Source organism: Clinocottus analis, unplaced genomic scaffold (genome assembly GCF_023055335.1).
Source record: "Clinocottus analis isolate CAN_PGR_092001 unplaced genomic scaffold, fCliAna1.0.p SCAF_3, whole genome shotgun sequence".
In the NCBI taxonomy this organism is placed as follows: Eukaryota; Metazoa; Chordata; class Actinopteri; order Perciformes; family Cottidae; genus Clinocottus; species Clinocottus analis.
Window position 1 is genome coordinate 18,417,121 of NW_027176042.1, and position 64,381 is coordinate 18,481,501.

The 64,381-nt window shown below is 41.8% G+C and overlaps 3 protein-coding genes and 1 long non-coding RNA gene across 5 annotated transcripts; 2 read left to right on the forward strand and 2 right to left on the reverse strand.

The window, feature by feature from the left end:
* The first annotated feature begins 5,001 nt into the window (after positions 1-5,001).
* On the forward strand, positions 5,002-17,998 carry cttnbp2nla (CTTNBP2 N-terminal like a). Its single transcript, XM_068594350.1, has 7 exons — positions 5,002-5,089; positions 8,611-8,715; positions 14,526-14,759; positions 15,297-15,404; positions 15,596-15,784; positions 15,901-16,071; positions 16,215-17,998. Exons 1-7 carry the CDS (start codon positions 5,051-5,053, stop codon positions 17,190-17,192), a joined length of 1,824 nt encoding a protein of 607 aa, XP_068450451.1. The 5' UTR covers positions 5,002-5,050; the 3' UTR covers positions 17,193-17,998.
* Positions 11,845-13,856, reverse strand: LOC137795888 (uncharacterized). Its single transcript, XR_011078560.1, has 3 exons — positions 13,751-13,856; positions 12,242-12,353; positions 11,845-12,010 (listed from the first exon to the last, which is right to left on the reverse strand). It is a non-coding gene; the product is annotated as an uncharacterized lncRNA (long non-coding RNA).
* A 5,302-nt stretch (positions 17,999-23,300) lies between the features above and the next one.
* LOC137795945 (protein Wnt-2b-A-like) lies at positions 23,301-31,239 on the forward strand. Its single transcript, XM_068593541.1, has 5 exons — positions 23,301-23,575; positions 26,126-26,346; positions 27,232-27,509; positions 28,250-28,514; positions 31,010-31,239. The coding sequence occupies exons 1-5, from the start codon at positions 23,391-23,393 to the stop codon at positions 31,237-31,239; spliced, it is 1,179 nt and encodes a 392-aa protein (XP_068449642.1). The 5' UTR covers positions 23,301-23,390.
* A 7,099-nt stretch (positions 31,240-38,338) lies between these two features.
* st7l (suppression of tumorigenicity 7 like) lies at positions 38,339-52,383 on the reverse strand. Of its 2 annotated transcripts, XM_068594384.1 has the most exons (15): positions 52,187-52,383; positions 51,654-51,736; positions 50,279-50,438; positions 50,139-50,193; positions 49,838-49,953; positions 49,510-49,588; positions 49,165-49,253; positions 48,698-48,798; positions 48,420-48,534; positions 48,197-48,269; positions 47,997-48,099; positions 42,972-43,122; positions 42,423-42,515; positions 42,121-42,260; positions 38,339-40,496 (listed from the first exon to the last, which is right to left on the reverse strand). In XM_068594384.1, the coding sequence occupies exons 1-15, from the start codon at positions 52,353-52,355 to the stop codon at positions 40,401-40,403; spliced, it is 1,623 nt and encodes a 540-aa protein (XP_068450485.1). In that variant the 5' UTR covers positions 52,356-52,383; the 3' UTR covers positions 38,339-40,400. The 2 variants fall into 2 exon arrangements, with proteins under 2 accessions (XP_068450485.1, XP_068450483.1); XM_068594382.1 differs by having other exon boundaries at positions 48,197-48,534.
* Positions 52,384-64,381: the final 11,998 nt, after the last annotated feature.

A 64,381-nucleotide genomic window follows, 5' to 3' on the forward strand; every position in this document is an offset into this window, starting at 1 on the left:
CATTATGTGATTAAATTACCATTCATAATTTTGCTATCTGGTGCTTTTAGCCTGGCCGGTTGCCTGAATAAACAGGCCCCCTCTTCCAACAGAGATGTGTGTGTTCTGTATTGTGCCATTATTTATTCAAAAAGTGTTTTTTAGATGGTACTTTGAGCATCATTTGGGAGCAGGAGAGAGACATGATATCTTCAGACTGCCACATTGGATTTTTATGTTTATGCCTTTGATAATTGTATTGGTTGTCTGCATGTGTGGTATTGATCACGTTATATTGCCAGCTGCGGAGAAGAAACTTCTGAACCTGTCTTTGAGTCGGGTGATTGGATCAGCAAACTTATTTTAGCTCAGCTGTTTTTATGAGTCGCAGCAATGATCCTTTTTATTTCTCTGTCGACATCATAACAGGACTCATTCAAGGTCACATTTTCAAAGTTTTGACGCATTTTAGGTTGAGGAGTATTTAAGTTTTAAGATTGCAAACGTTTCCCGTTGTAAATTACGTATTAAATCCTACTGTAGCTCAGACAACGTATTTCTCATCATATAACTCTCCAAGAGCCGTGATGATCAACGCATTCTTGGTTCAGAATTCAGAAGTCTTGTTAGGAAAGAGTAGACATCCATTGTGATGTTTTTTTTTTTACCTGTGTCAAAAAGAGTGGATTGAAATATCACGCAGGGTGACGATTACTAACATCTACAACTCCAGACCTCGATTGCTCTCTGTTGTCTTGTAAGACAGTGATTTTGTAAGCTCCTTTGCTATAGTTGCTCTAAACTCAGAGACTTCTTGTCTTCTCAACCATAAACTAGATTGGTCTTTTTCAGTTAATCCTTCCCGAGATCATGTTCATCTCTTTGGTGATTGAAGTCAAAAGCACTTGGATAACTGAGAGAACAGGGAGTTCTTATGTTTTGCACAATGTCCGGGGTCCAATCAGGGCCTTACATGAAAGCATTGTCAGTAAGCAACTGGCCTACAGTATGCGGTGAATACATGAATAACATAACAAAGTCATTGTTAGATATTACATTCCACATCCAGCTGCAGCCACATGATTAGAAAACAAATATATTGGTAACAGTGATCTGCTACTTAATGACACATTACCACTCTGGATATATGCAAATTACTAATCTGGCCTGCTTCAAGGTCAGGCTCTCGGGCAATTTACATTTGCCACGGCCACCGGCAAAACAAATCAATTTCCCAACCTTAACCTTTCTCACAGCTCCACATGCAATCAGGTGAGCACAGCGGCCATGTGTGTATTACTGACAGACGGACTCACTGGGGGGCATTGAGAGGTTACATCCTCCCACATTTTTTTTAATGCATCTACTGTGCTGGGAATCGGATGCAAAAAAAAAGAAAAAAAAAGTGACAGATATGGAGCAATAGATGAATAACTAAAACCCCCACAGAACTGGGTGCCAGGCAACAGATGCTGATAACTGCCTCAGATTAGGTCCTAGATTGTCGCCGTCTCTTGCCAAGACTCTGATGCTATATTTACCACGCTCCCTTTCTCCATCCCTCCTCTGATCGTGTCTGTGCCACCGTGGTGTGTCATCGCCACCTTATGTCTGGCATCTACGATGGAGCGCCAGGTGTGAAGCGCAGATGAGATATTCCTTCTGAATGCCAGAATACTTTCACTTAAGCAGGGAATGATACGGCACAAGTATGAGAGATTGAAACGGAGTAGTATATCCATTCAAAGATTGATTGGGGCTCCAGGTGTTAGGGGTTAAATGTGTCTTTGCAGGAACTTTTGAAACATTTTCATTTGAGCAATCTTGAACAGTTTTCACAGAGCTGAAGAGACCACACCAGAGCTTACCATGACCTTTTGAGGAAATGTTCTTCATCATTCAAGGGAGTATTTTGAAAGTCAAAGTGTCCCTTTTTTTTCATGACGCTCCATCTGTGCCGAGCTAAATGTGATTTTTTTTTTTTTTTCCCGCTTAGACTTGGATTTAGGAATCCACTGAAAGCCGGTACATCTTTGGAGAAATGAGCTATGAACTTGACAAAAGCACCCCAGTCAGCGATTATGTCAGCAGAGATGAGAAAGTGAGTGGGAGAAGATTGGTGTGGAAAAGTACAAAAGAACAAGTAGAAGTTCTGCCGACACAACAAGAAATTTGACTTGTAGGTCTTTCTTTTGTACAGGATTTGTAGGACTGCAGGGTTTTAGCTTTAAATTATTTTGTTCTAAATATTAACAATGGCAATGAATTGTGAGAAATATATAAAACAGTGGTGGAGAAAGTATTCACTAATCAAGTAATTTAAATATAACATATAATATCAATTCTGCATTGCAAGAGAAGGTCCTACATGGAAAATATCACTTATTTAAAATGATGAAAGTATTATTAGCAAAATGTACTATTAGCAAAAATAAAACTCTATTATTATTACTAATGTTTTCATGCCATAGTACTGTATTTTCATGTTGTATTTGGTCAAGGTGGTGACAGTTTTGAGTATGTTATATACTGTTGGGGTAGTTTCATATGAAGTGCATCATATTTTACAAACTGATGAACGTTTTTTATTTAAAATCTTAAATCAAATAAATGTAGTGGACTCATTTTTTTGTTATATTTCTTTCAAAGACTGAACTGCCAGGCAGAATGTAATTCCCCTGCACCACTGTATAAGTAAAACCCGTTGTAGAAAAACCATAATTGGGTAATAAATGAAATAAAATAATGAGTGTCGAGGGTTGCGCTGGACCACATACACCGGCCCTCAGAGGAGCCCGTCGGGCCAAAACCTTTCGCAGATGGTTCTAAATTTAACACTGTCAGGTTCTCCTATGAGGACAAGCCAACAAACCCTCTTTGGTTTGAGTTAAAACCTTTATTTATAATACAGGAGAAGTACCTCAAATTTGTTGGGAGTAAACGGTGCCATTTAACCACTGCATTTGACGTCTCCATCAACCTAAAAAAATGTTTCCGGTTGAAAGAACACTGAAAAGAAATAGATATAAAAATTGAAAAATAATGAAGCGTTGACCTCTGTGTTCACCTTTTTCCCAGACGAAGAGAAATATAGTGAATCTATATATACATTGAAAAATAATGAAGCATTGACCTCTGTACATACCTTTTTCCCAGACTAAACCAAAGTAAATGGAAAACATAACACTCGAGTGGTGAAAGGAGACAAGGACACACGCCAGAGCGTCTGGAGGACATCTCTCCACAGAAGCCAGTCAGCAGGCTGAACCGAGCAGCTTAATTGAAGAGCCTGAAATAGAGACTCTTTATTAGTGCTGAAGATTCTTCCTGTACCATCAGTCTATCAAGAGCCACAATTATGTGACTTTCCTCTCTCTCTACCCTCAAGATGGCATTAAAAAGTGACACGGTTATCAAATAGCACAAAAATGCTGCATAGCCGTATACAGGAAGCGCTCCGTTGTGCAAACAAATCCAATTTAGCGCTGACACAAGGTGGTGTGTCTCGTAACTGCAAGCTAAATTGCTGTCCAACACATCAAAGTGCACTGGTTTATTTTTTGCTCTCTTCTAAAAGCAAGTTTGCAGTTTTTAAATTTTTAAAAAAAATCACTGTTTGAGTGTATTTTAATGATGCGACTTACGAATGAGTCAGTAGAATAAGCTTTATCGCCAACATTATATACAACCGGTAAAAGTAAAAGTGCTGTTCTGTCTATTATGCTCGGCCATGGTGAAGAGTGACATTAACTTTGACAGGAGTAGTGTGAGGATTGCACTCTACTGGCGGCTCTTCTGTATTACAGGCCTGGACGGCCTCACATTGTCAGGTCTACAACACAGTGATGACCTCGTTGGATTGTTGTCACATGGCACAGTCAACTTTGTGTTGTTCCACCTCGAGTGCAGCTAATAAGAGACAAAAGTTGCGAGAAGACTGTTCCTGTGATTTCAGAAACACGGGGTATGATGCTGTAATACCTCAAACTGTTCAAGTTCTGAAAGTTGTTCATGCTTTTAGTTTGAAGCTGGCTGTTATATTAGCTCCACCGACAGTCTGTAAACCTTTTGATTTCCCAGGTGAACTCAGACATTCCTCCAACGGCACACAGCCTTCTCGCAGCTCTGCACACTAGGCTACTCTGGCACTTACAGTGACTGTGCCACCAGATGGCAGTCAATAATATTGTAATCCCACAAATCTAGGAATCAACGTGATGGATGCTTTTTCTGGAATAATTAATCATGTTGAAATAATTCATATAAGTGGTCAACAGATGGTTTGTGTGGAGACACTTATAACAAATGCAAAATGTGTCTCTATGAGATTGTTGTTTTTATGATGTCATGCCTCACTTTTCTGCATAACAGACAAAATGTCATTGTTATTCTTTGTCTGTGCATGGTTATGTCTCATATTGTACTGAAGCTGTTTGAGTGTTTGTGAATGTTTAAACAGTGTTGTGTGCATAATAACCGAATGAAAACAAATGCCCTTCCTATTTGTGAAAAGAAACAAAGTACCTTTACTCAAGTGCTACAAATATGTATTTTAATATGTCCAACAGCCGATGTTACAAGTTACTTTGAATAGATTCTAAAAGGTGGTACATTCTTATCAACTACCCAAACGCACATAAGGTAGTTAAAAGTGACCATTGATCCGGTTAAATACTGAATGAATGCATTATAAAGTCACTCTGAAGTGACTACTTAGGACCACAAACAAACCGAATATCACATTTTAACATTTCGCTCAGCAAAATGCATGTAAAGTCAATAAAATAGCAAGTCGGAACTGCACAGAAGAAATTCCTTTTAAAAAAAAGGCAGGCACTCAAGAAATGCTAAACAAAGAAATCCAACCAAAATCCAAGAGGAGGGACGCCGCTGGTTCTGCCTCTTTCCCCCTAAACTCTTCTCTCATTGGTCAATTCTCGGAGTTCCGCCTCGTCCATTGGCTCGCTGCGCTGTCAGTCGAGAACAGCGCTTCGCCACTGAACTGTTCCGCTGCTTTGGGATCAGAGGACGCAAATCAAGTGAAACAAATCTCCTGACAGGAGAAAAGTTCATGCTGGAGTTTCTAAAGACCTCAGAAGGCCTTATGAAGGTAAGACGACCCGCAACAAACGTGTTTGTGTCGACGGTGCGACGTTGGAGACGATAAACTGCTGTGTTTTACCGTGTTTCGACACTTTTGTGTCCAAGAGGGGGAAACAAGATGCAAGTTAACGCCAGCCGTTGACAAAGGTGCTCAAGGCGACACGCCGAACTGCTCGGACTGCATCTCCTCAAGACTGAATGATGTCCTTTGTTCGTGTAAAATAACTAAATCACTAAAGAAGTAGCCTTAAAATTTTTTTTAAAAAAAACCCATCAGTAGCGCCGACAGTGACATGTCCTCTCCACCATCCAGACTGCTGGTGATGTCTGTTTGATCTCCACGAGAGCGCTGATTGAAGTCATGTAACGTCGCAGTGGCTCCAGTTGTTAAATAACGAATATTGACTCAGCAGTGTCAACACTCTAGTTTAATCTATTCGTTTTTATTGTTTTTTTTTTACCAGGCTGCATCAAAGGCCAGTAAGCACCAAGTGGCCTACTCAAAAAATTAGGTTGGCTTCCAAATCCAATTTAGTACCCAGCCATACTGCATATGAACTAAGGAACTGAGCAGACCTCAGGCTGTATACTTCCCCTTAGTTGACCCTTATTTTGTGGGCCAAAAAGGATTTACAGTCTGCAATATATATATATATATATATATATATATATATATATATATATATATATATATATATATATATATATATATGCACACATTGTACTTCCCCCTTCTCCTCCCTAACCAGTACAGCCAGCTGAAAGATGATGTGACTGAACGGTTCAGAGAGGACTTACATTGTTACATGTGGACTGTGAGATTACTCTAAATGTGATCTGAATGATTGTACACATTGTTAGAAACACGTTTTATTCAATTTGGGTAGTTGATTTAGAAAGTGTCCCCAGGCTAAGAAGTGGATTTTAATGGACTTTGATGTGTTTTGAGTGAAGAGGTTCATTCCCCTCTCCTGTGTAGTCTCAAGCAGCTGCTCACAAACTGAGCGGCCTCTTTGTATTGGAGCATATGCTTTTGCAGTAGAAGCTGCAATGTGTTTTTAATGAGTTTACAGTGTTGCAGACGAGGCACATGGCTGGCTGGGCTTAAAACAAACACGGATAAAAAGGGATTATGGACACAGGCCTTTCGTCATCGGAAGTGGAGCTACCGTGTGGGAATATTTATATTTCCCATGCTATCGCTCAGTGTTTGTGTACCCTCATGATTACCAACTTTAACTTGGGGAGGGATTAGATAAAATAATATTAAAAATAATGAGGATCTAAACAAGCGTGACGACACATGTTGGCTCCCTCTGGGCCAGACATTTCTCATGCCACAGTGCACCCTTGTCGCACAGTGATTACAACGCCCTGTGAAATTAGCGAGCAGGCCTTTAAAAGCAAAACCAAGGGAGGTGTGTATGCTGTAGTTTAATTAGCATTTTACCCTTGCGGTTAAGCCACAGACCATGAGTGCTGGTGAAGGCAGAACTAAAAACACTGTGTGCCTTCTTTGTGAGGGGATGCTGCTGCTGCTGCTGCTGCTGCAGGGATTCGGCCACACATAGGTGCACTTCATCAGGATTGTGGCTCCTTCCCTCTTTTCAGTTCTGCATACCGGTCTACGTAAGTGTCACAGTATGTTAAAGGTGCTGGAAATATGCTCGTTGCTTTTAATCTCTCTGTATTGCTATTGAAGACAGTATTGTCGCCATACCAGTTCTGATATGAAAAGCTGGTGGCTCCTCTCTGTCATTATGCAACTAGAGCTCCAAGAGATCAGCCCACCCCCTCTGGGGGACTTCATGCTGTGGAAAGTTGTGGAGACCACAGAGTGCTCAGAGCAGAGCATGGGCCTCTTGGATGAATACTAGCTCAGGTGTGGATCACTGCAAGAAACGGCAGCGATGGAGATTTCTCAGAAGCTTCACCCACATTTCAGAAGGAATATGTTGGTGATTAAAGCAAGACCATAGGCTACTTATTGTGTTAAGTAGTCAGGCTTTTATTAAATAGTCATGCAGTGCAACGAATAAGGATGTTGTCATCCAGTCAGAACCAGTAGATGCTGCATATGACACTGCATGCGGGTTGGTACGTTAACTCGAGGGTGCACAGACAGCGGAGCAAATAAAGTTTGAAGTTTGACTATGGGGTTAAAAGCTCCAGTAACCCGCGGAAATCACAAGCGAATGTGCAAATTGATTTATCTGACAAGAGGAATCCAAACATCGTCTCTTAGCTCTGGATGGAAAACTATACAGCAACGCGTGTACAATTTATGCATGGCGTCGTTCTTAATCTGAGTTTATGACATCCGAATCACTCAAATATAAGGTGACTAAATATGGCAACTGTGTTTTCAGTTTCGGCAATCAAACCTGATTGCAGCCTGGCAGCCATCTTTTGAAAGTCAGTGTTGAGCCCTGCTCCACATCCCACATGATGATCCGAAAGGATGCTTAGTGTAAAAACATCAACAGCTTTGATCTCATTTCAAAGAGGGGCCCGCATACGGTCTCTCTTGGCCAGAGTGCGGTTGGGTGTTTGAGGTGTGGACACCGCAGGGCTTGTCAGCAGAACCAACACAGCTGTGAGATTAGAGTGCAGAGACACTACAAAGAGACCACACCACGTTTCCAATACAAAACAACCGACTCTCACGGGAGCCATTATGAGTGGACGTGCCGTGGGGAAAAAAAGGGACACAAAGTGATATTATTTTCAACAATGAACTTAAAGTTCGATGCATATTAGCAGTTAGTCAGCTTTAAGTGCTGAAGACAGATGACGGAACAGCTTGGATGGTTAAAACTGACCGACTGTCTCTTGTTTGATATGCGATCCATCTGCCAGAAGAACACGTCAGCTTGCAACGTTGCCGTGTTTGTGTCCCTGCATTGTGCCGAAATATCCAACAACTTACAAGAACGATCAAATGATCTACTGAAGGAATACTTCACTCCTGTTGTTTAAACTGCCTCGTAACTCATTTGTTTTATCTTTTTGTATTTATGTTTAACATTCTCACCTTTTTTAGGTTGCGCTATACGGCCTTGCCTACTTAAATAAGTCTGCTATCTAGTGCACGTCTGAACTGCACCCACAGTAAGCGGTCTTGTTTCTTTTCACACAGGGGAAAATCTTTTACTACATTTCTTTTGTTCACTGGTTCTGTGCTGCAAAATTACCCCCTCCCAAGATAATAACCACATATCCACATGAAGCTCATAAATCAGTGGGCTGGATCAGATGGATCTGATGTCTGTCTGGATGTCTGGTTTAAGAGAATTGGAAAATAGTTTGTTGTCCCAGTTTTGTGTACAGTTTCTTACCATTCCCTCAATTATTGGTGTTGAATAAGAATCTAATAGAATACATGAAGTACAGGTGAAGTGGTTATTTTCATGGATTTGACTGATCAAAAGTGCCAACATGTCGGTTTGCCTTCAATTTTAAGAAATAAAATCAGAAATTCAAGTCAAAGTCAACCAAGTTCTCCTCTTTAATCTTTTGCCCTCACAGTCCAAGCTGAACATGGAGAGTTTGACCAAGCCGGAGTTGCTGATGCTTTTCAGCATTCTGGAAGGAGAGCTGGAGGCCCGGGACCTGGTCATTGATGCCCTCAAGGTACCTGTCAATGGAGCTGGTAACATCATACCATCCAAGTTACTCTCTGCACAACAGCTGCTTTCTTTCACATCAAACACTCACTAGAAACCTCTCAAACCACGGCAGTAGCATATTGCTAAAACATAGCCCTTGTTTGCATAGTGAGCTTCTTACGTTGGTCACTTAACAGGTGGCATAACAAAAAAAAAAGGTTTTCATGCTGTATGGGATATACAAGAATGATTAACATCAGAAAAGCAAGCCTGCAGGAGGTTGGCTTGCAGAAACCTACATGGGCTAGTTGTGGATGCCTGTGAAGATATGTCGGTAATGGTAAAAAAAATCAACCAAAGCAATTAACATTTAATCTAAGTGACCCTCTTGATGGCACTCATTTCATGTTTTAAAAATAAATCTGTAAGGAAACTGATATTCCTCTTGATCTACCCAATTTGCTCGCAGCACACTAGGGTGTGGGCCTCAGTAGAATGGATTCTTTTGAGGAATTTTCTCAGAAGTCATCTTTTTCACACATATACACGCACACACACAGCTAGTTCCAGTCTTAGGATGTCTCACTTTGGTATTAGGATTAATGCGGCATTCGAATTAAAGAATTGTCAGGCTATTTTCCCCCACACCGTGCCGTGCAGGCCAACATACTCGAGCTTTCAGTGATATTTTATTTGGAGGTCCTTAATTAGGTTTGGTCATTAAAAGAGCTGTAAACGTACTTCAGTAACACTGACGCTGTTATAAAAAAAAACACAAAAATAAGATAAGCAGTAAATAAACAACTTAATTCCTGCAAAAAATGCCCCGTGCCTTTCTGAGTCTGAGTTTCCACAGACTTTATTCTCACTATTAATATTTCAGCTTTTACAAGCCAGTATTCTTGGAATGCTATTCACTTTCTTGGTGTAAAATGCACCATTGAAGGAACAAACTGGAGAGACAGCCAGTGAACTCAAGAGCAGCCATTCTAAGAGGGTCTACTGCTGAATGTTCGTGTGTTGTGTCTAGACCACATTCCTACTTGTCTCCTGGGATCTGTCCATCTAAGGCAAGAAGACTTACAGCGCACTGGGTGCCTGATGACTCAATGTGAGCGAGAGTAGGAGTGAACAAATAAACATTGGCCTTAACTGGAGCTTGAGGGGAATATGGCTGTGCTTCTTTCATGGCTCCAACGGCACTAACTGTTAACCCATTCAGGTCTGGGATGGGATCAATGCTGCAGTGTTAACTGTTATGAAGCTTTAATTATAACAAAAAAAGGGTATAATCACTGACCTGAAGGATATTAATTGCAGGGAGTATGTGGAAACGGATCTCTTTGCAGCACGGCATACATTTTGTTTTCTGCTTCATACCTCTCCGCTGTTCTACTGTTGAGGAATTGGCGACGCGGTATTTTGGGTCTTGGCCTCACATGACAGATTTTTATCAGGGAAACATCAGCCCATAATTCTTTTTTATTTTTTTAGCAGCATGGCTCAATGGATGGCAGTGTTTGTCTGTCGCGCCATCCCTGTGGCATGGACTGAAACATCGCCACAGTTATTGGATGGATTGCCATGAACTTTTGCACTGACATTTATGGTGCCCAGAGGATGAAATGGTGATCCCGTGGCTTTTCATCTAGCGCCACCAGCAGGTCACATATTTCAGCTGTACCTCGATGGATTGGCACGACATTTCGTACAGTTAGTCATGGTCCGCTGGAAGGATAAATCCAAGTGACTTTAGTGACGCTCTAACTTTATCTCTAGCGCCCCCTTGAGGCTGACAGTTGTGGTTTGAGTGAATGGATGAATTGCCCTCAGGAAGAATTGCAGTAATCATTGGTGATCACTTCACTTTTTATCTGGCGTCATCATCAAGGCTTTTCATGTATATGTCCAATGATGTATGACTAAAATACCTTCAAAACAAAGAGCATGGTTGTTTCCAAGTACAGATTTACTTTGTTCCAACAATAAGAAGAACCAACAGTAATAAGAGAAGTAGGTCCAGTCATGTTGGTCATGTCAGTCTTAACTGATGTGTCACCACTACACTGAGTGTCATGTGAGAGATGTGGAGCTGGACCACAAATCACCATGGTCATAACTCTTCAGGCTTTTACTCATCTGCTTAAAAGCTCAAGAACGGGCAAGTTTTGGGTAATCGGCATTCTCAACATCCAACAGTTGAATGATTTTCTACAGGATGTAGTGCAAGTACAGGATGTGAGGTTAATGATGTGGTTTTTCTATGGCCCTCTATATGTAATTATGCAGAACTATCAGTGGTATTCTAACTATCCGCTGCATTTTCCCTTTGTGACTCACTTCAGCAGCTGCTCACGCTGCGGCTTTCAAAAGGAAGTTAGTCTCTGGCAAAGCATGTATTTGGACCACAAAGCTCTGCATTGATCCAGTTGCCCTTTTTCTTTTCGGAAAGGAATAAAAGTCTTTACTTTAAGTTCAGATGGGACTCGAATATGGAAATGAGCTCTTTAATTAACTGCCGGGTTAACATGGTGTGGTTGAATCGAGCGTCCGAATGAACGTACTTAAAACAGGTTTACTGTGTGTGTTCTTCTGTGATGGGGTAGCATTGAAATTGGGGGGAAAACCGCCTCGTTAGCTTCTAGATGCATTAGCTGATTTGAGTCGGTGTCGGTTACTGCAGCATCCACAATCATGTGCCGATGATGGGTAGCATTCTTCAGACATCCATTTCCCATTCATTTGCAGGCATGAGCATTTCAGGGGATTTAGCCAAGCTGCCTAAGCAGCTCTGAAATATATAGGACTCCAGGGTAAGAAGTTCATACATCACCTTCCCTCTGTATTATACAGATCTTGTCACCGACATTGCACAACTGAAAGAGTCCAGGCATGTGTCAGCAAAAGATAAGCTGGAGTGGAACAGTGCGGCCGTGGCACAAAGACTTCTCCAGCAAAAGCTTTTAAAGTTGCCAAGAACTGTTGCCAACAGACACAAGCATGAATAATGGAGGTGGGACTGTGATGCATAGAGGCCATGCACTGTACGTTTATGGGTATCGCTCTTGTACAGTGTGATGTAGTGACTAAGCGCCGGTAGATTTGGGTGTTAAGTATTAAGTTATGTGGGAAATTCGTTTCCTGTAATCCTTTATTCACTTCCTCCGCCTTCTCTGCAGCAGTGGATGATTGATGCAGAGGAAAACAACCTCTCTCTTTGTGTTGTGGAAGTCTCTCTGTGCATTGAAGGGCTGGGAAGAGAGCTGAGAGAGAGACACTGCGTCTGTGTTTATGAGTGAACTTTTCTGTAATAGAGGGGCCTGTGAATTGGAGGAAAAAAAATTGCACTTAAAGGCCAATTATCCAGTTATGAAAATGGGCGCAGCCTGAATGAATTTAAAAATACAAAGAAACCAATGGACTATGCTAAAAACAGTAACGGCAGTAAAAGGTGTTTTCTATGCGTCTTACACAATGTTTCCTCTTGTATGAACTATGGCTTGTAAGTGAAGAGGGTTTTTCTGCTGCGAGGAGATTCCGACTGAACGTACCCTTGAGCAACGTAGGTGTCAGGAATAGAAACCTGATCCGAGCATATTTCTTCTTTGACCGTAAAATGACACATCAAAGCAGACGGGAACAGGGATGGGCTGCCAGTCAAGTCTGCAGAAACAGATTTCTCTTTAAAGAACTTTGCAGTTTTATTAAGATATTTTCTTTTTTTAGAAAAACACAGGAAGCATTGATGAACAGTGTATATTGTCTAATGCATTAGTGTTGGTCTAAAGCAAATGCATACTTTCAAGAAGAAACAAATATAATTGTTCTTGTCAATTAGATGTTAAACCTGTGTTGTCCAGACATAGTTAGGAAAAGGATTATATGCAGAATAGCAACATTTTCGGTGTGGTCATCGGGCTTTAGACCACGCCCATTGTTTGAGAGGCATTTTTGAATTCCCTCGGGCATCTTGTGTTTTTCCTGTTTCACCCCTCCATGTTGTTTGATCCGCCTTCACACGGCCCTCAGCGGGCTGGATCAAATAACAGTGGCAAAGCCTCGCAGCATTGCCCTCTTCTCTTCCAGCCATGTGAGCTAATATCGTTAAAGATGACAATTAAGAAGCCCGTGATCTGTCGTGGAATATTGCTTGAACTTCTCCGTCTGCAGCCATCAATCATCACGCCCTGTATTTTTCATGCTGGCTAACTAACTCCTGTTGCTAAACATTAATCTGTCTTTGTACGCAAAATGTCAATTATGCGCAGTCAGACAAAATCATAAGTACATTAGTGATGCCGATCTAATAAACACCTTATTAAGCAGATCAGATGTCAGCTGTGAAGCGACTCATCCACATTACATTCAGTTTCTTTGTCAACGTCTTTATAGAATTAATTTCCTGTATCGCTTACAGATGTTCAGTCACAGTTGGTTGCAGACTTTTATGCCACGGCAATCCTTCATGTCAAATTACATTAACAAAAGGTCCACTAAGCTATACAGATTTTAATTTGGTAAAAAGAAAGTACTGTAGTTGGATAGTACTCTGTATTATTGTTTGACCCTTTGAGCTGAGGTTGTGTCGGTGCAGATAGTCGCAGTTCTATGCAAATTAAGTGCTGTTTTTAGAGGGATTATGTTATGTTTTGGGATACCTCTGTGCTCATCTGTAACACTCCCACACACAGTCAGCAGTTGAATGTTGCTCTGCAGACCACGCTCATGACTACACTTTTCACTTCTCAATTAATCTTGGTATCAGCCGTCAGAAGCTCTGTCCTCTCCCTGCCAGAGAGGATACTGTTCTCTCTAATCTTTTGATCCTCTTTTGTTGAAACCTGACGAAGACACATTGCACATTTGGCTGTAGCCTCCTCCTCCTCCTCCTCCTCCCTCTCCTTAGCCCCTTTTCGCGGCGGGCCTAAAGGCATCTGCTGAACCTGAAATGTCTTGCTGCTATTATGCGTCCTTTGTCACGAGTTAAACAGAGAACAGGTCTGCCTTGGCCCAGGCCCAGTCCGGAGCAGCTGTCCTGCTAAAGATAGACAGACACTCACCATCTGTTGATCCTTCCTCCTGCTGGAGGAAGGATTGCTCCTCTTTATCTTGCATGCTTCTGCATTTCCTCTTCCCCCCCCCCCCCCCTTCTTTCAGCTATTCATTGTCCACTCTAGTAGAGATGCTGATCATGGTGTGTGGAACGCAGCATTTGTTTTCATGTTTAAATGTGCGCAGCATGTGTAACTTAGACCATAACTGTCTGGGACTATAACTATTAAACTGTGTCATAATAACTGAATGCTAAAAGGAGCATTCCATTGCATAGAAACTTTAACTTTCAGGCATTTGACACAAAATTCATCCTGAGGGGGGAATGTGCGTTCTTATTGTCATGGAAATCTATCAAATCCTTTTTTTTCACTAGATGAGTGAAAACTTTGACCTCTTAGTGGTGCAAGAGAAAAAAAATTAGGACTAATCAGAAATATAAATATGTCCCAAATTTTATGACATTGCTTCCAATTGTTAGAGACTTGCCGACAGTGTCATTCATCCCTAAAGCCACGCCGCTAACACGGCTAAAATGTCTCTTGTAGGTGTGTGTGTGTACAAAGGAGTCAGCATCCTGTAACAGAAAGTCAGAGAAGTGATCGAAGAAATTGGAATCCTTTTTTATAAACAATACATTCATGCAAAAGCACAAACAAGCCAAACATGAACGTTTCCTCCCACGTAACCTTCAGACCACAAACAAGCTTTACAAACTAGTTAATCGCTCACTGCCTCTTCTCAGCGCTCCAGCTCACTCCTCTCCTCTCTCCACCGCTTCAGGCCCAGCGCAAAGAGCTGTTCATCCAGGAGCGCTACAGCAGGTACAACCTCAGCGACCCCTTCCAGGCCTTGCAGAGGGACAGCGAGGCCGTCGGGGACCAGAACAAGGACCCGGACTGTTCCTCCTCGACCTCCAACCCGCTGGTGGTTCTCAAACTGGTGGTGAGCCACTGTAGGAGGATGCAGGAGAAGATGTTGGCCCAGCTGGCTGCAGCGGAAAGCAGGCACCGAATGGTGGGTGCGGATGTGTGGTTCTTAATTAGGGGAAGCAAAACTGAGCTAGTTCCTTATAAAGTTTAAAAAAATAAATTAAAAGCTGGCCTCAGTGGTGGAAAATGCTGTAAAAAATACAAAAGGATTTCTTTTCCAGAAGTATACAAAAAACTGCTTGCAGCAAAAGCCTGGTACACAAAACTAATGCGATTGGATCAACCCGCTTTATTAATACCTTTTTCTTTACAAATGTATTTCTTTTGTGGGCCGAACAACAGAGCAAGCTATAAGACAACAACAATTACAATATAAAGTAGCTATAACTTTGTGATTCCGTTTAGGTCAGCAGAGAAGATGAGAACTGTACGTTTCTCTGCAGGCAGGCTGAACGTGGTACGATAGAGCCGTTTAGCTGAAGTGCCATTGGCATTTTTTGCTTACCATGTAGTAATAATTTTGCTTCCAAATAACTGTTATTTGCCATGACATCAAGGAGAGCAAAGTCATGAGGGATAACTTCCCTCCCAACTCTCTGTCTCCCCACTGTGTTTACTTCAGGTCATTGCAGATCTGGAGGAGGAAAAGAGGCGGCATGCCGAGGACACAGCAGAGGGAGATGATGTCACTTACATCCTGGAGAAGGAGAGGGAGCGCCTACAACAACAGGTGCCCTGTAATTAATAGTGGCGTAGACTGCACTGTAAACATGTGTCTAGAAGTCTAATAGTGATTGGTGGAATTTGAAAACAACTGGTGTCAAAAGCTTTGAAATAAACCGTCACCATTTGCACCGTCTCAAGCAAAACGTTTCTCAGCTAAGTTTGATTATTGTGCGTCCTGTGCGTCTGTCTCTGTAGCTGGAGTTTGAGCGCAGCCAAGTCCGACGGTTGGAAAAAGAACAGCGGCGGATTACAGACCAGCTCGAAGAAGAACGGGCTCAGCACAAACAGCTTTCCTGCGCTTTGGCCAAGGAGTGCAAGTGGGCGAGTGCCAGGGCTCTCGAGGAGGGTCATCGGCTGGCCGAGCTGAGCCGAAAACTTGACAAGGTATGCACATTCCGAGTCCAATTGGGCAACTCATTTCCTTTCCTCGTCACGAAAGTTGTGGCTTGGGTACATTTTGCACTCCGGTTGAACAGACCTTTTTTTTTTCTCTCGCAAAGGAGAAGGAGGCTTGTCAGGCCCTGCGAGACGAGTTGGAGGACGAGAGGAGGAGAGCCTTGAGAATGGAGGCGAGGGTGGAGGAGCAGCTGGCTGAGTTCGACACCGAGCGAGAGCAGCTCCGCTCGCGTTTGAGGAAGGAGGACGCTCACTGCTGTCAGCTGCAACAACAGGTGTGAACACTTGAACACATTCATCACGCAGGTGGCAATAGATTGCACTTTTAAAAAAAAAAAAAAAACTACTTGTGAGAAGAAAATGAGCTTGCAGCCAAATTTCTGCTTGAAATTAACCTCTTTCTCCGTTTTGTGATCAGGTGGAAGAGCTGAAGAGGACGCTGGAGGACGTGAACACGGTGAGAGACGCCGTGAAAGCCGTTACAGCTCCTGTAGAGGCAGGGGGACACGAGTGGGCCACAAAAGTCCGTCTAGAAAAGACAGCGGTAGACGCTATGACAGTGGAGGACATTGAGGAAGACGGAAACAAGCAACCTGTTCAGCCACAAGTCAACGATCACCACCGCGTGATGGAGGCCGACGGGCGCCACGGCCCAAACGACGCCCTCTCAGATAACATCTGTGGACAGAACGGGAACGAAAATGCTCAAATTCATCAGCCCCAGACATCGTCCCCCTCCTGCAGTGCCGCCACGTCCAGCCTCCCTCCTTCCTCCCCCTGCTCCTCGCCTGTCCTCGCCAAACACCCACCAGGCAGCCCCAGCCCCGGCAGCTACCAGTCTCCCTACCAGGCCGGCATCAACCAGCGTTTCCACGCTGCTCGTCACAAGTTCCAGGGTACCGTCGACCCGGAGCCTCAGGCCCAAGCCCCACAGCCTGCGCCCCCCCTCTCGCCAAAGGACGTCTCCCCTGCACCCAGCAGCTCCTCCTCCCCTGAAGCCAGCCCGGTCAAGCAGATGGCCCGGAGCACGGTCACTCAAGTCCTGTCCCGCTTCACCACCGTGCAGCCGAGCGCCGTCCTGAAGCTCGCGGCGCCGAACAATTCACCCTTTGGCACGGACTACCGCAGCCTGGCGGCGCCCTTGTCCCCGGTGATCGGGCGGGCAGCCGGAGCACTTCCACAGGGGATCCGATCGCCCACCATCTCCAGGGTGGACCGGGGCAACCCTCCACCCATCCCCCCGAAGAAGCCCGGTCTGGCACAGGCCCCTCCCTCCCCGGCCACAGTGCCCAGGTCGGCCAGCCACTACGCGGACAGCCCCCTGTCGGGCAGCTGCGGCCTCACCTCCAGCCAAGAGGCAGTCAAAGAACTGGACATGGTGGTTTCTTCCAACTAAAGTGATCGCGCGATTCGTCAAGAAATTAGTCAGCTGCTGCTCTGCTTGTGACTCGCTGGCTTTATCCACATCTTGTAATTATGATCGTCGAGATATTGTTGTGTACACGACAGGATTAATATCCTGTGCTTTTTGAACAGAGGTCCCTTCAAACACTGGTACAATTGTATTTATTCATTTTATGCGATGAGGTACTACTTCAGGTAGTGGTTAAAGAACTTAACTCTCCACATGCTAGTTTGTATTTCAAATATGCCAAATGCTGTAAGTTTGGCTCACCGTAACTGTTACAGTAAGTCTTTTTTTATGCCGTCATACTTCCAAAGAGTGAAAATTTGGTTATCACCAAAAGGTATTATTGTATCCCTCTGTTGAAGTCTTAAATCTTCAGACCAAATGTAACAAGTAGTCCTTGGACCAGTGTGTTACAATGTATAGCTCATGTATGTAGTTGTCTTTTTATACAAATGTATAGTTTATTTTATTAATGTTCCTTAGTTATTAATGTATAATAGTTTCACAACAGATCATCTAATAAGTGTACTGAGCTTTGATCATGTATTACTTTAATGTGCAGTTATTTTAAAGACTCAGATTATATGCAGGCACCATTGTATCATATTTAGTTTGAGTATTGATTCTGATGAATGCCTTTGTCATGTATAAAGAATCATTATGAAACACGCAATTATTTCATAGTCAACCATGATTGATTAATACTGTATCATAACACAGAACACTGCAGTGTTGGTTATTTCTACTTTTGCAGTCTTGTAAATGCTGGCAAGTGAAAAATATAATAAATGAATCCCAAAGATTATCACATCATTTTTGTAATCACAACGGATTTATCTTTGCAGAAGGCGGTGGTTTAGGTATTAATGCTGACTATAAGGAAAAGGTGCTCACAGTGTGACTTGGAAACTGTTTGTGGAGAGGTGAAACTCATCTATTTTTTTTAATCTGCCAATATTCTTGATTTATTGACAAATGGTTTGGTCATTCAAATGTCAAATCATAGTAAATGTATGCTAAATATTTTAATTTCCAAGGTGACCATCAAATCTGCAAAAAAATTGGGAAACAGGAAATTGTTTGCAAAATCGTTGCAGCTCTAACTTACATAAAATAGCTTGTAAATGTTTTTAATAACCATAAATAGTGGTAACTTTTGGCCTGCCGAACTAAATTTGATTATATATTGTAGTACTGTGCTTTCAAAGAGTGTCCACTAGAGGTCAGTATTTGATAAGTATCAGTACAGGACAATGGGCTGAACTGTAAATTAAAACTGAACGTTTCTTTTATATATACAATAAACATGACTTTCTAATTTATAATATTTAATCAATTTCATCAACGGCTGTAAAAAATGAGTTTCATGCGGAATTGACATCCGATCCATTACTATCTGTTTTAGATAGGAGCAGTTAGTTGGTAAACTAAATTTCAGTGGCGATGCTATGAAGATTGCATAGACGGCATACAATAAAAAACATATGCAGTCAGTACTTCATTCTACTATCCGCTCATATGTGGGTTTTGTGTATGTATTTGTGTGTGTGTGCCTATTTGGATGCTGAAATATAGAATCTCAACTTTTGCTCCCATTCGGTTGCAATGATAAGTTATGAAACCCTTAAGTGGACTCGACTGTTTGTTCATTCCCGCCCTGCGTTGCTTCAACTATAAACGCTGCTCTCCTGGTATGTTGCTCAAGTGATGCAACTTATGAGACAAACTGGGCGGCGGTGATGAGGTTGTAATTGTGCAATTGCACAGATAATACTCCACAAATATTTCCTCTGCGTTATACGATGTCGCAGTAAAAACGGACTGTGCCTCCCTCACATACTCCCAGACCGTTATGGTCTGACATCACGACCAGCAGATCTATGCAGAGCCCACGCTGACGGGGCTTTCCGTCGGACTAAATCCCCCTCCTGGTTGTTGGGGAAGGGTTGGCTGGTTAACGGGACGGGTCACCTCTTCTCTGCTCCGTTCACCTAATTAACATTCCAGCGTGGGACTGCGCAGCAGGGCCGCATCCCGAAATCCAGCACAGGCACGCCCGGTCCTCCACCAAAGCCCCGTCTTTCTCAAGCTCCATAAACACAGGCTCAGGTTGATGAGCTGTGAGGGGCCACGTCCTCGCCGCCGTCGCATGCTCACCCCCACTCTGCTGGGACGCGATCCACAACACTGAGCATGAGACTGGTCCATATTCTGAGACCTTGTGTGATTGTCATGGAAAAAAACCCTCACAGCCTGACAGCATGTACAGCACACACGGTTTCTTTTTTAGTAGCGATCATGACTCTCATTCAAAACGTGGAGATCTTGCATATCTGTGATGACTAGAAATGTATTTGTACGCAGTGATACTCAAATTCTGAGGCGGGCTTAGGGCCGGATGAAAAATGACACCTTCGAAAAAAACCTTTATTCAAGCTACGGGTCATGACCCCAAAAATGGCCGTTGGCCTTCCTCATGTTAGGATCCTACATGACAAGAGAGCTAGTAATTACAAAAAATGTCAACTTTTTTTACTCCTTATAATAAATCTCAGAGCAGTGGATTATATTTCTCTCTAAGTGCACAACCTCATAAAGTTGCAGAATCCTGTTTTTCCTGGATACGATCTTTATGAGATTGTATGCTATTAATTTATTTGATTTTTTTAATCTCCCCTCTCTAAGGTATTTTGAGATATGCTGGTGATAAGACACTACAAGCATAAATAGAGGAACTTGATGGGATTGTGTCCCTCCTACTTTATGACCGTGGTGGACAAAAGCAGGCGTACGAGCCGCCTCACGGTGTCATGGCGGCGGTGTCATGGCGGCGGTGTCATGGCGTGTGAATGAGATGACGCAACGCAGGTCAAGGAGGGAGCGCGCGTAACCTGTCAAGAGGTAAACCCAAAATTTACAACCGTCTCATTTCAGACCTGTCGTGCAAAATGCGACCCGTCTAGCCATCCGTTTTCTTGTCTGCGTCAGTGACGACTGCGGTCGGCTGCTCTGGTCCCACAACAAAGTCATAATCGCTGTCACCCGAGCCGCTCATCTGTTACCGTGGGCTCAATCCCTCTCTTATCCTCTTGCTCGCGTTTTTTTTTTCCTTTCTTTTCTACCATGTCGTCGCCTCTTCTCCATCCAAAATTAGCCCAGGCCCTGAGATGGGCCTAGAATAGGAGTGCTTGGTCCACCCCCTCCCCCTACTCCATACTGAGCCTCTTTAGGACCACAGCTGGAGCTGGCTCAAAGCGAGACAGAAGGAGAGCGAGGGCCGGACAACAAGTGTTATCGCCGACATCACCTGCTCCCTGTAAAGCAATTTGTTATGGAGTTGTCATTGTAAAATCCATAGCTTGTCCCGGGGTAAAGAAAGACAGGGTCACTTTTAATGAGGCTCTGAGTGTCCCTCCAAATCTAGATATGACATAACTGAAGGACCAACAGCTGGGATGTGTGTGTCTGTTTCTGCGCGCGACATAGAGTAAGAGTGGCGCTTGCCAGAAAGGACGCGACGGGGGCGTGAAGCCCGCAGCACATCAATATGTGTTGTAAAGTGGACACAGTTCTAGGCGTTTTGACAAAAAATAGTGTCGTCATTTCTTTATGACGAAAAAGTGCAGAGGCACAAACGCGCTATTCCATTCGCGGCCCATGCTGTGGTATTTTTAGGCAGCCACATTGTTACTGACCTCTATGGAGGTCTCTAACTAACACCCCTGGATTTGCACTGATTAAAATGACCTCACACTCTCACACACTGAGCGCCTCGTCAGCGTCGTTCTTTACCTGCTGGCCTCCCCCCTCCTTCCCACCCTCCCTCCCCCTTCTCCCACTGGGTGACCCACTGAAGTCACAAGGATACCGGCCACAAGTGTCCTTGAGGTGGGTCATGAGTTTCCACGTCGGCCCGATGAGACAAACCTGCTTCTGGATCGGGACCGTTGATATGAGCTGAACTACGAACACGCAGTCCGGTGGCATTACACGAGAGGTTCAAGTGCTTGGAAGTGGAGGGAGGAAGGGAGGGGGGGGGGGGGGGGGGGTATTTACTCGACCCACCCCGAGTCATATGGTATGAAGGCCACCTTTTAGAACGTATTATTCATCCTGGGAAAAGGACCCCATACTTCACATGCCAGCTATCCAGCAAGGCGTGTCACAAGTCAATCGCTATGTAAATGTGAGACGCTACGATGACCGCATGTGGAGTTGTATCTTTAAACCAGAGACAAGAGACACAAGTCTGGTTACAGACACAAATAAATTAGGACAATGGCTTCTCTCCACCCGTTTCCAACATCAAAATGAAATCCCATTACATACTGTATTTTATGTCAAATATTTGCTTTGTGCCAAATGTTTCCCTGTATCCTTCAGTCCGTTTTGGATATACAGTATAAATAATACAGTGTCATCATTGACAACGGCCATTTTTACACTTCCCAACAAAAAGGTGGCTGTCCATGCAGAATGCCAAGCGGACCGCACGGTGAGGTTTATGCTTCAATAGTTTATTAAAGCACAACATTGTTCATCTAACCTCTTTATTTTGCTCTCAAGGTGCACACCATCCATCTATTTAACTCTGAAATGTAGGATGAAACACACACGCACACACGTTTTGGTATCTGTATGTGAAGTCCTATTTCCAGATTCTTGTGTCAGAGAGGAGGTTGTGGTTCAGTCCTGTCAGAGTGGCACCTGGAAGTTGATTGATGTCTTTATTCACATTTTTCACATGTTAGAAGTGTTTTATTTGACCAAGTAGCGTCTTTCTGTTCCTCTGTGCAGTTTGGCTCTCATTATACATGTCTATTCTGTGCATACAGCAACTATTGCATGCTTCTCCAGCCATCTCTCCTCTGTTGGGCAGAGGTCTTCGTCGTATGTGGTATCTTGTGTTGTGCAGAAGGTAAAATGCTTTGATGCAAATGAATTTTAATTGATTTAAACAGAAATTTTAGACATAACTGTTGGACCAGCGAGCTAATGAAACAATGTCTGAAAAGCCCCATGGGAAGGATTACCCGTCTCTATAGAGACACTAAGTTCCTGTTAGCAGGAAAGCTTGACCCCTCATAGCTGAAGGCTTCCTCTGACCCAAAAGCAGACATCACGACCATACCTGCCTTTTTTTTCCATCGAAAACACCGATGGTTTAGGGTTTTCATTTGTATCGATGTGATTTATAATCCCTGCGAGTAAATATTTATATATTTAACATGAATGCCCGAGGAGGCTCTTTGGTTCAGTTGCACAACTTCCAGACATGAAGTGTGTTATGCACAGTCCGGGTTATGAACTCCATATTCCTAGAGAACTACTCTACAATAAAATATGCTGCACAAAAACAAATAAAGTCCATTGGAAAATATTGCACAATTCTTTCAGAGACGCAATTCTCTCAGAGACACGATAGGCCATAAATATAACAATGAATATTGTGCAGGACTAAGTTGAAATGGTTGTCGCGAAATGGCAACAAGTTGGACGCATTGCTCTGTAGATATCCCAGGCAGGATTACTTTCCATCAACCTAAATATATACATCTCCTGCCCTGCTGTCTGTTGGTCTACATACCGCTATTTGTCATTTTCAGACAAAGGGGTGTGGGGGGGGGGGGGGGGGCGGAGGGAGGGAGGCGGGGGTCACAGACAGCTGACGCACTGGAGCGCAGCGCTGCGCGTTGCGGTGCGCATCTTCATTCCCGTCTGCAGGGAGGAAAAAGGTGCACGTCACGCCTGTCCCCATCCACGGACACGGTTTCTTCCACTTGACGCGCCTCTCTGATTGAAGAGACTTCGCCATCATCGCATTACAGCATCGCCCCCCTCCCCTCCCCCCACCCCCTCTCCTCCTTAGCAGCTTTCATGCTGTTACATTCAGTGCGCAACAACTGAGGAGAAAAGTTGCAATCTATAGCTGATACAAGACTGCTGGAGCCATCTGAGCGCGGAGGACTTATTCTGCTCCCAAGAACCGCCGCCGCTGCTGAATATGATGGATACAGACGGAGCATCTGCATGGCTTTATTAAACGTGGACCGGTGAAGTTTCTTTTTTTTTTAAAAAAAAAAGCATGTTCCTTCCCGCGTGAAGCTCTTTTTGTTCCCAGATGATGGACAGCAGACAAGCCTCAAGGACTCTCGCACCTGGTCGTGCAGCTTCTGCCAACACATGAAGAAGGGGGGGACCATGTTGTTTTATCTGATGAAAGCTCGGAGCGGGGCAGACAGCAGCAGGACTATGGGGAGCAGACACGAGACGAAAGGCCAACAACACTCCAAACCCATCAAGAAAATTTACTTCGTTTTGATTTTGCTCCTGCTCTTCTTCACACCCAGGGTGGATTCGTCGTGGTGGTGAGTGAGCGCGCTCAAGCGCGTCTGCTGAGGTTTCAAATCACGCGCACGGTGCATTTGTTCATTAGATGCACATCTATATGAAACTAAAAAGCCCAAGTGGAGTTATGGAAAAGTTCCTAGAATGGAGTTTGGATGTGAGCGTAACAAAAAGCGTGTCTTTAACGCTCAAAGTTTACCATGAACTCATGTGTTTTCCTCTGTCAGGTAGAAAGATGGAACCGATCCTAATTGTCACACATGATCTGAAACTTTCATCTTGATAAAAGACACATTGTTTTTTTTAAATGCATTTTTATTTTAGTCAAACATTGACATCCTGTATAAAAGGTCAAAGGTAAAACATTCATTTTTGGTCACCTCTGCATGGGAATTTTGTTCTTGTATTTTTTTTTTGAACATCAATGCAAAGTGAAATGTTTGGCACAGTAATGTGTGTCATGTGTTTATCAAGATTAATGGTGTGTGTGTGTGTGGGGGGGGGGGGGGCTCTCCCCTATTCATCCATCTTGCTCGAAGCAAGTGGCAGGTGCTGTCACTGGTGCATGAATAAATGCCCCTTGATGATAATTCTCTTGAGGTTTTAAATGCTCGGAGGTGAAGAAAAAAAAACATGGAGGTATAAGCACCCCCTCATCCCACCCACCTGAAATAGTTGGTCTCATGCATCAGCCACGCTTACAGAAATTGAACTTGACGTGCTTTCCACTTTATATTTAACCAACCAGAGATGTTCTAATTCTACATGTTCTATGTGCAGCCCTGCAGCCCATAACAATTAGCCTCTGTTTTACAGATGGATTTAGATTAAAAAATGTCCCCTTTGTAAATAAGGAGGTGAGTTGTAATTTCCCAAGAGAGCCAAAAACATACGTTATCCTATTTTCCATTGGGCAATAATCCCTTATGCAAATATATTATGAAATAAAAACCTGTGATCAAATCACTGAGAAATTCCAGAGGAACTGAGAGAGACACAGAGCAGCAGAGTCTTGGAAGCGTTGTGTCCAGATGATTAATACGTATTTAATCCTGGTTGGTATTGTTAGGGCCTATTTTTAACCATTGCGATAATTTAGATGAGCACCATGTGTGTTGCTGCACAGGACCCCTCTTTCCTCTGGCTTTCTCCGTGTGTGTCCTCTTGGAGACAGTCAGGGGTCTTTTGGCACCGCCGGCATGCGCAACACACAATAAACACAAGTAGTGCCTCTGCTCTGCTTTACTGCTCAGGCAGATAGTCGCAGTCAGAACGGGACCGGGAGAGCCATAACGGGAGTGGAAAATGCCTGTTACGTCCGTCCTTTCTGTCTCAGTGGCCAGGCGACACAAATGTGGCTGCGATTAGGGCCTATAATGATATCCGGATGGAGAGTGGAGCGTTCAGGCTTAGGTGGGTGGAGAGGGAGGGGGGGGGGGTTGATCTGTCTGGCTGGGGGGGAAAAAGCCTGAGCGGTCACTTGCACTGTAGATGACTGTCCTCTGTTGATAAGAGAGCCCCCCCCCCCCCCCCCCAGTGTCACAATACCACCAAGCATGTGATCCACCCTTTTAAGAGTTGCCACAAAGTACGGGATTATGTCTGAATGGAGCAGGAAGCAAAGGGCCGTCACAGGGAAAGAGATGCTTTCCACTGAACGTGAGGAATTTCATAATCTCTTCTACGTCCTGAATATTGGAGTCTCGAGAAGACATGGGGTGTGGGGGTGAAGAAATGGAGGCGCGCTAGCGGGAGTCCGATCGGTAATCTCGATTGAGAGGACAACTTTGACATTTTGACGAACTAATAACTTTATTTGCTTCCTCGCCGGGAGCTTGATGAGAAGTTGTGTGTCTCTTGTCTGTTCTCGAGATATAAAAGCTACAAGCAGCGGCCGGCTAATGTAGCTTAGCATGAAGACCGGTGACAGCCGGCCAAGCTCAGTCCAAAAATAACAAAATACACCGACAATCATCTCTACATTTATCGAACAAATAGTAATCTTGTTTGATTACAAAATAAAAGTGTAAAAAAAAAGTGAAATGTACACTTTAAGGAACCGTTGGGTGGTGAGTTTGGCGGCTCATAGTTTTGGCTTGTTCTTGGTCAGGATGAGGAACTGGTCCCTCCCAAACACCAAGTTGAAGTTTTTAGGAATTTATGACTTATTCAATATCTCCCAGTCTCCCGGTCAACAAGCCATTGGCAAAATGTCTGCAAAATTGCCATTGCTGACAGTAATATTTAAATAAAATATTACCCCTCATACAACTTATTCAGCTATTCAAAAAGCGATGCACCTCGTTTGTTTGCGTCTGTATTTACTCGTCACGGACCACGACAAACGTATAGCGCAGCAAAACTAGCCAAATTAGTCTTTTTATTGGCACCAACAAAAAGTTAGCAACGTGGCTAACCCGTTTTGCCCGAACGCTGAGGTGACCCTTGATGACATCATTATGGGTCACCTTTCTCACACTTGGCACGTGGCCAAGTTGTCGCCTCACCGGATGAACAAGCGCGACAGAGGGCCCCTCTAACTCTAACTCACCCCCCCCCCGTGTCTGCAGGTACATCGGGGCGCTGGGTGCTCGGGTGATCTGCGACAACATTCCCGGCCTGGTGAACAAGCAGCGGCAGCTGTGCCAGCGCCACCCGGACCTGATGCAGTCCATCGGCGAGGGCGCCAAGGAGTGGATCAAGGAGTGCCAGCACCAGTTCAGACACCACCGCTGGAACTGCAGCACGCTGGACCGGGACCACACTGTGTTTGGCAGGGTGATGCTAAGAAGTGAGTGTCTGCACATGTGTGACAGGGGGGCTTCTATCTGTGTGGTTCCTTGTGCGTGCGTGACAGTGCTTGTTTATGCCAGAGACACTCAAGTTAATCATCCTCGTAAAATGCCTCGGCGGTTACCAGATAAGCACAGAATTAATAGGTGTCTTATTAAATCAACTTTGTCCTAGAAGACAAACAGAAAGAGAAAGTGTTGATTTTTCGTCTTCTCTCCACCTTCTCTGGAATGAGAGAAGATTGGGAAAGTGGATGTTCTCCGAAAACAAGTAGCAGATCGAGAGATCCACACTGGTGATGTATAAACAGTAATAGGAGATGTAAATATTTGGGTAGATGTCTCTGGCAGCCAGACAAAGCTTTACTCCCTGACATATCGCCTGTGTTCTGCTTCATTGCGTGAGCAGGAATGAGAACAGGAGGTGGGTGGGAAAGCCAGACCAAATAACCCCCAAAATCTCCTCTTGTCTGAAATGAAAACACAGCCCAGTGACGGAGAAAGCTGCCATCTGTGCAGAATTAAAAAAAAAAAAAAAGGTGAAAGGAGAGCGAGAGGGACTGCGATGGTAAAGTTTAACGTTGCTTCTACTCCTGTCTGGACCATCCACCATAAATGGAATGATTTTTGTGCTCCTGCTGTCAGCGAGATACTGGAGAGAGGTGGCTTTACTGTGCATGAACACAGCGAGCTCGGCCACTAAAAGAGGCGCTTGAGTCTTAGCAAAGACTTGGCGTGGTTTCCGTTATGTTTACGACTCAGTCAAATAAAAAGTATCAGTAAGAAAATATGCAAGTAAATTAAAATAGAAAATAATAACTTATTTCCTGAAGGATTTCATGACGACAGCTCTCTTTGCTGTGTGTCCCCCCGCTCCCCCCCAGGCAGCCGCGAGGCGGCGTTCGTGTACGCGATCTCTTCAGCGGGCGTGGTCTACGCCATCACCAGGGCCTGCAGTCAGGGGGAGCTAAAGATCTGCAACTGCGACGGCCACAAGAGAGGGCGAGCGAGCGACGAGCGGGGCAATTTCGACTGGGGCGGTTGCAGCGACAACATCAACTATGGCACCAAATTTGCCAAGGCGTTCGTCGACGCTCGAGAGAGGATGGTGAAAGACGCTCAAGCCCTGATGAACCTGCACAACAACCGGTGCGGGCGGATGGTGAGCAGCGGGGGTTACGTTGGGACTAGTTATGTGGGAGGCCTCGGTGGTTTCAGGTTGAGAATTTATTTATTTATTATTTAAAAAAAGCTCAGTTTTGATGCCTTTTCATGTACTCTGGCCTCATTAAAACACACACACACACACACTGGCTCCTTAAAACACACATACACCTATTTATACATACACACACACACACACATATTGGCTAATGCCCACAACCATGCTGGAGATAAATAGTCACTATTATAATTCATAGGTCAATTTCTTACCATTCCTTCTCATTGTGAGTCACTGCGCATCGACTGTTAGATCCTCCCCGCCCCTATACGCACACATTTATGTTTTTTTGCTATCGCACACATATTTTAGTTGAGCTTCACAGCAATTATAAATCGGAGCTATGCTCAAAACATATGGGGCTTCAACACCAGTCTATGTCGCAGTGGAGCGACTTATTTCTGTACGTATAAGTGTCCCACTGAAGATTATGAGAGACAGTAGTATATTTCACCAGAATTAACATCCTTATGTATAAGGGACACGATAATATCCCTTTAATACGCGCACACTCCAGCATACATTATGAATGAGCTGTCACCGGTAGATTTAGTACATAACTCACTAGGAACATAACTCAAAGTAAACTCCAGGCAGAGTGAAGAAGCGCTGAACACCTCCATCATGCCACGGGCAACATCGTAGGCTTAACACCCTGTCACCTTTGACCTCTGCTCCAGGCAGTGAAGCGCTTTATGAAGCTGGAGTGCAAGTGTCACGGGGTCAGCGGCTCCTGTTCTCTGAGGACCTGCTGGCTGGCGATGTCCGACTTCCGGCGAACGGGAGACTACCTCCGCAAGAAGTACAACACGGCCATCGAGGTGACGATGAACCAGGACGGGACGGGCTTCATGGTGGCCGACAAGGACTTCAAGGGAAGCACCAAGAATGAGTTGGTGTATGTCGAGACCTCACCGAATTACTGTCTCACGGACCGCTCAGCAGGTGAGGGAATAATTGAGGGATTAGGTTTTTGTCATTGTGGAGTTTCAATATTGTTTCTTTAAATAATGAAAACGTGTATGCACGTGAATAAAAAGGGGGAAATAAAGACTGTGAGACAGTGGTGGCTGTACATATACAAAATGACACGCTACTCCTTTAAAAAGGGTCAGTTACCTCAAATTACAATCCTTCTGGTATTTCGCCCTGCTTCAGTTTTAAGAGGTTGTGTGCTCAGAAATCCAATAAATTGGTATTTACACAAAAACATAACATCAACAAACAATGTTGGATTAGGAAGCGTTGCATTTGTTTCGTAAGAATTGTGACCAAGATATGTACCGAGACACTTTAAAGTCAAGAAATGAACTTGTCGGGTCTCTCTGGTGGACACTCTACCTAAACGTTTCTAAATTTAAATATATATATGTGTATATTTTTTGGTCCATTTTCAATCAACATATAAACCAATATCGCCAAATGCACTGGCCCAGACAATGTATTGCTCGGGCTCTATTTTTTTTAGTTTCCCCACCAGAATTCTGCCATCTTTGCAGCACATGATAGTTGATCAGCCCTAAAAGCACCAACATGTATCTGATAAAGTCAACAGACTAAGTCGACATAACGTCCCGAGTAGATGATTGGCTATGAACAGCCAAACTCATTTAGAAACTATTGTAAGCTTTTGTATTGTGTATTTGGGCGGCGCTCTAGGAAGCAGTGTCTGTTGTATGGCTTTTATTCTATTCTACAGTTTAGGCGCAAGACAATCCCACCGCTGCCACCAATGTAGCCGAGGGTTTATCTTGCGCCTATGCTGTATGATAATAAGAAAAATAAGAACACGATGCTTCGTTCGTTCAGCCAAACCGGCAACTTCTTTATTCTCGTCTTTTTTCCCCCCGAAACATTTCTCCGCACCTCTCTTTCTGTTTTCCCCCTTCAGAATAAAAGCCATTCAAGATACACTCAAACACTGCTTCCTAGAGCGTCGCCCAAATACACAATACAAAAGCTTACACTCTTATATGTGGTAGATCGTAGCGGGCCGACATTGGCTAAAATCAAGTATATTGTGAAGAAACGAGTCGAACAGGTGGCTGTTCCTGCGTCACTTAGAGGAGCTATGAGAATCAGAGACTCGTCCACTGGAGGCTTGCATTCCTTCGCAGCTTAACGTTCAACGATTTGACCTTTAACATCCCCTTTAATTCCTGGTGTTTGCTTTACCTTGTTAAGCTCTGTCTCTCTTCTCAATAGAGCGTGAAGGAGTTCACTCGCTCACTGCTAATGGGTTAGGTGAGATAGCGCAGGGCATCAGTGAGGAGGGCATGATGGGACGACCAGATTCTCCCACTCCTCGTCGCCGTTAGCTTGGTTGCAGCGTGACAACTGATGGTAATGAAGGTGTGTTCGCTTAGAGGAAAAAGGCTGTCTTTCCTTGTTAAAAGGTGATCTTAAAAAGAAGTTTATCACCCTCCTCACCACTAATCTCCATTGTATAGGAATTCATAGCCTAAGGATACATGAAGGCTTATTTTTCAAATCCTTCCTTTGGTCAGTATTGGGCTCCACTCCCTAGAGCCCGAGGGGAATATCTCCTTTTATCCTCGTTTCTTTACTTCGGGGATGCTCTGTTATTAGACATGGCATCTGATCTCAGGCTTACAATTTACACCCGGGTACGTGGACACTTTTGTGTTTGTCTCCGAGACTATTTTGTCAGTGCGTCTGGAAGCCAACACCCTGCCGAGAAGTGTGGAAAAAAAAAAAAAAAACGTTTCAGTTTTCAGCATCAAAATATTCATTGTGGTGTTCAGAGGTGGTCAACTGCCAAGATTAGCAGTTCTGGACATCGGCAGTATGTCATCACTGGAGGTTCTCCAAAGAGGAATTAAGTTGAGCTGAAATGTGACTAGCACCAACAACCACTGAAGAAGAACGGTGACTACAGCGTTACAGTATGCGCAACAGAAAAGGTGCGCGACGCTCACACTTAAAAAACAATTTATAATTCCTTTAAAGCCGCACTTATCACTATTTCTGTATCACCACTGGATCAAATATTGATGTGTAATGCATCACAATCGTCTTGGGCAGTGCTAAGCAGACATGCAGAGGTGGTACACTTGCAAAACAGATAGCGGAAAGGGAGGCCAATGGCAGCTTGTACCCGCAAAAAATGTAAATAGCAAGATCAAATGTTCGCAATTGAGTCAAAACAATAAGTATGCAACTGCAGCTCTTCCACAATATCATTTCTGGTTGGTTAACATGGTGTCAAGGTAAGGCTGCAATCATGGTTTTACTTCTATTCTTCATACTTTTATTAATATGAGAACATGAAACTTATATAAACAACACCTTCATTTTCCTATGTAGCATTCATTTTTTCAACTAGAAAAGTGTGTTCATGTGTTGTCAAAGGTTGCGAACCAAACGAGTGACCAAATGATTTACTCTCCAACACAAATATTGAATACTTCTCATTCCAGGCTCCTTGGGTACAGCAGGCCGAGTGTGCAACAAGTCCTCCAGAGGCACAGACGGCTGCGAGGTCATGTGCTGTGGGCGGGGCTACGACACCACGCGTGTCAAACGCGTCACCAAGTGCGAGTGCAAGTTCAAGTGGTGCTGCGCCGTGGAGTGCAGCCACTGCGAGGACTTGGTGGACGTTCACACCTGCAAGCCGCACAAGCGTCCCGATTGGCTGGACATCACCTAACGAGGAGACCCGACCAATCCCACGTCCTCAATAACTTGCTCGCGAATGACTGCAATTTATTATGGGATATAGAATTGGGATCTCTTTATTGTCATACCTCTCTGGCTTTTTGATCCTTCGACACTTCATGAAGCAGAGATTTCACAGACTTTGATGCTAAACTGGAAATTAGGCCCAGTTATGGATTGTGTGCTCCTTTGACAAGTGTTTCGAAGAATTTGTTGAGCTTTTTTAAGACAAACGTTGAATCTTTGATACAAAACGGCTGAATATATTGTATAGTTTTGTTGTAAAAGCACCCTTGTTTGAAGCAGAGATAGGTGATGTCCGCTTGTTTGATAGTATGTTAAGATGGTGTGAGCACATGATATCCTGCTCATGCTGATGATCATATTTACAGTAATATTTAGCTTGAAGAGAGAATGAAAGATATGGAGAAATATTTGGAGATATTGTATAAACACTGACACTATCATTCAAAATGATATCATTGGACTGCAACAAACTCATTTAAAATACAAAAAAAGACAAATGCTGCTAATGAGTGCAACTCTAACAAACCAGCAAAAGGTCGGAGGGAGCTTTCTGCTCGAATAAGATCACATATTCACGCTGTGAACCGGAAGGAACCGCACACAGAAGGAGCAAGAAAAGACGGTGAGTTAAAGAGGACGCACACTTGCTGCATTTGAAGCAAAATTTGAGCAGGTTCACGGGGTAAAAAACAACAGGAACAATGAAGCGGCATCTGGACTTTGGAGTGGCGTCTGAAAGAGTTCCACTTTTCATACAGGATCCCACATATTTTGTCTGTGAACACATTCTAGCTGTGCTTCCTTATGGAGAACTTTATCATTTCTACCTCTGGCTCTTGGTTTTAATTGTTTGTTTCACCGCTATTCCGACAGCTTCAGGCAACTGTCCTCAGACCGTGTTCAAAGAGACAATAGAACTGCGTAACCCACCGCAAAAAAACACACACCAGGTACATTTCAATTAATGCGTCAAAAATGTAACGTTGTCTGTCGGCCATTCAAATACATGCAGCTGCACATTCTGTGTAGATTACTGAACAGCTTCAGCTGATGATAGTCATGCAGGACGATATCTTTGAGGTGATGGACTCCAAAGTTGTCAAATCCAGTGCAATAATAACCCAAACTGCTGTGCAGTGATTTGTGGTCTGATACATCCTAAAACTCACAGATTTATAATATAAAATGGACCCACCTAAATCTTATACCATCAGTAAAGGGTTGTAATGGTATACCTGGGGTGTACCACGATATAAAAATGTATCATTGTAATGTCACATTTGCTCATTTGTGGAATTGAAAAACCTGACACAACTGAGCTTGTTTGTGAGGTAAGGTTGGGCACCTACAGTATTTAATATTGTATTATATATACACAGTAATTGCTAACAATAAGACATTGTAAAAGCGTACAGCTGATGTTTTCTTTTCATTTAACATCCTATAGTGCTGCCAACATTAAACTCCAATCATAAAATATATTATAGTAACATACCATCTTCTAAATCAGTTTTTTTATTTTGTTTATTGAAATTCAATTATCTTTCCTTAAAGGGCCATTGTAAACACTACTATAAATATTCATCATAAAAATGTAATACCGTGTATCGCCATACCTTAATATTGTGATATTTTCTAAAAATGGCCTACCATTGCAACCTAATCAGTACCTTTAACAGGAAGCTACCACAGCAGCTGTTTTTGATCTGAACACCTGGTTATCCATCGGGCCTGCAGCTTTTGTTATTTGCCATAATTTACCTACTTCTAGTCTCTCTTGGCCATGTTCGTTTCTTGTTTTTTCATCCACCACTCATGTCTCTATTTTGATGGCAGTAAACTTCAGAATGCTATTAACATGTTTAAAAAATCTTACAGTATTTTACTCAGATGACGTAAAATGCTCCTTCCCTCAAACTTGATGGCTTGAGAATGTACATTTAAAAAAAACATTCATATGCTGCTAAATTGTCGGAGATCTTAACTAAAAATGAACAGCTAGATATGTACTGTAACGCTGAAGAACCTAATTATATGGGAAAATATTAAAACACAAGTTTCCGTTTAAAAGAGTTAATATTTGTATGAAAACCCCATTTCAAAAAACAGTTATTGTCATACTCTCTGTATGCTTCATAGTGCCGAGTTGCATCTGAAGGTTATGCAGCTAAGTTGCTAAAAAGCCAGCACAGCATGTTTCCCCCGTCATTGCATTGTGACAGAATATTTTTACAATGCAATCTTTTGCAACTGCGCTTTAAGTCCTTTGTGCGCATATTCACTGGCTCCGACTGGTTTGTGAGGACTGAAGTATTTCATGAAACTGGGCCAAGACGTTGCAGAAGGAGCAGTGAAGTAGCTGTGGAGCCTGAATTTGACTTTTTCAACATCTGGTAATGCAGCCAGACATCGTCTTCGGCCACTGGAGACACAACCCTCAGAGGGGCGTTATAGATCTAAATGACTCTGACAACAAGCTGTTGATGCCGAGGGTCCACTAATTTTTGGAAGTCCACGTAATGAAGGGGGGAGGAGGAGTCGAAACAAAGTGCTTTGAGCCAAGCCAAATGACACGCCGTGTTAAACGTTCACAAGTCAAAAGTTAATTGCGAGCAAAAAGAGCCTGTTTTGAATGTAAATGAAGAGCATGTTGGCTGTGTTTTTCTTAAAGATTAGAAAAGGTGTATACGATACTGCGGGGGGAGGCCGACCTGGGTCTGTGGTTGCTCTGGCTCTCAAAAGTTAATATTTCCATTCCCCAGCTCAATTGAACGGGATAAAGCAAAAACAGACAACTTAAATCCATTATGAAATGTTACATTTTATTCCTGCTGATCTGCATACTATGAACTCATGGAGAGGTTGAGGCTGAATGTCATACTGACTGTACCGGAGGTCGCTGGGATATTCACAGCTCCAGCATCGCATTCAAAGATTGGAATATTCTTTTGTAGATGTATTGTAACTTTACATTTTAGCCAATGTAAACACATATTTATACTTCAGCAGGAGATGTCTTATTTTTACACCCGAGTCAAGCTTTTTCTTGTCCTGCGCTGGGTGCAACAGTGTCCTAAATTGTATAACTGTCTTGGGAGGTATTTATACCTTAGAAATGCAAGTCCGAAAATACCTTTCTGGCTCTATATTAAACCGTGTTGATCCCCCCTTGTCACTCCTATTAGAGGTCTTTCCTTCTCTTACAGCTCAGTTGGTCTCCTGTGTTTTAGCCATGATTTAGTTAAATGGCAGGGAGAGGATGAAGATATTGCAACCAACGATGTTGCTGTTTTAATGTTCATTCCATCTCCAAAGTTGAAATAAACCCATCTTGAAGGAAATCAAAGGACTGTCTTTGAGAAGTAGGTTTTTGTCAAGCAATTAGCTAAGCTGTGCACGCACAGAGTGGATTAATACTACTTTGCTGGTGTTTAACTCTGTCATAGTATCCCTGGAGCTTTGTCCCCCACAATGTGCGATCCAGTTGAACTCTGTAAAAATAACAGGAGAGGCATGGCAGGCATCCTCTGTCATCATAGCGATATCAAATGGGCATCTCAATTTGACAACATTTCAGGGCTAAAATTGGCCCGGGGGAAAGACTAACAGTGTGGTCCACACGGATGTTTCACATTCAGGGAAGCCAGGGGAGAGGAATGTTGTAATCCATGCTTACAAACTGTAATGAGTCAAGAACGATTCAGTGTTGTGTCAGTCTCACACTAAACATGTTTAATATTCCCCTTGAACTTGTCCGACTGATTCAAAACACTGATGCATATCTATGATGTACAGCAATATGGGAAATATGTTGATTTGTGTATACGTTGTGAAATTGTTGCTCGCTAGAATATTTAGGGAAAGTGTTGAAAATCTGTCCCAGAAGTTTCACTGTTTTTCTTGGAAGAGAGGTGGCCCCTCATGACCCTATCAGCAGTAATTAAAGGGCTTCACATGGACATGTAATTGGACTTGACTATAGCTGCTTTACTGTAGTGCGTTTACTGTCCTTGCCAAGTGACATCATACTCATTTGTTACCGGGAGAATCCAGCTATAAATCTCTCATACAGTATGTTTCTATAGCATTGACAAAGGAAACGATTCCCACAAACTAAAAGGCAACACAACGTGAATTATATTTCCGCAGCAGTATTCCAGATCCTTATGTTTATGTCCCCAGGGACATACAATAAAATTAGATATTGGGGGGTTTCAGCGTCTTTCTCAAGCAGGGCACGCGGCTGTTGACACACATGTTAAATGTTCCAAAATGCATTACCCCTAAATTCATTTCAGCCGACCGACATGAAGTGGAATTATCTTGCAAATTACAGATCATTTGCAGAAGTGATATAGACACAGTAATGGTATGAAAGACATTACAGCAAGTTTTCCACGAAGCTTACCTTCTGTAAGCCAATAAACAACGATATGCTCTACTATATGGAGTGAATAAAATAACAAAGTAAAAAAAAGGAAAGGGGCGAAATATGCCAGGAAACCTCAACTCATTAATAAACACTCAAAGTCACGACTGTTTGCTGTCCTGGCTCCTCAATGGTGGAATGAGCTCACTATCTTCCCGTCTTCTTTATCGACTATACCTTAAAGAAAGTAGCACATAGTAGCACTTAAATGGCACTTACTTATACCACTTTGAAGTTTAACTTTATTGAATAAATTGTACTTGTTGTTCTGATTGTGTACACATGGTTGAAGGCACTTATTGTGTGAGTCGCTATGGATAAAAGCTTCAGCTAAATGTAATTAATACTCAAACACATTCAAGCTGGAGAATATCCCCAACAAAAAAAAACACCATAACTAACTGTGCCAGACAATAACCACCAGCATTAAAACAACAAGACAACAACACTGCTCATTAGCAAACCTGCACGGAAACAACATGGCGGCCAGCAGCATCAGGAGGGTCAGGTCACTCCAAACTGCCAAAGCACAGCTTACCAGGCAACAGCAGCGCCAAGACATCCGCCGACAATAAGCACGTGAGCAAACGCAGCTTTACCATTGGTGGAGCGAAGGCGGAGTGCACCTGTAGGAGTGGAGCTGCGTGTCGCTGGCGGGAAAACTGCTTCCGGTTTGAAAAGCCGTTTGAGTCCCGCAGCTGATTAATTACTGAGACGAGTTCTGGCAGGATCAGCAGATTTTGGGGAGTTCTGCTTGTTTATTACTGCACGACATAGGACTGTGAGCTTCGTAATGAAACGCGACATTAGCTGTAGCTTGTGGCTTCAGACGGGTCTGCAGCTAATAAATTAAACCAGCGCGCAAGGCTCTGACTGATGGTTTACATAGACCGCCCAATCACACGAGGGTGCGTTTGATTTGTTTCCCGGCAGGTGGGATATCTTAATAAAAGTGTTTATAATATTTCACGACTGTGAGGTAAATCAAATCAGACAATTATATATGTATGTATGTATGTATGTATGTATGTATGTATGTATGTATGTATATATATATATATAAATATATATATATATATATATAAATATATATATATATATATAAATATATATATATATATATATATATATAAATATATATATATATATATATATATAAATATATAAATATATGTATATATATATATATAAATATATAAATATATATATAAATATATATATAAATATATATATATATATATATATATAAATATATATATATATATATAAATATATAAATATATGTATATATATATATATATATATAAATATATAAATATATATATATATATATATCATTATCTTTTTCAAAAAATACAAATATAAAACACATAGCCTATATGAACTAGTTTGAGTTCATTTCTTTGTATTTTTTTCAATACACTTTTCTCAACATCTCTGACACTGTTTGAGATGTAAATTTGCTTCTCTTGAAGCTGTAGTGCGTCAGATATGATGCACAGTTCGGCAGAAAGGGAAGAGGTCAGCAGTCTCAGTGACGCATTGCAGTCCGATGTTGCCTGTTGGCTGATCATCAACTCACTGGGTGGTCATCAGAAAATATGAAAAGACAAAACCCAACTGAAATACCTCATATTGTCAGAACTCATACGCCTATGAAACCACATTTCCTTTTGCTTTGACTTGAGGCTGATCTTTTAGGAGATTTAGGTCCAACTCAAACTTCTTGTCATCTTAAGGGACACATTGGGCAAAGGTCCCGGGCCGAAAGAGTTTATTAATTCATGGTGCTGGTGATCTTAGTGAGCTGGCGGCGCACACAAACTCTCATTTAGTGGGTCAACTGTCAGGACTGCATCTTTCCACTGGAGACTAAGTGTCTGTATGGGACATAATTTAAACCCTGTGTGACTTTTCCACACAAATATATGCTCCAGATCATCATTTCAATATTTTATTTGTTCTTATTATCCCTTCTGACTTTGGCCATCCAGGTTGTAAATGTCTTAAACATCTCTTATCTTATCAAACAGGACATGAGAAGATCATTACGAAATGTTTGTTGTCAATATATTTACCCTTTGTTTTACGTTTTCTTTCTTTTTCTTGCCGTTACCGTGACTTTGATGCACTTCGGAGGTCAGTGAACAACTCGTGTTTCGACATGCAGCATGAGACCGCGCTCTGGCACTGAGAGCAGACACTTGAGCACCCGTCAACAATCCTCCACAGCGATTTTCATTACTGCTGTTCGCCCCTCGAGCACGAGTGTATGGAGTATGATTATGGCACCGGTGGGTCGCTGAGAAGTTGCCACATAAAAGCATCTGCTGATGGTGGTGAAGTGGTGTAATCATAATGATGGCTCTTGGCTTTATATAGTCCAGGAGCAGCAGGGTGGCAGAGCGAGGAGTTCGTCCTTGAACAAGATACCAAGTCCCTATCAATACACAAGTGATATAAAACATCAATTGAAATCGCATCCACCATAAAAAGTTTAAATATGTCTCCGGCTTTCTTAAAAAATATTTTCTCGTCTAAAAGGGAAGTAATGAACATCTACAAATTCATTTAGAAAATACCAATTATGCATTTTTAAAGCAAAACGACCTCAAAAACCAAACCAAAACAGAAGGAAATTGCACTGAAAGAGAAATTTATTTGTGAGTTTTGCTTTCAAACTCATCCAAGGGAAGTTACAATTTTTCAAAACATTCTCCTGTCTTCAGCATGAACTCTTACATTTCAGTTGTACACTATAAAATGTCACATCTCAAGTGTCACAAACGTAAACAGACGATTACAAACCAGAGTGAACCTCAAAACAGAATCTGTGTACTTCAGAGCGGGTTAGGGTTATTAAAATCATAATCCAACTTTGCAACATACTGCAACACACATTTGCATGTGCCATTAAATCATTACATCAGCTTGCCCTTTTCTACTTTTACACAAGTATGTTTGCCATTGTTACTTGACTGCTGTGTCTAATAATGCTAATCACTGCACAATCAACAATTACATTTGAAGGCATCCATTTATCAAATTGAAGCCATCAAATTTGAACAGAGTTGCCACTCAACTTGACATCAATATTGTAAATGCCAAATTACACAATAGTTAAACCATGAGCAAATTGGTTTAACTATTGTGATGTACTAAAAGGCACTTTATTATCACACGTTGTAGAACACGGAGAGTGAAGATTTGGAAGTATGAAGTCACTTAAAGTACATACTAGGGCGTGGGCTCTATATTGTTGTAATACTGTTGTAACAATAATGTAATAACTATCAAGTAACAGAACTTAGCATAAAGTAAATATGTCCGCCTGAAGTTGTTTAAAAATGTAATAGACCTGTTAATGTAATAAACTATTTGTTTCTTTATCATTCACTACCAAGTGGTCCAACAATTCATATTTTCTTGTTTTCAATACGCTTCAATCATTACATTTTTACATAGATTACATTTTACATTTACAGGCTTTTTAAATTTATTTATTTTTTACAATTTTGAACCAGGCACATTTGTTTCGGACAGGTTATTACATTATACTTTACAACAATGAGATGCTGGCCTGTTAAGTTTGATAAAACAGAGATGAGGAAATCTTTCAATAAAGTCAGAACTAAACCAGATACAGAAAAAAATGGATCATCATTTTGCCATCGTCAAACGTTTCTCTGTATTTAGAACAACTGCATTACAGCAAACCTTACTTTGCCTCAGTCGATTCTCAGTGCGACGACGTGTGCGCCTTTCATTTTTGTTTCCGGCGATTGAGAAGTCGACCAACCCACCGACGCAGAACATTCTGCAGTGCAATCAGCACGAACGAGTGTGACCACTGATGCTCCCATTTACACTGGTTGCCCCAGTGATATAGTGCTGAGGTGTCATGCCATGGTAACAACTGCTGAACCGCAGAGGCGTTGTATACACTGCAGGCACTTCGAGGCTGTAAATCACAGCTCTGTTTTTCAGAGGCCTTACAGACGTTTAAATCTGCCCCTCTGGGCGTCTGTGGTGCACTGAGGCTGGACGTGGGACGCATCGGGTCCTAACCCAAAATGTCCAATGGGATGTTTTGTGAAATATTTCAGCAGGGAAAAGAGAGGAATAAGATCATATTGGTAAACATATTCTACAAGGGTCATCCTGGATGTACAAACTGTTGATTCTGTTTACTGGTGTCGGTAACACACTGGTTAAAACCGACTCATCTGACTTAACAGTAGTTAATATTAAAAACATGCCGTTTTAGTTTTTTTCTTCTTTTTTTGTGGTTTAATTATTATTGTGATGGAACAGGTGGAGTGCCTCTCACAAACTCCTTAGTTAAGTTTTGCACCAAAAATCTGCAACAAGGCTTTGTGGGATACCTCAAAAATCACAATTTTGCGGCGGGCTAACACAATGACAAACGAGCGTGTGGAATCGTTGCAGATGGTATCCACTAAATGTGCTCTTGGAAAAACTGTGGCCGCTGGAACAGTGTGGGAGGGCATCTTAAGAGTGGTTTTGCCGTGTTGATACAACCTCAGCCAACATAATCAGTAACAATGCAGCAAGTGGACAGTAATGCTGAAGACAGGAGAGGAAACACTTTTTGTCTGAGGGTTTGGAGTGGTATTGGTGTGTGTTTGTGTGTGTGTGTGTGTGTTTGGGTGTGTGTGCGTGTGTGAGAGATGGGGTCAGATTCGAGTCAGCTGGTGCCAAAAACTGGACGGCATGAAGCTTTCCATCTTGTCTGCGAAGAAACCCAGTGGCGCAAAGAGTGTGCTGAAGAACTGGAAGAGAGAGAGAAAAGCAGAATGAGCTTTAAAACCGCTCCTCATTTGTTCTTTCATAATGTTTAAGTATAAAATGCTTTTCTCTAAAATCGTATGTCACTCGTGCAGAATATTCTGTCTCAAAGCCTGAGGAAAAATCTTTTTAAAAAAAGTATGTTTCAAAAGGTAAATGAACATTTCTATAATATGTATTCAAGAAAAAATAAGAAACGTAGATGGAGAAAAAAAAAAGAAATTAAATTAAAACAAATCTTCAATCTACCATCAATCTTGATGTGTTTATACAAAGCAGCAATACTTTTCCAAGAATGATAATATTTAAAATGTTGTCTATGGAAAGTGTTACTGATCGAATTTGGAGATACACTTCATATTTTCTGACTATTGATTTATTAGGAGCAATAAAGATGTTGTCTCTAACAAATCGGATACAACTCATACTCAAAACCAAGAAGGAACAGCTCAAACACAAATGTTCTTGATTACCAGCAATTAATAGAATGTACATAATATGTTCTTATCATAAAAGATTAGGATCTAGGTTATAAAATATAATCGGTATGTGTATAATAGAGCGTTTCAAATGTACATGTTAGTGATTTCAGGTTGCTAGTAACATTGAAACGTCCTCTAAAATATTACAATACGGTTTCTCCTGAAACTACTTAAGGTGTCCTTGATACACTTGACACTTTAATAGCCTCATAAGTGGATGTATCATTCTGGCCAGACAAGTGCAAATCAAATACGCCTCTAATCCCATTTAATATATGAAACATAATCAACTGCTACGCTATACACGTCTGCTGTCCATAAATTAAGGATGGCAGACTGCCACCACCACCACTGTTTGGGATCTTCTGTTCATGAGCAGAAGAATCAGAAGAATCTGTTTTTCCTCAGAAGGCAGTGAGGACCTCTGCGTTCCTCCCTCGCTAGTTTTCACGCACTCCATCTGAACGTTACGCAAACCAGGCTGGCCGGGGCTGCTGTAAAAATCCTATCTGCACTCAATCTTTCCCATAACAAAAGGAAGAGCACTAGCTGTTCTCTGTGGCCTTGTTTTTACTACATGTCTATGTAAAGGCAGGCCCTAATAAACAGAGACCATAAACAAAGGATTTGCCAAAGTCAGGAGTGTGCCAAACTTGCTAAAAACAGATAACACAACACATCTATAATAAATAAACAGTCAAAAGGAAGTCAAGCGCGCATCCAACTTTTCTAAATCTTTATGGCTGTAAGCTGCACTATTATGTTAGAAATGGTGATAAGCTTGCATTATCCAGCCGTGGTCACAGATAGCTTAAGCTGGGCTACAGCTTGTTTTGGCGGGAAACACGGGCATTACAGGCCTACGACTCCCATGAGCCTCCAGTGTTACTGACAGTGATGGAAGGCAGCCATTGCCACGGGGGTTTCAAAGATTCAGGTTACAAACAACATGCGTTTAAAACACGGAGCCAATCAGAAATTAACCGTGGATGTCAGCATTCAGCCTACTTAAACCCAAGTTAATCGTTTGCCATGATAAAATAGTGGAGTATCTGAATCAGCATCTATAAATTGTACAGCAGAAACTTTTGAGATACAATGTGTGAGGCGTAGCTGAAGTACTTACTGCTTTGGCAAAGACACCCATGAGCTCAGGGAACTGATGTGTGAGCATGGCCAGCATGGCAGTGAAGGAGCAAAGGCCTGCTGTGAAGAGGATGAAGAAGGGAAGCTCTTTCTTTGGGTACACAGACACCTCGTGGAACGCTGGAGCAAAGACGAGAGCAATCAGGAAAATATACAAAGTCGTAGCCAGTTAAGCAATAAAGATAAAAAATGACGCATTTTGAATAGAAGTGGGGTTCAAATAGGGAGAGGGTAATTGGTACTCGTTACATTAATGGACTGCATGCAGGCTATTGTACTCACAGGGCAGCAGCTCCCTATCTGCTGTTTCTGTGCATCCTGGGTAAGGGTAAAACAGATGACCCTTCTCCAGAGGGTAAGGAATTATCCGGAAGGCTGTTAAGCGGACAAAGGCACATTGAGTTAAGATGAATAACACAACAAGTGTGACTTTAACAGCTAACATAATTTTCAGTAAATCACTAAAGTAGCTAAATATTGTACAGAGCGACAAGACACTAACATCAAAATGAAATATAACATTCTTCCTGTGCTTCGTTTGAGGAATGATCTAATTCCTCTCGGGCTGTGCGTGCATGACTCACAACGCAACAATTTAAAAATGACGCGCAGAAGAAGACACTTTGTGTCTCTGGTGGCCCAGCTCTATTGAAATACTGTTTAATACCGACTTCTGAGCATGCACTGGATGGGATGCATTCACTTTCAATAGAACCAAAGAGAAAAGTAGGATTTTCAAAACTGAAATAAAAACAACTCATTTGCATTAAATGAAACAAAAAAACAACACATGCGTTGGTGTTCCATAGAAGTAGTAAAGGTGACACATACTGCCCTCCCAGGTGCAGTGTAGTAGGTTTAAGGCTCCCTCTGCCCTTTTCCAGTGCTGCAGGTGGAAGAAAGCATATGCCACTGCTTCGCTGTCACCCCTCTTCAAGATGTGTTCTGGAGGGAGGATCAGGCTCTTCATCTCTAATAAGTACTGCAGACAGGCAAAGGAAGAGATACACAACTTTGGGTCAGTATACACTGCAGTTTCGAAATGCTTTGTGGTCTCCTGAGCTCTGAAAAGAACCGCAGAAACGTCTTTACGTTAAAAAAAAAAAAACAGCAATCCCAAATTTTTTTTCTCAGGCAACCAAACTACAATTTAAGAAGTCCTAGTGGATATTTCCATTCTTCCGTTCAACAGGTAGTTGAAAGAGGCGACTTAAACGGGTTGTTACATTATTTACGCTGGGTGCGAGCACAACAACTGTTCTCGCAATGCTCGCCCCTTTGTGATTGAAAACAAATTCACACCGTCTTCTTGTTTCTCAGTCAGCACTTCACTTATTATATTGGACAATTCCCCCCGGCCAACTCCTCGGTGGATGCAAACATATTTTCTACACGTGAGGTATTTGTTGACAGTTTTATTTTGCAATTGTTCAAGACGGGGTGGTGGGCGAGGGCGGGTGACGCTTTTCCAAAGCTCTCCAAGTGTGTGTTATTGTTACAGTACAGTACATTCGTTCCATGAATGTGCAACACCCCTCGCTCGCCCCTCCTCTCTTTCCCTACTGTGTAAGTTGGGCCCAGTGAGTCAGTCGGTTCGGCGTGCTGACAAAGGCCCACACGTCAGAGTTACGGCCAATAGAACAGGTCGGTTTTCTGGCGTGACAGAAAGCAAGCAACTCGAAATAACAACAGGAGCATATTGTGTTCTGTTTTTTTCTATAAACATACATATTTCAGATTGAGGCCTAACTTCATGCATTTATGTATGCTGACTTTGATGGCATCCCCCTCGATGTACTTTGTGTCTGTGGTGCCCAGTGTGGCAGCGGTCTGTGTTAAACAAAACCCATGTGCGGGGCTGCGGGGCCCCCTGGGATGGATTCCCAAGCGGCCAGCTTCACAGCGCTCTGGATCTCAGACTGACACTTTGGGAAGGTTACCCCACAGCTAATCCTGTCTAATCCCCTCCATGGTCACAGGCTCAGCCAGCCATCCATCTATCCAGCCAGCCAGCCAGACCATGCTGCTTCACCCATCTCCCCCTGCCTTGCCCTCTTCCTCCACTCTCACCCTTCATGACCACAGCCTCTCCCGGGCACGTCAACCCGGATCATCCCAGTCTTCCTCCAACCCGCTTTTATGCTCTTTTGGGTCCCATTGTGCCCCCCCCCCCACTCTGTTATCTGTCTTCGGCCAGCTATGTCAATGTCGGTACTCTCCTTTCTCTACCTCATGGCTGAACTGTGACCAATATTCATATAAAATATTTCCGTATAGTGTTCTATGCAGACAGTTTTCCAGGCCCGCCTTACCCCTCTGCTGTGTGCTCCTCACTCGCCACCTCTTGACTGGGACTAAGAGCTCAATCAAGCACGCACCCACCCAACAGGTGTGAACACACCACTCCTCACTTCATTCGGGCCGATCCCGCAGACCGTCATGTCTTCTCGCCTCTTCCCTGTCTGACATCCCCTGTAGCCGCTACAATGGCCGGCAGCTCAAGGCAACCAGAAGCTGCTTGTTTGACCCTCTCACTTATCCTGTCTGACTTGCTTAAATCAGCTCTCTCTGCTCCAGCCAAGACATTTGACTGTCCACCTTTATCCTTCTCACCATTTCGGTCTTCTTTTTTTTTCTGAGCACAATCCTTTGACCATCCTCTACTCTCCCCTCCAGCACCGTGGCACAGCCAGCCAGCTCAAGGGGGAAGCCGACCACTTCTCTGTTTCAGAGAACGCCAACTGATTAAAAAAAACGTGCATTCATTGTACACGAACACTTAAGGACACGTGTGAAGCGTGACGAGTAGGAAGGTAATCTTAATTTGAGGCCTAATTTTGAATATAAGATCTGATCATTTTTGACAATCTGACAGCGAGCCGATTTGCCATTTTGGGTCCACTGGGATATTTTACAGATTTACACATATTAGAACCTCCACATCATTCGGTTGCTGATAATGAATGAGCAGTACATGGCACCCATGTAGATCTGGGTCCTCTGTGGTTCAAGATTAACCATTTAGAGAGGCTGGCTGCTCAGCTGTCCCCCCTTGCATGCCACGGCATTAGAACTGGTGACACCTCAGTCCTCTGTGCTGGCCGACCACACCGCCCAACCCCCCTCCTCGCCCCCCTCCACCCCCTCGTCCTCGGTCCGCTTCTCCACTCCCTGTCGCCTCTTTGATGAAGGGATTGAGTTTCATGTGTTCTCCTTTTATCCCTGGGCAGTCATAAGCCCAGAGCATAACTCATAAGCTGCCTTCTGATTCTAATCTGCAGCACTTTGCTTCTCACAATGGGACAGACAGGCAACAATGACAACAGCCTTGTAGTTGCTCTATAAGGGCCAGACAAACATACACTTGTACAGTGAAAGAACAAAACAAAAAAAAACAGGTGTTGCAGATTAAGAATCCCATAGTCAGTAAAAACAGCTACTAGTTACTCCAACCTCTACTGAGGACAGTGGCAGGTAACTCACAGCGTTTATTCCAAAGTGGGCCAGGATGAGGCAAATTCCTTCAGACTCTCTTTGCCTAGTCTCAATCGAACCTCATCCGTCTTAATTTAAAACAAAGCCACTACTGCTGCTCCGTCTCAAATTACAAACCAAAAAGCCAATTTCAGAGGTAAACTTAGCAACGGCCTGCATTTCTGAGTCTTGACGGGCCATCCATGAGAAGATGTCAACCGGAATGGGGTGGGATGATAAACCGCCTTCCAAAGTGGAGTAAACTAGCGAAGGTAGATGGGATCGGGTCACCGAGGCTGCCTCCAAATGAACACGTGCGGACCAAAGTGGTGCTAAATGTAAATGTGCAACAGATTCAGATAGCAGGAACACTTGATCAGCTGTCTAAGCATCCGGCAAACTGTCAGTTTCTTAACCACTGGCGGGTAGAGAGGCTGATTGCAATGGACAGACAGACGGAGAAAAAGGGTGACAGAGGAGGAGGACAAATAGAGAAAGACAAGGAGGAGGGGAGAAATGTAGAAGGGAGGGAGAAGGTAAATAGGGGCGAGAAGAGAGCTGCTTAGGGAAAGGCGGAAAGGGGTCGTGTGCACTCAAAGTGACTGCATGTTTACAGCTTTTTGGGCAGTTTGAATAAACTCATGTGATGAAGCCTCATGTGATATTCATACATAATCTCCTTTGCATGCTTGATAACACAAACACACACTAAATGCTTGACATTTAATAATGCAGGATAAAATCATTTATTTTACTGTATTTAATAGACTAATTCTTTAGTTGAAGCCCTACACGATGGTGTTATTTTCTTTGACGATGACTTTCTCAACCGAGTCAACTCTACACAAGAGTACAGTATTCAGCACAAAGGAACTTTCAGAAAAAGCCCTTTACAGACACTTCTTAACAAATTCCAGCCCGTGTGTCTAAAAAGGACACAGTCACAGGTGCACTCATCAAGCCAGACAACACAAAGCAACAACCCGCCTCCCGTCCTTCCCCACTGTTCCATTTTCACATACAGCGAGGCAAAAAATCGTAACACAACTCAGTTAGGAGGCCTGAGTAAGTACTAGATGCCGGTCAAACGCTGAAAGACGAGCTAAGCAATAACCCTCTGTGAGAGGTGTGTTAAAAATGCCCTAAAGTTGACAGTGGTGGCCAACATCAGACTCTCTGTTTGGCTCAAACAGGGGATGAGGGAACATGAGAGGATAAGAAACAGGATGAGGGTACGTGATGAGAGGAGAGAGGATGGCCGCCTCTGGGCACAGTGGGGAGGGAGCAGTTGGAAAGACGTTGAAAATGAGGGCCCTCACTTTCAAAATCAAAGGCTGGATCAAAGTGCTGGCTGACACCCCTGCACCAACACTCCCTCACACACACAAACACACACACACTCACGCACGCACGCACGCACGCACACACAACAATTCTCTTTCTGTCTTTCAGTCCGTGAGATGAAACAACACCACACTACAAAGGCTAATCTGAGACAAACCTCTGCTGCAACTAGTTGTGTATGCCTCTGTGTGTGCACGTGTGACATCTAATCCTGTGGGAACTGATGGGAAAGACCAGAGAGATATCCAGTTGTAGTCCCATGTTCTCCCTTGTTCGGTTGGACAGAGAACTGCTCTGCACTGGGACCAATCTGTTATATATTTACAGTTTTTCTTGGCACCCAAATGGGGAAATTCAAACTACACTACCAGACTACCAGTAAAAACACAGAACACGTGTATGATTAAAAAAAATCTGACGTGTACCAGTAGGTATTGATGAGGGTGAATGTGTCCTTTAAGTATATGTCATCCCATTTATTTTTTTTAATTTAATACTAAACACAACAATCAGCCATATTACTGAAATACAGACATAATAGACACATGAACATAAAAGCTCTAAAAGGTCCTAAGATGACATGTCAGGTGTGATCAAATGATTTAAATAAGCGCAAGTATTAAGACCTACACTGACACCTGCTGTTGAGATATATATCTGGATGAAAAAGACTCTCTTTGTAAGTCACACTACCTGTTACTGCTGCTGACATAACTCACATATAATATTGTCTGACTGACGGTTTACCTGGCTGCCTGTTTTTCTTGTTACTTCTGTTTGTGACCATGATGCATTACAGACATGTGAGACGTGTGTAATCAGACTAAATATAGAAATAATGGGATTAAAAAAAAATCTACCCACAGCACTTGCAGCATAGCAGCCGCGTGGATGGAAATATAGTTTGATGCATACATTTTATTGAGTGTGGATCTAATTCAAAAACAAGTCTTGGTCCTTGTGGAACAGGAACAAGCACAACATTTAGAGATCAATAGGTTTTCGCGGCACTCGATTATTATTAGTCTGATAACTGACCTTTGGCACGTGTGGATTGAACTCAACAGCTCTGTGTATGGCCTCCACAGCATTCATCTCCGCTGTGCTTAGCCCTCGCCGTGACGCAGCCTCTGGAGAGAACCTGAGACAAACAAAGCGTGTGTAAGAGATACTCCTGTTGGATTGTATGCGCGGCTCAAAAGATATTTCAAACTATATGAACCGATATGGACACATACTTATCTGATACAGCTCGTGCTTTCAACAGTGCAGATGTGTAGCATATAGTGGCTGATTTTGGCAAGCTGATGTCTATGACAGAAGAAGAAATTAGGGTCACGTGACAAATTTCATACATTTTCAAAATTGGATCAATGACACTGAACTCAGTTCTGTCCAAACACAATATGACGTAAAAAAATAAGTTTTTTTTTTTACTATTGTTATTGCGTTCAGTGTTACCATCATATTTGGCGAGGACTGCTTGGACATCAGCATATGCCTGAAGCTCTAGAAGAGCCTCTAAGAGGTTTTCATGTATATTTAACATTCCCAAAAGAGGAAACTCCTTCATTAACTGTAACGAGAAAAAATACCATATATTAACAAAACAACTTGTCAACAGTAAATATGTTGCCTCCGTCACTCAGTTGCATGCATTATTCCACAAATTGCACACCATAGCAGGAAGCATTTTGAGGCCCTTTCCTGAAAGAGTCACGTTTTCAACATAAACTCACATCTCTCATCATTTTCACTGCTTCTTTAATCCGGCCCAGCTTGCGTGCACACATTGCCAGTCTGCGTTTAATGTATACCAGTAAGTTGATATCTTTTCCAGCTGTGGATGGCAAAAAGAAAATTCAAGACATTGAATGCACAAAACGCAAAAAAAAAACATGGATTGAATTGTATCATTATGTATAATACAACTTCAAAGTTGAGCAGAGGAAAAGCATCGACTTATTGATGGAATATACATACACTTGGGATTACATTCTCGATCACAGGTAGGCGTGAACAGATGTGGTCTATTTTATTTATAGCACAATTCGTGGAGTGGCTCAATGTGCATTTTGAAGTGCTGCACGGGATGTGGCAGTACATTGGGTGTAGTTATTCCTCAACTAGTTAGCTATCGTCCTGCTCCTGTGCCTCGTGGTTCAGTCATAGAGAAAACTTTATGCAAATTAAAATCCATTCTTACCAATACTTAGTGCTTTTTTGAAGAGGCGCTCAGCTTCTGTGATGGTTGTGGCTTCTTCCTCTGCTAAAAGCACATAGGCGGCTGCACATCTGCACACAAATGTAATGTTTGCATGCGCATGAAAAACGTAACAGAATCAAGGACAATTTGAGAATGAAAGTGCCCAAAAAAGGCTATTTTATGACAAAATTAATGTATACGTAACTGAAGCAAGCACAATCACAGACAGTTGCTTTGAGTATTTCCATTTCGACAGCATTACAACCGTTTAAGAAGTTACAGTAGTATGTTTATAGATATAGTATTTAAGGAGAAAATATGCAACAGTGTAAGAGCAGGACTCACTCATGGTTCATTTCTATGGCCTGGTAAGCTGCTCTGATCCTGGCTTGAGGATTTCTCTCCCTCCAGGCTTTCTGCATCACTGTTGAAGTTTCGACACGACTTATTACAGATGCGACCAAGCAACATATTTAAATGCAGACGTGAAAAGCAAAAATGAATAAATCAAAAAGCGGTTCCTTTAGAACATTTATAATGTACCAAAGAAATCTCTGCCAATGGAATATGGCAGCAGTTTTTTGTTTGTACATCAAAACGACAAAGAAATATAACAGATATATTATATTACATATTTTCTTAACTGGGGATTTAGTCTGTATGTAAAACTCACCACCATCTTCTGGTCTTAACTGCGGAGTGTCTCCTGTGAAGAAGGTCTGGTGGTCTTGAGCCGACAGGTTCATATCATAGTATGTTAAGGGTTCCTTCCCTGTTACCCATGTGTACCTGTAGTGTGAGATGTAAAAGAAACAGTTACAGTTGCTACAGTTTCTTGTTCCACAATAAATCAAATCAAATTAAACCAAATCCCCCTTCACCAAAGTATTTATAAATAGTTTGACATTGTGAACCATCTTCAGTACTATTAGAACCATTTTTCTCAGTGTAATACATATCTGAGTTACACATACCTGTTGTATTCTGCTCCTCTGAACAGATTCAACGGGTTCCTCCAGACCTTACACTCTACCGAAAGGAAGATATTAGTTATTAGTGCTTGTGGTATGATGAGTAGCATTGCTGTTATAGCTTGTATTATATACATATCTACCAGAAACACTGGGCCTCGGCTCTGCCTCTCCATTAACTGATGCAAACAGACCAGTCGTGGCGCTGCTCTCCACTCCACCCAGAAGAGGACGCAGGTGACTCACTGACACTTGTTCAATGAACGAGGTCCCGTATTTACGAAAATACCACCACTCAAATATCTGCAGGGAGAACACACACATTGACAACATGCTTGACAAAAAGTACATGATGAGAGGTAAAGGTGATATCTTAGTGGCCATAGCTATTTTGGGTTGGGTATCGAAAACAACCAGTGCCTAGCGGACCGAAACGCAACGCAGATTTCGGTGCCTGAGGCAATTAAAATGTGTACGTCAGAGCGGAGGAACCGCAGCTGATCGGCAAGAACAACGGCAGGGAGTTCTGCAGGAGAAACGCTCCAAGCCGCGACACAAAGTGAGATAAATAGGAGACGTGTTTATTCCGCGGTTCAGAGAATCCAACAGTTTCTGAGTGGAGTTCTGTTGCACATGGTCCCTATCAGCTGTTGCAGCACAAACTCTGATGTTTGTGCTGCAAAAGAATTCCTGAAGTTTGAAACTGTACAGTTTGTTTTGTATTTATTAAGATTTATTTAAATATAAACTGTAAACTGTTGTTAACAGTTAATATATTGTAAAAATGTTGAAGCTGTAGTTTGAAGTCAAGTGTCTTGTATGTATTTATATTCATAGTATACTTCAAACAGTTAATATATTCTTCAATTAGAAGAAAACAAAAATCGAAGTATCGGTTCAGGCACCGGTATGGGAAAAAAACACAAACAATACCCATCCTTATAGCTAATGCATCACTAAACCAGTGGTTCCTTTGGATTTCACTTGTGCACCTTAAACTCTGTTCAAATGCCACAAAGCTCTGTCAAAATAATCCCAATGAATTTAAGAGCAAGAGAGGCTAATTGTTTTGTTCAAAAAGTGCCACTTTTGTTGTGTCAAAAATCTGTCCATCTTGTACATTACATGGCATTTTCCGTTCTGCATACATTTTGCTAAGCGTGAATCAATACAACACTTACTTCAAAATAATTCAATAATCAAGCATTTTATCTGCTTTATAATATTTTGTCTCCCTTCCCGATGGCTTTGCAGTCTCCAGTTTAGCAACCACTGCAATGAATTGATGAGAATAATTTTTCATTACAGCCTTGCATTTAATAGTGCCCCTTCTGTAAAACTAGGCTCCACTCACATGTGTCTAATTTTAGATTCCTGAATCCGAAGTTGAATTTTGGGATGAGGTTATTGCAAATTGTGTCGACCAAGAGGCCGACAAGCAAATATTATTTTTTGCAAAGGGGTGATTATTTAACATGTATTGGATGTGTGTGAGGAATAACTAAATCGATAACTCACAAGGATGAGTCCAGAGATGAGAGAAGAGGTTCCAGTGAGAGCCACATAGAATTTGGGGGTCAGTGTATTCAAAAACACTGAGGCTGAAAGAAGAAGATGAAGAGGGGACAGTCAGGTTAGTGTCACAATGCAACCAGAACTGAGAGCAGTTAATGTCTACTGTTGTGACCATGAATTAAAAAGCAGGTCAACAAAATAAAAACCCACAATGGTAGTGGGTCTCGTGCAGCTGGTGACATGTAGCCACATACAGCATATTGATGACACGAAGACCAAAGCAGCCGACTCCGTAATAAAACAATAAACTACCGAACTATGTCTACTTAAAATATAGCCTGCTGTCAGAACATAATATCTCAAAGAGCTGGCAAGAGACATGTAAAAACTCGATTTAAATGTGACCAGAAAGTCGCCACTTTTGTGTTTGAATGAGTCCGACACCCAACTGTCAAACCAAGAGCTCGCGCTCGCTGTCAGCGATAGCCAGACGCACGAAGGCTAACAATAGCTAGCTAGTAGCTGCAATAATTCACCTGAGGTAAGAGATTCCTGTAGTTTCAGCGGGCTCCACAGGACGTATATCATGATCAGCACCATGCCGAACCAAATGAAGCACACGTAGGTCCATGACCAAGAGAGCCAGGACTTTAATTTCTCTGTAAATCCGAGAGATTGGGGATTACTGCCAGCGGTGTCCTCCATGTTTCTCCGGATGCCTGTAAACAGAGGAGTCACGTGATCGCGAAGGAAGATGACTTCTATTTTGAAATCCGTACAAAGATCCGTTTCCGGGGTGAAGAAAAAAACATATTTTTTATACGAATAGTGTTGTTTACTTATTGTCCAAACATAAATCATTAGTACTATACAAATGTCTTGCAGTTGAGTTTGACATAAATTAAAGTTTGTGTCTGGCTTTAGAGACAAAATGACTAAATATGTAACAAAACAAATAGACATTAATTGGATCAGATCCAATCTAAAATATTGAATCAACAAAGTGCTTTTTAATACAAGCAATTAAGCCACTGTACTTGAGTGAGAAGGAATTTATTATAATACACACATAAAACAAATATTGTACAGTACTTTTCACTCGACGCATTTGGTCCATAACATCATAGTTACTGGTGACAATGATTATTTAAAAAACCAAACCCAATTCTCGAAATTCTGATCTATTTTTATAAATGAAATTACCCAACATAATAAAAATAGTGTGTAATTAGCTCCACCTTCAATAGCTATTCCATGAAAAAAAATGTTTAGAAAATATTTAAAGGAAAAAATAAAGAGGCCATTGTGCAGAGTACTTTCACTTTGGATCAAATTAATATATGTTGCTTGCTTTTAATAGTCCAAAATGTTGTTAACAGGAGTTACCTGTTGTTATTGCTTATCTTTAATATAGGGGTGCAGTTCCCCTCCATATAACAACAAAAAAGGTGGATTATGAGTGCTTCTTCTTTTCATATTGCCTCAGGTGACAATCATCCAGATCTTGTATTATTATTGTGTTCAATCAATATAGCATTTATTATGAAAGATAATATACAACAGAGAAAACGGCCAAATCTTCTCATTTTAGAAGCTGCAATGATGTTTGGTATATTTATTTAATGAGTGATTAACCATTGATTATTCAATTTGTTGGTGATTTAGTTTCTGCTGATCAAGTAAGCCATCAGCACAATTAGGCCGACTGATGGAAACCATTCACACTTCATTTTAGTCTGTGCTACTATTCATGACCAGTAAGTGGCGCTATTACAACATTAATGCATTCACTTCTGATGCCATCTACTGACTGCAGGTGGAGACAAAAATATCAGTTTTGTTTACATCCCCAACGTCTGAAATCATTATAATATCTTAGAAATTCATGATTTCGGCTATGTAAGTACTCTTTCATTTGAAGCTTTTTCTCTCATAACCAAACTAATTTTGCAGGCCTCATCTAAAGGTCCCCTGGCCTCGTTCAAACTGCCAAATCATTGTACATACAGTGTAGGCCACTCTATTCCTATGATTTACATAACCATAGATGCACTTTGTCAAAAATAAATAATTCAGTAATATTGTTGCTAAAAGGTAGAAATATATTTTTGGATGTACACAACCTGCAGCACTTCTTACCTGGTGCAATCGACTCACATCCCAACAGAGCAAGAAGAATATATGTGATTTGTTGGAGTGCATTTTAGTCGGAGGTTACAGCCACTGAATGACAGAGAGCCAGATTTGGTCCTGCTCACACATGCCCTTGGGTGTTTTCTGCCTGATGCTGATGGACAAGCACACGCGGGGTTAAAGGCCTGTCATATAAATCAGGTACAATCACTTTAGAGGTGAAAACATGCATGATGCCACTGACAAGGAGGAAGAGTGGGGAAAAGAAAGGAAGACTATAAGAGGAACAACAGAGGTCTGTAGTTATCGGGGGTGTATAGCACGACCTGAATGTCTGAATGTATTCCAAGCTGAAATGATGTTTCCAAATGACCTCGGCTCAGTGACTCATTCTTTGATAAAACATACATGTAGCTTCCTGGAATATATACCAGATAAACAGTGTTATCTTCTCTTGTATTTACACTGCACACCTGTCATCAGTTACATGGAGACAGCAGTCTTCGATGAAAGCAAGGACATTTGCAGAATTTCTGTATCCATTGTAATCACACGTCTTGATTGAAAGAAATCATTTCTAAAACATTGTATTCAGGACAAGGGGCAAAGGTTAACTACATTTAGTAAGTATTTTAGTAGTTGACTGAATTGAAAATATAAAACACAAGATTTATATAAAATTTGCAAGCAATGGGCAGTAAGTGTGACATGACCTGAACACAATCGGTCAGCCAGTGACCAGCCACGCAGAAGCAATATCTCTCATCATTCTGCAGTCACCTGTATACTTAAGGTTCATTTACAATTTCACGTTTCGCATCCATCCAGCCATTCTGGACTTCTTGTTCTGTTTAGTTTCTTTCTTTTCTCTCCCCAAAGCTTTTAAGAGTCCTCTAATCATACATAATTAATCAAAGTTTTCACTTAAATGCACTGCATTTCTCACTCTCATTATTACTTAAGAGGCTGCTCTTTAAAGCTTGAAAATACCCGGCTTTCTGTTGATCATATTGTTCAATAAGCCAGCTGGTACAACAAACAAAGATGTACAAGACTAAAAATACACAAAACATGCATCAATATTTTATCATTTCAGGCTTGAAGTAATGATATAATTTCATTACTTCGAATGAACATTCTAATTAATTCTGCTTGATGTAAGTGAAACATTTTAGTACAACCTGAGCAGAGATTTAGATGCAATGCAAATTTAATGAGTATAAAAGTTTGCTCTGAGCACCATAGTGCATATTTACATATGTGACTGGTCGTTTGTCAACTGTATTTGGTGGTCCCTTCTGATGGAAAACGTTAAACTTTATGAAACTGGCTCTTGTCTCCCACACTGCTTTCTCTTTGTGAGTTTATATTACTTGTCTCCATGAAGGGACTCTCCCCTCAAGAGTCATTTCTCTCAAAACACTTCATTTTCAGAAAATGTGTGTTCTTTTTTTTGCATCAGGAGACCGTGCCGTTTTGACCACATCTGAGAAGCAATGGTGCCGCAGAAAAATGACTTCCTCCATGACAAGCTCAGAGACCATGCAGCAACATTTCAACCTTTTTCTCTGTAAATTTGTGAGGACGAGTGGACATTCTCTGCTGCTGTTTCATAACTACAATAATGACTAATTTAAACCACATTATGTTCCTTCAGAGAGACGAGGCATCAGTAAAACAGCAGCAAGGGAGATGCATATCATGCACACTTTACATTTCTCATTTTGATTGATGGGAATATAAAGCTTCTGAGAAATCTAATGAATAGCCTTGCATGCCAAATGAAACCTAAAACATGAAGCTGAATCATCCTCATTACCAGTGCAAGCACTGGTAACATGGGTATGAAAACGCAAAACATGGAATAACAGCGTTAGAGTGCAGCAAGCAGCCTCTCATCCAGTGTGTACGCTGGCTTCTTCATTGTATACAACTCCGGCCAACTGTAAATATAAATGGAAGAGGCAGAGATGAATAATACATATGAATTACCTTCATGCAGTCTGGGTCATTTTTCCAACCCCCATCTGCTGCAAGAACATCATTTTTAGAAACAATAAAATAGAAGGCAAGGTGCATGGATAAAAACCGCAGGTATTGTAAGCGAACACCACTGTGTCAATAGTTGCAGGAGCTTGAAAGGTGTTACAGGGCTTTCTGAAAGGTGTTAAGTGGCGTGTAACGGCAAACAAAAGCAATGGAAGTCTTTGTACACTTAAAATTAAAGCTGCAAATATTCCGCCTTTTTAATGTTAATAAGGCTTCATGTGTTTAAACTGTGAGAGGATGTCTGACGTCGTCACCCAGACGAGGTACTGTGTTCCCTTATACTGTGAACAGCAATACACCAATCAAATGGCAACCTCAAATGAGCTCTGCAGTCCCCCTGTCACTGTTTTTCTTTTCTCAAACATACTATTCATATCCTTGAATTAATGTTTTTATAATTTGAGAAATGAACACACCTGGTTGTTCTGATCGAACTGATTGAAGAGATCTCCGTACATTTAGATCTATGTCGAGTACACTTTCAGTTTTTCTTTTGAGCTTTCAGTTCAAAGGACCTTCATCAGAAAATACAGAGTTTAAGTTTTTTTTTGTACTCAAACTATTTTTCTGTCGAGTTTTTCAAGGGATCTCAAGTGTCAATCGGCCCTCCGTATTTACTGCACAGGTCTACAGCCCTGCTAAAGGCTCTGTGAGGCTGCACTGAGGCACAGAGGCGCCTTGAGCTAAATGCTAATACTGGCTTAGCTGTAGCCTGGCAGGGGTTGGCCATTATAGTTAAGTGTGTTAGCATTTTTAAAGTACCTTTTTTCTGTGGGTGAAAAGTCAAAGTAACACTGAAGTTAGTCGGACTCATCGCTTTGGAACCACAAATGTTTGTACAAATGTTCCTATCAATCCATTCCACAGTCGTTGATACATCACAACCTGAACCAATGACCAAGTGACAGATGTATTGCCCTTCTTGTCGCCAGCGTGGTTCTTCGACACAACACAACGATAACAGACGAGGGACCCAACAATTCACAGATTCACAAACCTTCACTCGAAACCATCAACATTTCCTTAAAGGTACCTGACTCCATTCACAGAACCTGATGAGGTTTGACTGAGAGCGTTTGACAGCGCTTAGGTCTCTGTGGTTTGAGTCCTCCATCACAGTCAACGGGCCTTGATTGCAGTTACTGCTGTTGAGAATCAGGTAACCTTTATGGGAAGGTTTCAAAGATGACTCATAGGCAGGCTAATTTTAGAGGGCTTTGTGCTTTAGATTGGCCTTGAAGTATACAATTATACAACATGAAACACAGTGACACACACAAAGAAAGAGATACACTCCGCTTCATGTAAAGTCTCAATGAACAAAGTAGAAGCAAACAGCCTTGAATTGGAAGCAAGTTTTGAATATTTAGATGTGCTTGACATGATTTACACAAATGGTTCCTAGCTGCTCAGTGGGTTTAATACATTTCTATGTCACGCTAACAATAAAATATGTGGAATAGGATGATTTGGATGGTGGGTCTGAGTATTATTTTAGACAGATGTAAAAAAAAAAGAAAAAAAGACCAACCTCGACCCCAAGTGCATGTGACAAGTAGAAGAGACGTGAAATGAAACTGTCACAAGCTTGTTTCTATGGAACCAGATGTGTTGATCAGGAGTCATTACACAATACAGGTTTTTCTAATGATACAAATATGGAGCTAGTTTATGCATCCCTGTCTGTAGAATAAATATCTAGTCATAAGTGTATGCATTGGGCACTGCTACAGCACTCTCACGAAGAATCATTTTATTATCTGCAGGAAACTCTTGAGTTGCTTCCCCAAAAACAACAGCTGAACAAATCTCAGGTCAGGTTATAAAAATAAAAAATATATGCAAAAAAGTAAGAATAAAGAAAGAAATTTAAGTTATTTGTTTATTATGTATGCGTGCATAAGAGATAAAGAGCAAGTGCACATATACACAACTGTATATGTTGGCCATTGCACCTTGTAACTGCTGTTACCAATACACTAATAGGCTGTGAGTTACAAATGATGTTACTGATGACAAATAACTTCAGTACAACCCAATAATTAACTGCGGGGTGTAGCTTGGCCCACTTGAAGCATCTTTTGAGCAGTTTTGATTCGAATGCCTGGACATAATTCAACTGTTTTTCCTTTTTTCTTCAAGCCAAATCTTTCTGACCAATACAGCCAGATGTTTTGAGTATTCAAATTCTTATTTTAGAGGCCTCCCAAAGACATCTTTGACCTTTTTTGAAGAGTGAATATAGTGGAGAAGAAGAAACAAAAAGTAAAGAATTGAATTCAATAATTTTCAAAAATAATTGACCAGCCAAATGAACTGCTTGCTATTATATTATACTGAGTGGCCAATTAATTGCAGAAACAAAGATTAAGGGATTGAACTTTAGATAAGTAGTATGTATTAAGAAAACATATATGTGGAGTCACTACATTAAAAAAACAACCACAACTCTTGTGTTAGCACAGTGGAGAGTGATGGCAGTTGGATACTGACTGAAAACAAAACAACAAATTAAACCACAGCTCGTTTCACAACTGTGTGTCTGACCTTTACAGCAACACGAGACACGTTAGTGTCACCTGGACAAAACCTTGCTGATTAACACGGACGTCACTACACTTTAACGTTACCTGGCCATTGGTATTTGAGGTGGAATACTAAGTCAGATGTCAGGCACAACCAGATTCAAACTGACAGCATGTTGGAGAGAGGCTACCTTTCACATCCGTGAGAGTCCCATATTCTTTTCACATGAAACTAAAGTCTGCCGTAAAGTAAAGATCATGCTGCTTAAAGCCCAGTGACAAAATGTATCTGAAGTGTCGACAAGTTAATTGTGTCCGCCCCCCCCCCCTCCTCCCTCTCCCCCATTTGAAAAATATTCTAGAGCAAAGTACTGTATTTTACTTTAAATGCACACGCCATGATGACAAAGTGGAAAGCTTTTACACTCTAAGAAGATCAGTGCTGTACATACTGCAAAAGCTATTATGTAATGTAGCCTGACAATATAATATGAGTCAAATGTATGTAAAATAAAAGGGTGATGCCGGTCGATGCAGTATGGACTCGATGGGCAGACAGAGAAAGATTAAACCATAATAGACATCGTGAGTGTCCTGGCAGGGTCTCAGAACCTCCCGTGAAACCCACAGTGAGTCTGTGACCGTGCGGCTTAAAGACTACTAACACTGATCAGCTCCATCTGCAGAAAGCAGCAGCCCATTAAAAAAAACTACTTAACGCTAAGAAGAAGAAAAAAACAACACATTTTCGTTTGGGGAGAGAGAGAGAAAAAAAAACAGTATAGATTCTGTCTTTGAAGTGATGTTTTAATTTTTTTTTATACTGTGCACATTTTGTGTTTCACAGAAGCTGTGCATTTCCAAGTTTCTTGCCATCTGCGTAAATGTGATACCTCTCCTTAGTACAATGAACTGGAAATGGAAGCTGTGTTTCATATAATCCCCAAATCCATCCAACTCTCACATCCTATCATGCAAATTCGGTGCAGTTTGAAGAGAATCCGGTCTTCCAACCATATGCCTGAGCCGTGTAAAAGATACAACAATTTATTATGCATGCATTGCACCAGGCTTATGGTAATAAGGTATTAAATTAGTGCTGGACATTATTGCTCTACTATATCACTTCTGCTCAAAAGATTTTCATATAAGTCACATGAAACAGAAAAAGAAATGAGATTTTAGAACTGATTTGCTAGCAAGCTGTACCAGAAACAGAATAACATTCGACCATTCAGATTTATTCCGCTCTGGTCACAGTGGAGGAAAAATAATAATAAATGACATTTACTCAAGTACTGTGTCATAAGGTCAATTTTAAGGGTTCTTGTACTTCCCTTGAGTTCATGCCGCGTTTTACTTTTACTCTATTACTCTATTTACGAGGCAAATATTGTACTTTTTACTACATTTATTCTAGAGGATTAGTTATCAAGGTTTTACATTTGAAAAACGGATCATAAGCTTAAAAATGTAACATGTTTTTGGTCCAACCCTTTGTGTGTTGTATCTCCTTTTCACATTTCAGGTGAAATGAGTTGTCGTCAGTCCCACAAAAGAGAAGTTTGAGGCCCAAAGAGGTCAAATCAATAAATAGTACAGAAAAAATAAGACCACACAATTTTCTTTATTCTTTTTTATACTACCATTAATCATCTCACAGCCCCTCGGATTCATCTGACGAGCCTTTAGAGGGGCCTGCTCCCTAGGTTGGGAACCACTGGACTAAACTAGCTGACTGTAGGTAGTTATAACACCTCAAGTAGTTAACAGTATCCTTACGATCTAATAATGTTAAACAGAATCAGTCACAGGAGACATTTATTTATGTAATGAAGGATTTTGAATGCAGGTCATTTACTTGTAATTTAAAATGTTTATATTGCGATATTTGGTACTTTTACACAACTGAAAAGTTTTGTTTTAAAATCGTATGTCTGTACAGAGAATAAAGTCACTGTAGTTGGTTTAATAGTATTTACACATGAACTAACTCGTTGAAGAAAGTGCAAACGAAAGCTGTACGACAACATTGCAACGTGTTCAACGTCAAACAAAAACCCAAACTCACTAAGTTCAGTGAACTTGAGAAAACAAGTTCAATCAACCACCATTGATTGAACTTGCTTTGATTCGCTCTCCATTTACACTCTCACCTCAAATATTCATATCTTAATTTATTGATGTAGTAATGCGAGGACTGTAGTGAATGCTAACCTTCATTCTGATAAACATCAGAGGCAACACACTTGATTTAAAGATCCCCTCCGGACATGTTTCAAGATGTATAAAATACTTTGAATAATAATTGATGTCTGATATAGCTTTTCCACACAGAACGTTAAGTTTTGACTTTCTTTAAAGCTCTACTCCTTTTCCCTCATTGAAGAATCAAGAATCTATAAAAAAAATGCAAATGTAATCTAAGGAAATCATGTTTCTTTAGAAACCTATATTGATTGAAACTCAGTCATTCAAAACATTTCAGACATTTTAAGAAGACTTGGCATTCCTAAAGCGTACAAACATCAAGTTGATGATACAGTTTTACTTGATTTCGCTACGTTCCTGTCTGACATTTCATCATCAGTCCCATGTGTTTACCTGGAGCATTTAACAAAGTCAGCAATAACACGGAAGCTAACGTCGGGTTTTTGTCACATATACAGCGCATGCCAGGGACGTGCGGTCACGTATGTGTAGAACATATTTAGTCTTGCTGATTGGCATAAAAAGCAGACAGTACGTCCCTCTTAATTAAGTAACTGTGATTTAAATGTGCTAGAGCTTGTTCTGCCTTTGCTCTTCGTCTGCTCTTTTAAATGGACTTTCACAAATAAGTCAGACATTTTTGTCCAGAAGGATAGATGACATAGATAGATGACCATACACACACTGCAGTTGGCCTATTCTTATTTGTATTGAATGAGTCTGAATTGGGGAATTGCGACAGCAAATTAAAAGCAGAGGAAGTGCGCAAAAGAAATGCGCTCTTTCTCTGAGCCGCTATAAATTAGTGGAATCAAATATGTGCAGTATCTATGTGTGTGTAAAGAATGCTGGTATGAAATAAGAAAAACAACCAGTCGTTAACGTGCAACGTGATGTTTTACCTGTTAAAGAGCATAAGTTGTAGGTTATTAATTGTTATAAAGTTTTAACCATGACTAAAGTTCAAACCATGACAGTTAAGTAACTACGACCGCTTTGCCCTCAGCAGTAAAAAAAATAAATGTTGCTCCCTGCCAAAGAGCAACAACATTTGTTACGGCTATGCGCCGGTATGACGGTATATGACAAATTCATACCGTAGAACCGGTATACAACACGTTGTTGTAGTCAAAAAATCATATTGGTTCATATAAACATTACAAATAAGTTTACATAATGAATGTTTTAAGTTTGATACGAAGAATGGAGTTAGTACTAGTCATGTATTTACTTAAGTATACATAACAAAAAAAACTTGAGTCAGTAGTCCTCAATTTAGGCCTTTTCTTTTCCACTAAAAGGATTTAAGTTCTTTAACTAAAATGGTTCAAGGCAATCCGTTTCCTTAAACTATTTGAGTTGACCTTACTCATCAGGTTTTACAGTGTGCCAATTAAATGAAAGATTCAAGCTATTCGATCAGGTTCATGTTTTTGTAAACGTGACTCTGAAAGAGTCAGTGCCTCAGCAGCCACGAACTCACCGCACGACACTATACATGTATAACAGTAACCTCATCAATGCAGCAACATATTGTGTCATGATAAAGTAGAAAAGTGGCAAGACCACACACACACACACACACACACGCACACACGCACACAAACACACTCACACTGATGATAATCGTATTACAGTTAAAAGCCAGCAAACATTCTCATTACTGAAGCAGTTGCCCTGATAGATTGTGTTGATGATGTGGAAAGACATTGAAGTGTGATTTCTTTAAGTATCATATTTCACCTCCAACTCTCAGTTTTTCATTGCATGTTTGGGTGCTTCCCCAGAAACAAGGCAGAGGGAGAGAGAGAGAGAGAGAGAGAGAGAGAGAGAGAGAGAGAGAGAGAGAGAGAGAGAGAGAGAGAGAGAGAGAGAGAGAGAGAGAGAGAGAGAGAGAGAGAGAGAGAGAGAGAGAGAGAGAGAGAGAGAGAGAGAGAGAGAGAGAGCTAAATTAGTAAAACAACTTGGAGGAAAAAATGTCTGCATGTCATTGTCTTTGATACACTTAATCTTCAACCATGTCACATGGCGTAGTGATTGCCACACATCAAACATGTGTATGCATGAGTGTGTGTGTGTGTGTGCAGATTACATTGATCGAAAATAAAAGACCCAGGTTTAGGGCAGTGTGAAGCCACTCCCTGTGTTATTTCAAATCCTGAATGTTAAAAACACCCACATGCTCCTCTCCATACTGTCGCCTACCCGCTTGCGTTTCACCGCCATCAACAAATGCCCTGTGGCTGTCATTCCCCATGCTACAGACACAGTGTGTAAACCAGTGTAATGCACCGTTGTTATTACCCATGCCATATCGTACCATTATAAACGCTGCCACAGCTAAATCACCATTAGCTGCTGCCGCTGCTATTGTTGTTGATTTTGTTATCGCAAATTTGTAATGCATCGCCTTCGGGTCATAAATCTTCTACGGGATTACTGTGTATAAGTCCTTTGTATGGTCTTGACTCATCAATCAGAGCTGGAATGTTTGTGTTACAACTGCCACTTTGTATGATGGATGAAGATGGGTGCTTTCTAACAGTACAGTAACTGTGGTACGGGATTGAGGCTGTGTGTGTGCGTGTGTGTGTGTGTGTTTGTGTGTGCGCGTGTGATGGAGCACAATGCAAGCACTGACACTCATTATTCCATCTGTAGCCGAGAGTGATTGAACACGCCACATATTAACTGTCTTTTCCTCTTAATCCCATTGTGTTCTGCGAGATTAAATTTGAACACTAATAAACGTTTTTTATGACTAATTAATGTTTCGCACCTTGCCAAGAATCATTTTCTTCCTCCGCTAATTCTAATTGGTCCAATTAATCATGCAAAAGGTAATTAGCGTAGTTTGATGTGCAGTAAAGCCACTCCGGAGCCCACGGGGGGATTTGGAGAGCTTTTGTTTCTGGATACAAACAGAAAATTAGTCAAGGGTGGTAGGCGCTTGATGCCGACGCACAGTGCAACACAATACTAATGAGCGTGTTCTATTGTGATGGTCTTTATGGGACTGACAGCCATATTCATACCAAAGGCAGATGTACATTGCAAATGAAGGGAAATGACTGGCTTTGGCAGCCTGAGAGATCTGTGCAATGTCCTGGAGATTTACAGTAAGAAAGGCCAAACATGCAGACACACACTGAGGCAGTAGCTTATCGCCTGGTATACATAGATTTTCAAAGGTCTCCTGCTGTAGTCTATAGTAGACGTATATTGATCTGGATTTCTCTCTCCTTTTTAAATCAGTAGGGAAAACTTTTAAGGAATTTCAAAGAGATATTATCAAGTGTTATGAAACACTCTTGATCTGAGGGAATGCTGGACTGGTACCAAACAGAGCACAAAGGATCTGGACAATACATCTTACATTTAAGGCCATTTTATTATTCATCTTTTAGACTCAACAACTCAAGATGAGGTACAGGAAGAAGGTCTGATTCAAGGTCCAAATAAACCAGGTTCAAGTACTTCTGAGAAGGCCAACACAACAGTGCAACTCGTGATTACTCTACAATAAAAACGTGTGATTTGTATAAAACTCAACCTTGTTCAGTTAACGGGAACAATAAAGAAGGAAACAATTTTTTTTTCCAGGCCGTAAACCTGTTTTTAACCAGGCATTTATGGTGATTTACTCGCTTTTGAAGCAAGCCTCAAGAGGCCATTCGAGGTACTGCAGATTTTGACACTGAACGTTCGCTTCATTTTTCAGCACCTTCGGTCTATTTCGTTAAAGTTCTTGGGGGTCACATGTTGAAGAACACTGAAAAGAGATTGTGGTTTATTTAAAAATAGGTCGGTGTG

Excerpts from the sequence above, each read along its gene's own strand:
- cttnbp2nla (XM_068594350.1), top strand. The coding sequence starts at position 5,051 with ATGCTGGAGTTTCTAAAGACCTCAGAAGGCCTTATGAAG. Across the intron at positions 8,716-14,525 it reads TGGTCATTGATGCCCTCAAG|GCCCAGCGCAAAGAGCTGTT; the intron begins GTACCTGTCAAT and ends CCACCGCTTCAG. Across the intron at positions 15,785-15,900 it reads TGAGCCGAAAACTTGACAAG|GAGAAGGAGGCTTGTCAGGC; the intron begins GTATGCACATTC and ends TCTCTCGCAAAG.
- LOC137795945 (XM_068593541.1), top strand. The coding sequence starts at position 23,391 with ATGAAGAAGGGGGGGACCATGTTGTTTTATCTGATGAAAGCTCGGAGC. Across the intron at positions 27,510-28,249 it reads ACAACCGGTGCGGGCGGATG|GCAGTGAAGCGCTTTATGAA; the intron begins GTGAGCAGCGGG and ends CCTCTGCTCCAG. Across the intron at positions 28,515-31,009 it reads TCTCACGGACCGCTCAGCAG|GCTCCTTGGGTACAGCAGGC; the intron begins GTGAGGGAATAA and ends TTCTCATTCCAG.
- st7l (XM_068594382.1), bottom strand. The coding sequence starts at position 52,355 with ATGGAGGACACCGCTGGCAGTAATCCCCAATCTCTCGGATTTACAGAG. Across the intron at positions 43,123-47,996 it reads TCAATCCACACGTGCCAAAG|TACTTATTAGAGATGAAGAG; the intron begins GTCAGTTATCAG and ends GCCTGTCTGCAG. Across the intron at positions 40,497-42,120 it reads TGGGTGTCTTTGCCAAAGCA|TTCTTCAGCACACTCTTTGC; the intron begins GTAAGTACTTCA and ends TCTCTCTTCCAG.